Source organism: Panulirus ornatus, chromosome 62 (assembly GCF_036320965.1).
Source record: "Panulirus ornatus isolate Po-2019 chromosome 62, ASM3632096v1, whole genome shotgun sequence".
In the NCBI taxonomy this organism is placed as follows: domain Eukaryota; kingdom Metazoa; phylum Arthropoda; class Malacostraca; order Decapoda; family Palinuridae; genus Panulirus; species Panulirus ornatus.
In genome coordinates, this window is record NC_092285.1 from 5864834 (window position 1) to 5926272 (window position 61439).

At 41.8% G+C, this 61439-nt stretch overlaps 1 long non-coding RNA gene across 1 annotated transcript; it reads right to left on the reverse strand.

Annotated features, from left to right (window-relative positions):
• Nucleotides 1-2871: 2871 nt before the first annotated feature.
• LOC139745776 (uncharacterized) lies at nt 2872-53697 on the reverse strand. Its single transcript, XR_011711946.1, has 2 exons — nt 53631-53697; nt 2872-6126 (listed from the first exon to the last, which is right to left on the reverse strand). It is a non-coding gene; the product is annotated as an uncharacterized lncRNA (long non-coding RNA).
• Between the last annotated feature and the right edge of the window lie 7742 nt (nt 53698-61439).

The window sequence follows — 61439 nt, forward strand, 5'->3', positions numbered from 1 at the left end:
ATACCGGGGTTGACGTGCTGTCAGTGGATTGAATCGGGGCATGTGAAGCATCTGGGGTAAACCATGGAAAGCTGTGTAGGTATGTATATTTTGCGTGTGTGGACGTATGTATATACATGTGTATGGGGGTGGGTTGGGCCATTTCTTTCGTCTGTTTCCTTGCGCTACCTCGCAAATGCGGGAGACAGCGACAAAGCAAAAAAAAAAAAAAAAAAAGAAAAAAAAAATACATATAAACATATGTACATATCAATACTTGCTTGCCTTCTTCCATTCCTGGCGCCACCCCGCTCCATAGGAAACAGCATTGTTACTTCCTGCTTCAGCAATGTAGTGCCAGGAAAACAGACAAAAAAGGCCACATTCATTTGCACCCAGTCTCTAGCTGTCATGTGTAATGCATTGAAACCACTTGTAAGCAATCAATTCCTTCCTTTTCAAATTTATACCATTTAGTTATGAATAAAAATTCAATGCAGAGTATAAAAACTTATGTGAATAGAATACCAATTTTTCATTCAAACTTGTCTACTTTTTTCATATTAGTGAGGTTGCATTCATTTGTTACCTGATCACTACACCCCTTTCAGCATTTTATTTCTAACACTTCCATCCTCTTCCATGATGTTTTTTCATGGCCCACAGTTTCCATTCATGCAACACAATCAGGAATACTTACAATCAAACATACATTTCTTTCCTCCAACAAACCTCATTCCAAACATTCTATAATACCTCCAAGACTAAACTCCATCAACCACCCTACGGCTCACTTCAGCTTCAATGCTTTAATCTACTGTTATGTCCACAACCCAGATACCTAAATCACTCCATGTCCTTCAGGTTCTCTCCATTCAAACTCACTTTCCATCAACCTGTCACTTTTCCATGCTAAACTTTATAACCTTACTTTTATAATAATCAATTTTCAACTTTTCCCTTTCACACACTCTCCCAAACACAGATATTAGGTTTGGCAGTTTCTGACTCCAGTTTGCCACCAGAGGCGTGTCATCAGGAAACAACTGACTCAACTCTCAAAGGCCTGATTCCCAATAGACTACAAACATGCCTCTCCAAGACCCCATTTATCTCCCTCATCAACCCATCTATAAAAAGATTAAACAGCTCTGGTGACATCAAACTCTTACTGCAGATATACTTTTCAATGGAATTCAATTCTTCTCTTCCTACTCACATATGTGCCTTACTCTCTTGACAGATTGACCTCCTGATGCTTCCTCTACTACATTACCAAATCACTTCCACTACTTCCCTGCAGGTAATATCTATACAACTCTCATCTCTCTTCCACTGAAAACTCAACTTTCTCATCCCATCACTCACTATCCTTTCACACATACCCACATCCCACCATCTATATGCCATATGCTTCTCTTACTCACATAAGCAGTATTTCCCTAAATACATCTCAATGCTGACCCACTTCCCCTGTTTCTTTAACTCTCAGCATATGCCATTCTTCATCTGATTAATCTCCTCTGACATCTCACACAAGCCTCTTTACCAAGCTCACTCATCTTCACACCACAATCTTCTCAAACATATAATTTCCTTTTTTTTTTTCTGAGAGCCTCTATAAACCTTTACCCTCACCTCTACCATGATGTGATCAGACATTCCACCAGCTGCCCCTCTCAACAAATTTATGTCTAGATGTCTCTTCAGCATGCCTATCAACCATAACAATCCAATAATACCCACTTACCATTTACCCCACTTATCTGTGCATACTTATGTATGTTTCTCTTTTTCATTCCAGGTATTAATAATCATCCATCCTTTTCCAACATATGACTCGACAACAGGGATTCCACGCTCCCCCATTATAGCCTCAACTGCAACATCACCTGTTCTTGCACTCAAATTATCCCTCACAGCAAAATTACTGATACACTCACTCAGCTTCTTCTAAAACACTAGCCTCTCTTTGTCACTTCCCTGTTACCTCATGTACAGGCACCAAAAATTGCTTACTTTTCAAATCCATTCCCATTTTTGTCCATATGTCCAGGGTTCAGTCTTTACACTCCATATACAGTATTCCTAAAGCTCCCCTCTCAGTAGAAGTTCCACCTCCTCCTTTGCTCTTGTTCTTACTCTAACCCCAGACATTACCATAAGTACATTCCAAACCATTTTTCCCCTTCCCCTTAAGCTTTGTTTCACTTTGACCGAAAACATCGAGGTTTCTCCTTCCAAACCTATTACTTATCTCTCCCTTCTCATCTTGGTTACATCTACTCACATTCAAACACCCTAGCTTGAGTCTTTAGGGATGATAAGCACTCCTTGCTTGGCTCCTTCTTCTGTTCCATCTTTTAGAAATTGAAATACAAGAAAGAAAAATTTTCCGGCCTACCATTCCCAATTTGTTTAGTTCCCTTATTTTCTTATTCACCCAAAAGTTTGTCAATACTCTTTCACCACATCTCTCACTTGCCCTCTTTTTGTGTCCCTGCACCTTCCTCTTGACTCCCTGCCCCTTTCTCCAGTACATCTTTCAATCACTCATGTTCTTTCCTTGCAAGTATCACTCCTCATTTCTGTTTCATCAGCAACATCAATTCCTTACTTACTAACCTTTCCCAAGTGCCTACATCACAGTTATTGCAAGGAAAACTATATGAGTAATACCAGTTGAGTGTTAATGGGAAATGCATTGAATGGGGCCAAAATACAGTATAATTTCTTGCTATTCTTATACCATCAAATGTCATAACTTTATCAGTGTGAATTACAAGCAATCTAGTTATGAAGAGGGAACTTGCTTGTTCATTATCATTTTCAGGCCATACAAAAGTAGTTAATTCTTTAAACTTTGGAATATCTTAAAGAAAATATATAAACTTACTTGAAAGTCAAAATATAAACTTTAATCAAAAACTACTATTCTAAAGCAAACAATTTAATCAAATAAGAAAAACAACGTGTGGTAGATTTTAGGAAAGCAACTCTACATTATTAGCATTAATCAGGTTTAATACTATCTTTGCTATCAATGATATCAATTTGTTACTCTAACTACTATGTTCAAATTATTCACAATAAATAAACCTAGAACTTTAAAAAATGGCTACCATTAATAATTGAAGTAAAAAACAATATTCACTGAATCAATAAACATTAAATTATCTTCACAATCATTCTGGATACAGGAAATGCCTTCCTCAAAAATAGATCAGCATATGTAAAACACATGCAACCTGATTCTATATAAAAACTGTATTGCCATATCAAACAGGGATATGATGGAGCTGACACAGTATCAAATCTACTGTTTGATATGAATATCACTATTTCACTGTTTGATGAACATTACAATGGGTGACTTTTGTCACAGTTATCATATCCATTCTTACTCATGGAGAGTAAACTCATATACTGAAAACATTGATTAACTTAACTTAGTAGCACTCAGAACTCTTCCTTAATAAGGTCAATCTCTTCCATCTCAGTCTTTATGGATGACTCACAGACACTTCTGGACAGGTCTGCACAATCTTCTGTCTTGCAGATAATAAACTCTGTACCATTAACAACTTCCTTTTTCACTTCACTTGGACTGTTAGGTTTCTCTACTGTTGAGTGAGACATCAAACGGTAATCGGATGTTTGCTGGTAAGGCAACATCGCATCATGTTCACACTCCTTATGGCAAGAAGTATTGCCTGTTGGACAGGCTTCACAGTAGAAGCCTTGACCAGAGTGGACACTCATGAAAGGTTTCTCTGCTTCGTGAAGTTTCATGTGCTGCACCAAACTACTACTACAAAGGAAGGTCTTTTGGCACTGTGAACATTCATATGGCTTCTCTCCTGTATGAACCTTCATGTGCTGCATTAATCTAGGCCTCCAGGAGAAGGTTTTTTCGCACTGTGGGCATTCATATGAATTCTCTCTTGTATGAGTAGTCATATGCCGCAATAGATTACTCTTCAAGGAAAACGTCCTTTGACAATGTGAACACTTATGAGGCTTTTCTCCTGTATGGACAGTCATGTGACGTACTAAATTACTCTTCTGGGAGAAGGATTTTTGGCATTGTGAACATTCATATGGCTTTTCTCCTGTATGAAGAGTCATGTGTTGGACTAAATTTCTTTTCAGGGAAAAGGCCTTTTCACAATGTGAACATGTATAGGGCTTGCTTCCTGTATGAAGACCCATATGTTCCACTAAAGTGCTCTTCTGAGAGAAGGTCTTTTGACATCGTGAACATTCATAAGGCTTCTCTCCTGTATGCATAGTCATATGCCGCAGTAGATGATTCTTTTTTGAGAAATGCTTATGACATTGTGAGCATTCATATGGCTTCTCTCCAGTATGAACAGTCATGTGTCCCACTAAATGACTCTTCTGGGAGAATGTCTTTTGACACTGTGAGCATTTATATGGTTTGTCTCCAGTATGAATAGCCATGTGCTGAACTAAAGTACTCTTCCGGGAGAAGGTCTTTTGGCACTGTGAACATTCATGTGACTTCTCTCTTACATGAATAGTTATGTGCGGCTCTAAATGACTCATAACGAAAAGGTCTTCTGGCATGTTAATATCCATGTGTCTGCTCTCTATACAAGATGACATGTGCTGCACTAAACAAATTTTCTTTCAGCACAGTGACTGTCATGTGATTTTTCTTCTGTGAAATAGTTATGTGCTACATTAAACCAACCCTCCTTAGCAAACCTTCTTGAGAAAGTCCTTCAGGGCTGTGAGCACTCAAATACTGAGTTTCTTACCTTCCAAAATTAAAATGTTGGATAAATTTTACTGGCAGGGTTAATGCCTGAGGTTTTTCACCCTTATGTATGAACATATATCTTCTGATGTAGATTATCAGAAAACATTTTGTTTCAAAAAATGTGCCACTTGCTTGCCCTCCAAAATATTATTGTGTAAAATAACTATACTCAAGCCCAAGGTGCAGTGTATAACAGCCTCAGATGTTCACAGAGTGTACTTTATGGGTGAAGAAAATGACCCTGGCTGGTATGGTTTGTGGGATGTGAACAAAATAAGTAAGTGGTGCACAATCCTTAACCTAACCAACTCCAGGAAACTGCAGTGAGATAAAATGGCTCACGATTCATGCATGATGGAAAGTGCAGCGCTTCTAGTCTTACATCTATCTTTCCTAGTAAAGTCAGGTCCTCTCCCCTCCCATCTAACCCACACAGTAAAAAGCTACAGTATCCAACCCACCAATAAACACTAGATATACAGTCCCTGTTACTCTGGGCAACAGTTTATATCCTTCTCAAGGTCCTCTAGTTAAAAAAGAAAACTGAGTAGTTTCAACAAGTACTTCCCACTTGATTACTGTCTTACACAGAAAATCGGCTAATAATGTTGCTATCGACCACTACTGACAATAAACATCTCAAATTTCTTAAGTTAATTCTATCATCACCAAATGAAAAGTTTATAAATACATTATCCTTGAATCCCTTCTAATATATTAAGTACTCATATGTCAGATTTTCCATGTATGATATAGCAGTACAAAATTCATGCTGGCACTTTTGACAGAAAGTCAACTTAGTACTAGCAGCAATTCAAGAAATACATTCATTTGTTAATTGTGTTGATTTGACTTAACAATATAGCGAGATGACTTCTGAAAATATATACCAACTGCAAAATATATCTTAATACCATAGGATTATGAACAGTATGATTTTATTGATCACTAATCATATCAAGAAAGGATAACTGTGTTAAACATTAACTAGGGGCCTCATTAACGGCAAAATCTCTTCCTCAGAATTCTTTGTTTTTGTCCTTATCTTTAATAATCCCTTTTTATACTTGTATCAGTTCAGTGTTTTTATCAATGCTGTCCATGTATCCTCTCTTGTTTCTGCTGGTATGTACTATGACTTTCGTTGTTCTTCTTTAGCTGTTTCTTCAGTTCCTGTAGCTCAAATCATTATAAACATTTTTACTGAAGCTGCATCTGCTTTTCTGGAGTTATCCGTAAATATAATATGTTGCTATTGTGTGGCTCTTCACACTGATTCAATTGATGCATTCCATTCTTGGTGCTGTGTCATTCAGAAAGCTTGGAAGCACATACCAGAGTCTTATGCTGAACACACAGAACTGCCAATGACAGAAGAGTAAACATTAGCATTAAACATGTTGAAGGTGATATAGAAGAAACCCTTTATATCAAGGGCTCCTAAAAGGCTAACATAAGAATTCTACATGAAATGTTTACCATGTACAGTAAATCCCCATTAAACAGCACCCTCAGAACCTTAATGGCACCAACTGAACAAATTCTCTGGATATGAAAGAGAATAAAGACTGTCTATTGGTAAATACAGAACATTAATGAAAGTGTTCTATTTACAATAAGAAATTCAGTTATTGCCTAACATGAAAATCCACAAGACTATTTAGAAAGTTGAGCATTTTAATGTATATCTAATACAGTAAACACCTGTTTATTAATCTCTTAGTTCTATGAAGTAAGGAAAAGCATGTGTGTAAGTAGATATTAAACATAATACTGTATTAGACAATGTTATGAAAATCTTGTGGAATGGTTGTACAACAATTTCAGTTTCAGTATGATAAGTTAAAAGAGAAAATCTAACAACATTGCTATCTATATATCGAACGCCCTTTCCCTCCGGGAACTCCCATCAAGGGGTGGCCACAGCAAAAGTCTCCACTTACCCCTCTCCTTACATGCCTCCCTCGCACACACCATTCCATGCACTCTTCCACCATTTCTCTCCCTCCAATATTCCTCCACCCCATTTGCCCATGTTACAGGTGGTCTTCCTCTCACATCAATTGTTTTAATTGTACTATCATACACTCTCCTTGTAAACTTCCAGTCTTGCATTCTTTCCACAAGTCCAAACCACCTCAAAGTATTACGTTTCACCCATCCTACCACTCCATAATTCATTCTCTTTGTATTTCCTGCCATACCACATCTCTCATACACTGTCTGTGTAGTTAACTATCTGTGCTGTATGAGGAGGGAGTTTCTAAGCAATTCATGGAGAATATTATATTTGTAATGTGAGAAAAGTGGGATGGGGGAAGAGCATAGAATACATAGTAGGAGCACTTGTTGTTGAGTCTGAAAACCTAAATCTAGTCATTCCATTAATCAACAAACCACCAGATGCAAACCACAAGAATCTATGGAACAAATGAGGAAACTAAGTCATGGCTTAACTTCCCCTGACACCAAATCCCAAAAATAATTGCCTTTGGAAACATCAACCTACCACATATCAAATGGAGACAGGCAGGAAATAACAACATAGTTGTAACTGCTGGCACTGAAAAATGCTTGAACAACCAACCACAAAAAAGTTATTTTGACTGAAAAGTTTTCTCCTAGTCTACAAATAACAAAACAACCAGAAAATATAACTCTCTAAACTTAATCTTTACATATAACTGGACCTAATATATGATATTACCATCTCAAAAACCCTATACTCTGATCACAACCTAACTGAAGTAAAAACAGGCTTGGATGCTAATCCACCTAGAAGGAACACATGTAAGAATGGAGGTGTTGTCAGTTTTCGGTTTTAACAGCAAATGGATGAATTGGGAGGATATGATCAATGAGATGCTGCAACACAACAAATCCAAGGTAGAGTGCGTAAATGACATGACAACTCTGGTACTCCAAACTTGCAAAAGACATATATAAGTATGAAGAAACCATTTAAGGGAGAATGAGAAAGACGAGCTCTGTACAGGTGAAAAATATTGGGGACCTTCTTGTGAAGCCACAACTCACCCAGCAAGAAATGAAATACATCAAATGAATCATCAGACACAGATCATAAACTAAAAATGTCACATGAAACAATGGAAAATAAAAAGGAGGAAAAGGCCATTAATGGCAATTCATGGACCTCTGTGATGAAGTGGTTAGCACCACTGGCCATGGTGCATTCACGCAATGCATGGAGTTGAAAGCAAAGGTATGAATCTTGGTTGAGGCAATCAGTCCACAGTCAGCCCAGCTGTTCACCCTTCCCTATGAGTTGGTTGATAAAATGGGTACCTGGCATACAGGCTTGGGTATATATATATTCTATTTATTTATTTTGCTTTGATGCTGTCTCCTGCGTTTGCGAGGTAGCACAAGGAAACAGACGAAAGAAATGGCCCAACCCACCCCCATACACATGTATATACATACACATCCACACACACAAATATACATACCTATACATTTCAATGTACACATATATATACACACACAGACACACACATATATACCCATGCACACAATTCACACTGTCTGCCTTTATTCGTTCCCATCGCCACCTCGCCACACATGGAATACCATCCCCCTCCCCCCTCATGTGTGTGAGGTAGCGCTAGGAAAAGACAACAAAGGCCCCATTCGTTCACACTCAGTCTCTAGCTGTCATGCAATAATGCCCAAAACCACAGCTCCCTTTCCACATCCAGGCCCCACACAACTTTCCATGGTTTACCCCAAACGCTTCACATGCCCTGATTTAATCCACTGACAGCATGTCAACCCCGGTATACCACATCAATCCAATTCACTCTATTCCTTGCCCGCCTTTCACCCTCCTGCATGTTCAGGCCCCGATCACACAAAATCTTTTTCACTCCATCTTTCCACCTCCAATTTGGTCTCCCACTTCTCCTCGTTCCCTCCACCTCCGACACATATATCCTCTTGGTCAAGCTTTCCTCACTCATTCTCTCCATGTGCCCAAACCATTTCAAAACACCCTCTTCTGCTCTCTCAACCAAGCTCTTTTTATTTCCACACATCTCTCTTACCTTTACATTACTTACTCGATCAAACCACCTCACACCACACACTGTCCTCAAACATCTCATTTCCAGCACATCCACCCTCCTGCGCACAACTCTATCCATAGCCCACGCCTTGCAACCATACAACATTGTTGGAACCACTATTCCTTCAAACATACCCATTTTTGCTTTTTACTTCCTCCAGTTTTTCTCCATTCAAACTTACCTCCCAATTGACTTGACCCTCAACCCTACTGTACCTAATAACCTTGCTCTTATTCACATTTACACTTAACTTTCTTCTTTCACACACTTTACCAAACTTAGTCACCAGCTTCTGCAGTTTCTCACATGAATCAGCCACCAGCGCTGTATCATCAGTGAACAACAACTGACTCACTTCCCAAGCTCTCTCATCCACAACAGACTTCATACTTGCCCCTCTTTCCAAAACTCTTGCATTCACCTCCCTAACAACCCCATCCATAAACAAAATAAACAACCATGGAGACATCACACACCCCTGCCGCAAACCTACATTCACTGAGAACCAACCACTTTCCTCTCTTCCTACACGTACACATGCCTTACATCCTCGATAAAAACTTTTCACTGCTTCTAACAACTTGCCTCCCACACCATATATTCTTAATACCTTCCACAGAGCATCTCTATCAACCCTATCATATGCCTTCTCCAGATCCATAAATGCTACATACAAATCCATTTGCTTTTCTAAGTATTTCTCACATACATTCTTCAAAGCAAACACCTGATCCACACATCCTCTAGCACTTCTGAAACCACACTGTTCTTCCCCAATCTGATGCTCTGTACATCAGATTGTACAAAATAAATAATAAATATATATATATATATATATATATATATATATATATATATATATATATATATATATATTTTTTTTTTATACTTTGTCGCTGTCTCCCGCGTTTGCGAGGTAGCGCAAGGAAACAGACGAAAGAAATGGCCCAACCCCCCCATACACATGTATATACATACATCCACACACACAAATATACATACCTACACAGCTTTCCATGGTTTACCCCAGACGCTTCACATGCCCTGATTCAATCCACCGACAGCACGTCAACCCCGGTATACCACATCGCTCCAACTCACTCTATTCCTTGCCCTCCTTTCACCCTCCAGCATGTTCAGGCCCCGATCACACAAAATCTTTTTCACTCCATCTTTCCACCTCCAATTTGGTCTCCCTCTTCTCCTCGTTCCCTCCACCTCCGACACATATAGCCTCTTGGTCAATCTTTCCTCACTCATTCTCTCCATGTGCCCAAACCATTTCAAAACACCCTCTTCTGCTCTCTCAACCACGCTCTTTTTATTTCCACACATCTCTCTTACCCTTACGTTACTTACTCGATCAAACCACCTCACACCACACATTTTCCTCAAACATCTCATTTCCAGCACATCCATCCTCCTGCGCACATCTCTATCCATAGCCCATGCCTCGCAACCATACAACATTGTTGGAACCACTATTCCTTCAAACATACCCATTTTTGCTTTCCGAGATAATGTTCTCGACTTCCACACATTTTTCAAGGCTCCCAAAATTTTCGCCCCCTCCCCCACCCTATGATCCACTTCCGCTTCCATGGTTCCATCCGCTGACAGATCCACTCCCAGATATCTAAAACACTTCACTTCCTCCAGTTTTTCTCCATTCAAACTCACCTCCCAATTGACTTGACCCTCACCCCTACTGTACCTAATAACCTTGCTCTTATTCACATTTACTCTTAACTTTCTTCTTCCACACACTTTACCAAACTCCGTCACCAGCTTCTGCAGTTTCTCACATGAATCAGCCACCAGCGCTGTATCATCAGCGAACAACAACTGACTCACTTCCCAAGCTCTCTCATCCCCAACAGACTTCATACTTGCCCCTCTTTCCAGGACTCTTGCATTTACCTCCCTAACAACCCCATCCATAAACAAATTAAACAACCATGGAGACATCACACACCCCTGCCGCAAACCTACATTCACTGAGAACCAATCACTTTCCTCTCTTCCTACACGTACACATGCCTTACATCCTCGATAAAAACTTTTCACTGCTTCTAACAACTTGCCTCCCACACCATATATTCTTAATACCTTCCACAGAGCATCTCTATCAACTCTATCATATGCCTTCTCCAGATCCATAAATGCTACATACAAATCCATTTGCTTTTCTAAGTATTTCTCACATACATTCTTCAAAGCAAACACCTGATCCACACATCCTCTACCACTTCTGAAACCGCACTGCTCTTCCCCAATCTGATGCTCTGTACATGCCTTCACCCTCTCAATCAATACCCTCCCATATAATTTACCAGGAATACTCAACAAACTTATACCTCTGTAATTTGAGCACTCACTCTTATCCCCTTTGCCTTTGTACAATGGCACTATGCACGCATTCCGCCAATCCTCAGGCACCTCACCATGAGTCATACATACATTAGATAACCTTACCAACCAGTCAACAATACAGTCACCCCCTTTTTTAATAAATTCCACTGCAATACCATCCAAACCTGCTGCCTTGCCGGCTTTCATCTTCCGCAAAGCTTTTACTACCTCTTCTCTGTTTACCAAATCATTTTCCCTAACCCTCTCACTTTGCACACCACCTCGACCAAAACACCCTATATCTGCCACTCTGTCATCAGACACATTCAACAAACCTTCAAAATACTCATTCCATCTCCTTCTCACATCACCGCTACTTGTTATCACCTCCCCATTTACGCCCTTCACTGAAGTTCCCATTTGCTCCCTTGTCTTACGCACCCTATTTACCTCCTTCCAGAACATCTTTTTATTCTCCCTAAAATTTACTGATAGTCTCTCACCCCAACTCTCATTTGCCCTTTTTTTCACCTCTTGCACCTTTCTCTTGACCTCCTGTCTCTTTCTTTTATACTTCTCCCACTCAATTGCATTTTTTCCCTGCAAAAATCGTCCAAATGCCTCTCTCTTCTCTTTCACTAATACTCTTACTTCTTCATCCCACCACTCACTACCCTTTCTAAACAGCCCACCTCCCACTCTTCTCATGCCACAAGCATCTTTTGCGCAATCCATCACTGATTCCCTAAATACATCCCATTCCTCCCCCACTCCCCTTACTTCCATTGTTCTCACCTTTTTCCATTCTGTACACAGTCTCTCCTGGTACTTCCCCACACAGGTCTCCTTCCCAAGCTCACTTACTCTCACCACCTTCTTCACCCCAACATTCACTCCTCTTTTCTGAAAACCCATACTAATCTTCACCTTAGCCTCCACAAGATAATGATCAGACATCCCTCCAGTTGCACCCCTCAGCACATTAACATCCAAAAGTCTCTCTTTCGCACGCCTGTCAATTAACACGTAATCCAATAACGCTCTCTGGCCATCTCTCCTACTTACATAAGTATACTTATGTATATCTCGCTTTTTAAACCAGGTATTCCCAATCATCAGTCCTTTTTCAGCACATAAATCTACAAGCTCTTCACCATTTCCATTTACAACACTGAACACCCCATGCATACCAATTATTCCCTCAACTGCCACATTACTCACCTTTGCATTCAAATCACCCATCACTATAACCCGGTCTCGTGCATCAAAACCGCTAACACACTCATTCAGCTGCTCCCAAAACACTTGCCTCTCATGATCTTTCTTCTCATGCCCAAATCATTTTCCCTAACCCTCTCATATATATATATATATATATATATATTGGTGCATATATATATATATATATATATATATATATATATATATATATATATATATATATATATATATATATATATATATATGAGAGGGTTAGGGAAAATGATTTGGTAAACAGAGAAGAGGTAGTAAAAGCTTTGCGGAAGATGAAAGCCGGCAAGGCAGCAGGTTTGGATGGTATTGCAGTGGAATCTATTAAAAAAGGGGGTGACTGTATTGTTGACTGGTTGGTAAGGTTATTTAATGTATGTATGACTCATGCTGAGGTGCCTGAGGATTGGCGGAATGCGTGCATAGTGCCATTGTATAAAGGCAAAGGGGATAAGAGTGAGTGCTCAAATCACAGAGGTATAAGTTTGTTGAGTATTCCTGGTAAATTATATGGGAGGGTATTGATTGAGAGGGTGAAGGCATGTACAGAGCATCAGATTGGGGAAGAGCAGTGTGGTTTCAGAAGTGGTAGAGGATGTGTGGATCAGGTGTTTGCTTTGAAGAATGTATGTGAGAAATACTTAGAAAAGCAAATGGATTTGTATGTAGCATTTATGGATCTGGAGAAGGCATATGATAGAGTTGATAGAGATGCTCTGTGGAAGGTATTAAGAATATATGGTGTGGGAGGTAAGTTGTTAGAAGCAGTGAAAAGTTTTTATCGAGGATGTAAGGCATGTGTACGTGTAGGAAGAGAGGAAAGTGATTGGTTGTCAGTGAATGTAGGTTTGCGGCAGGGGTGTGTGATGTCTCCATGGTTGTTTAATTTGTTTATGGATGGGGTTGTTAGGGAGGTGAATGCAAGAGTTTTGGAAAGAGGGGCAAGTATGAAGTCTGTTGTGGATGAGAGAGCTTGGGAAGTGAGTCAGTTGTTGTTCGCTGATGATACAGCACTGGTGGCTGATTCATGTGAGAAACTGCAGAAGCTGGTGACTGAGTTTGGTAAAGTGTGTGAAAGAAGAAAGTTAAGTGTAAATGTGAATAAGATCAAGGTTATTAGGTACAGTAGGGATGAGGGTCAACTCAATTGGGAGGTAAGTTTGAATGGAGAAAAACTGAAGGAAAAAAAGTGTTTTAGATATCTGGGAGTGGATCTGGCAGCGGATGGAACCATGGAAGTGGAAGTGAATCATAGGGTGGGGGAGGGGGCGAAAATCCTGGGAGCCTTGAAGAATGTGTGGAAGCCGAGAACATTATCTCCGAAAGGAAAAATGGGTATGTTTGAATGAATAGTGGTTCCAACAATGTTGTATGGTTGCTAGGCGTGGGCTATGAATAGAGTTGTGCGCAGGAGGGTGGATGTGCTGGAAATGAGATGTTTGAGGACAATGTGTGGTGTGAGGTGGTTTGATCGAGTAAGTAATGTAAGGGTAAGAGAGATGTGTGGAAATAAAAAGGGCGTGGTTGAGAGAGCAGAAGAGGGTGTTTTGAAATGGTTTGGGCACATGGAGAGAATGAGTGAGGAAAGATTGACCAAGAGGATATATGTGTCGGAGGTGGAGGGAACGAGGAGAAGTGGGAGACCAAATTGGAGGTGGAAAGATGGAGTGAAAACGATTTTGTGTGATCGGGGCCTGAACATGCAGGAGGGTGAAAGGCGGGCAAGGAATAGAGTGAATTGGATCGATGTGGTATACCGTGGTTGACGTGCTGTCAGTGGATTGAATCAGGGCATGTGAAGCGTCTGGGGTAAACCATGGAAAGTTGTGTGGGGCCTGGATGTGGAAAGGGAGCTGTGGTTTTGGGCATTATTGCATGACAGCTAGAGATTGAGTGTGAACGAATGGGGCCTTTGCTGTCTTTTCCTAGTGCTACCTCGCACACATGAGGGGGGAGGGGGATGGTATTCCATGTGTGGCGAGGTGGCGATGGGAATGAATAAAGGCAGACAGTGTGAATTGTGTGCATGGGTATAAATGTATGTGTCTTTGTGTGTATATATATGTGTACATTTAGATGTATAGGTATGTATATTTGCGTGTGTGGACGTGTATGTATATACATTGTGTATGGGGGTGGGTTGGGCCATTTCTTTCGTCTGTTTCCTTGCGCTACCTTGCAAACGCAGGAGACAGCGACAAAGCAAAATATAAAAAATAAAATAAAAATAAATATATATACCCAAGCCTGTATGTATTATCTATTTATTCATTTTGCTTTGTTGCTGTCTCCCGCGTTTGCAAGGTAGCGCAAGGAAACAGACGAAAGAAATGGCCCAACCCACCCCCATACACATGCATATACATACATGTCCACACACACGCAAATATACATACCTATACATCTCAATGTACACATACATATACACACACAGACATATACATATATACACATGTACATAATTCATACTGTCGCCTTTATTTATTCCCATCGCCACCTTGCCACACATGGAATAACATCCCCCTCCCCCCTCATGTGTGCGAGGTAGCGCTAGGAAAAGACAACAAAGGCCCCATTCGTTCACACTCAGTCTCTAGCTGTCATGTAATAATGCCCGAAACCACAGCTCCCTTTCCACATCCAGGCCCCACAGAACTTTCCATGGTTTACCCCAGACGCTTCACATGCCCTGATTCAATCCATTGACAGCACATCGACCCCGGTATACCACATCAATCCAACTCACTTTATTCCTTACACGCCTTTCACCCTCTTGCACATACATATATGTGTGTGTGGTATACCAGGGTCAACGTGCTGTCAGTGGGTTGAATCAGGGCATGTGAAGCATCTGGGGTAAACCATGGAAAGTGTTGTGTGGCCTGGATGTGGAAAGGGAGCTGTGGTTTCAGTGCATTACAAGACATCTAGATACTGAGTGCGAAAAAATGTGGCCTTTTTTTGTCTTTTCCTAGCACAAACTTGCTGGGGGGAGAGGGGGATGCTATTTCATGTGTGGCGAGGTGTCGACAAGAACGGATGAAGGGAGCAAGTATGAATCTATACATGTGTCTATATGTATATGTCTGTGTATGTATATGTATGTATATGTTGATATGTATAGGTATGTATATGTGCGTGTATGGGTGTTTATATATATATATGAGTGTATGTAGGTGGGTTGGGCCATTCTTTCGTCTGTTTCCTTACACTACCCTGCTAACGCGGGAAACGGTGATTAAGCATAATGAATAAATGAATAAGATATATATATATATATATATATATATATATATATATATATTCTTTCTTTCATACTGTTCGCCATTTCCCGCGTCAGCAAGGTAGCGTTAAGAACAGAGGACTGGGCCTCTGAGGAAACATCCTCATCCAGCTCCCTTCTCTGTTCCTTCCTTTGGGGAAAAAAAAAAAAAAAAAGAGAGGGGAGGATTTCCAGCCCCGCTCCCTTCCCTTTTAGTCGCCTTCTACGACACGCAGGGAATACGTGGGAAGTATTCTTCCTCTCCTATCCCCAGGGATAATATATATATATATATATATATATATATATATATATATATATATATATATATATATATATACATATATATATATATATATATATATATATATATATTTTTTTTTTTTTTGCTTTGTCGCTGTCTCCCGCGTTTGCGAGGTAGCGCAAGGAAACAGACGAAAGAAATGGCCCAACCCACCCCCATACACATGTATATACATACATCCACACACGCAAATATACATACCTACACAGCTTTCCATGGTTTACCCCAGACGCTTCACATGCCCTGATTCAATCCACTGACAGCATGTCAACCCCGGTATACCACATCGCTCCAATTCACTCTATTCCTTGCCCTCCTTTCACCCTCCTGCATGTTCAGGCCCCGATCACACAAAATCTTTTTCACTCCATCTTTCCACCTCCAATTTGGTCTCCCTCTTCTCCTCGTTCCCTCCACCTCCGACACATATATCCTCTTGGTCAATCTTTCCTCACTCATTCTCTCCATGTGCCCAAACCATTTCAAAACACCCTCTTCTGCTCTCTCAACCACGCTCTTTTTATTTCCACACATCTCTCTTACCCTTACATTACTTACTCGATCAAACCACCTCACACCACACATTGTCCTCAAACATCTCATTTCCAGCACATCCATCCTCCTGCGCACCACTCTATCAATAGCCCACGCCTCGCAACCATACAACATTGTTGGAACAACTATTCCTTTAAACATACACATTTTTGCTTTCCGAGATAATGTTCTCGACTTCCACACATTCTTCAAGGCTCCCAGAATTTTCGCCCCCTCCCCCACCCTATGATCCACTTCCGCTTCCATGGTTCCATCCGCTGCCAGATCCACTCCCAGATATCTAAAACACTTCACTTCCTCCAGTTTTTCTCCATTCAAACTCACCTCCCAATTGACTTGACCCTCAACCCTACTGTACCTAATAACCTTGCTCTTATTCACATTTACTCTTAACTTTCTTCTTCCACACACTTTACCAAACTCAGTCACCAGCTTCTGCAGTTTCTCACATGAATCAGCCAGCAGCGCTGTATCATCAGCGAACAACAACTGACTCACTTCCCAAGCTCTCTCATCCACAACAGACTTCATACTTGCCCCTCTTTCCAAAACTCTTGCATTTACCTCCGTAACAACCCCAACCATAAACAAATTAAACAACCATGGAGACATCACACACCCCTCCCGCAAACCTACATTCACTGAGAACCAATCACTTTCCTCTCTTCCTACACGTACACATGCCTTACATCCTCGATAAAAACTTTTCACTGCTTCTAACAACTTTCCTCCCACACCATATATTCTTAATACCCTCCACAGAGCATCTCTATCAACTCTATCATATGCCTTCTCCAGATCCATAATTGCTACATACAAATCCATTTGCTTTTCTAAGTATTTCTCACATACATTCTTCAAAGCAAACACCTGATCCACACATCCTCTACCACTTCTGAAACCACATTGCTCTTCCCCAATCTGATGCTCTGTACATGCCTTCACCCTCTCAATCAATACCCTCCCATATAATTTACCAGGAATACTCAACAAACTTATACCTCTGTAATTTGAGCACTCACTCTTATCCCCTTTGCCTTTGTACAATGGCACTATGCACGCATTCCGCCAATCCTCAGGCACCTCACCATGAGTCAAACATACATTAAATAACCTTATCAACCAGTCAATAATACAGTCACCCCCTTTTTTAATAAATTCCACTGCAATACCATCCAAACCTGCTGCCTTGCCGGCTTTCATCTTCCGCAAAGCTTTTACTACCTCTTCTCTGTTTACCAAATCATTTTCCCTAACCCTCTCACTTTGCACACCACCTCGACCAAAACACCCTATATCTGCCACTCTATCATCAAACACATTCAACAAACCTTCAAAATACTCACTCCATCTCCTTCTCACATCACCACTACTTGTTATCACCTCCCCAATATATATATTTCATTTATGCATTTCATTATACCCAATTGCCTCTTCTTGTGTCAGCGAGGTAGCAGCAGGAAACAGAGAAAGAACAGCCCATCTACTCACATACACATATATATAAGTAAATGCCCATACATGCACATATACATATTAACACTGATGAATCCCTTGAGGAATGCCATCTCAATTATTAACTCTAACTCTATTACCAAAAGAAATATCACTGAATTTGCTATTATTAAAGACAAACAAATATAATCTTAATATTAGTGATAGTCTATAAAAAAAAGATTACTTTATTGTTGATAAAATTTGTAAAATAAGTTTATGAATATATGGTGTGGGAGGAAAGTTGTTAGAAGCAGTGAAAAGTTTTTATCGAGGATGTAAGGCATGTGTACGTGTAGGAAGAGAGGAAAGTGATTCTCAGTGAATGTATGTTTGCGGCAGGGGTGTGTGATGTCTCCATGGTTGTTTAATTTGTTTATGGATGGGGTTGTTAGGGAGGTAAATGCAAGAGTTTTGGAAAGAGGGGCAAGTATGAAGTCTGTTGGGGATGAGAGAGCTTGGGAAGTGAGTCAGTTGTTGTTCGCTGATGATACAGCGCTGCTGGCTGATTCATGTGAGAAACTGCAGAAGCTGGTGACTGAGTTTGGAAAAGTGTGTGGAAGAAGAAAGTTAAGAGTAAATGTGAATAAGAGCAAGGTTATTAGGTACAGTAGGGTTGAGGGTCAAGTCAATTGGGAGGTGAGTTTGAATGGAGAAAAACTGGAGGAAGTGAAGTGTATTAGATATCTGGGAGTGGATCTGGCAGCGGATGGAACCGTGGAAGCGGAAGTGGATCATAGGGTGGGGGAGGGGGCAAAAATCCTGGGGGCCTTGAAGAATGTGTGGAAGTCGAGAACATTATCTCGGAAAGCAAAAATGGGTATGTTTGAAGGAATAGTGGTTCCAACAATGTTGTATGGTTGCGAGGCATGGGCTATGGATAGAGTTGTGCGCAGGAGGATGGATGTGCTGGAAATGAGATGTTTGAGGACAATGTGTGGTGTGAGGTGGTTTGATCGAGTGAGTAACGTAAGGGTAAGAGAGATGTGTGGAAATAAAAAGAGCGTGGTTGAGAGAGCAGAAGAGGGTGTTTTGAAGTGGTTTGGGCACATGGAGAGGATGAGTGAGGAAAGATTGACCAAGAGGATATATGTGTCGGAGGTGGAGGGAACAAGGAGAAGAGGGAGACCAAATTGGAGGTGGAAAGATGGAGTGAAAAAGATTTTGTGTGATCGGGGCCTGAACATGCAGGAGGGTGAAAGGAGGGCAAGGAATAGAGTGAATTGGAGCGATGTGGTATACCGGGGTTGACGTGCTGTCAGTGGATTGAAGCAAGGCATGTGAAGCATCTGGGGTAAACCATGGAAAGCTGTGTAGGTATGTATATTTGCGTGTGTGGACGTATGTATATACATGTGTATGGGGGGGGGGGGGTTGGGCCATTTCTTTCGTCTGTTTCCTTGCGCTACCTCGCAAACGCGGGAGACAGCGACAAAGTATAATAAAAAATAAAAAGTTTATGATATGCTCATTGTCTGTCTTGGAAAATCGCATGTTTACCAAATGTGCACTGAAACCACAGCTCCCTATCCACATCCAGGCCCCACAGACCTTTCCATGGTTTACCCCAGAAGTTTCACATGCCCTGTTTCAGTCCAATAACAGCATGACAACCCCGGTGCATCACACTGTTCCAATTCACTCCATTCCTTGCACGCCTCTCACCCTCCTGTATATTTAGGCCATGATCACTCAAAATCATTTTCACTTCATCCTCCCACCTCCAATTTGGTCTCCTGCTTTTTGTTCCCTCCACCTCTGACAAATATATCCTCTTTGTCAATCTTTCTTCGCTTATTCTCTCCGTATGCCCAAATCATTTCAACACACCCTCTTCTGCTCTCAACTACACTCTTTACAACTCCACACATCTCTCTTACCCTTTCATTACTCACATATTGTCCTCAAACATTTCATTTCCAACAAATCCACCCATGCAGCCATATAACACTGTTGGAAGTACTATTCCTTCAAACATACCCATTTTTCCTCTCCAAGATAACGTTCTTTCCTTCCACACATTCTTCATTGCTCCCAGAACCTTCACCCCCTCCCCCACCCTGTGACTCAATTCCACTTCCATGGTTCCATTCGCTGCTAAGTCCACTCCCAAATATCTAAAACACTTCACTTCCTCCAATTTTTCTCGATTCAAACCTACATAACTTGCCCCTCAACCCTACTGAACCTAATAACCTTGCTCTTACTCACATTTACTCTCAAATTTTTCCTTTCATAAACTTTTCCAAATTCATTTGCTGACTTCTGCAGTTTGTCACCTGAATCAGCCATTAGAGCTGTATCATCAGTGAAAAACAACTGACTCACTTCCCAGGTTCCCTCATCCCCAGCAAACTGCATACTTGACCCTCTCTCCAAAACACTTGCATTTACCTCTCCAACCACCACATCCATAAACAAATTAAACAATATGTGTATATATGTGTATACTCTTCGTCTGTTTCCTGGCACTACCTTGCAGAGGCAGGAAACATTGATTAAGTGTAATAAAATAAATATAATACATATATATCTATCTATATTTATCTATATATTATACTTTGTCGCTGTCTCCTTTGTTAGCGAGGTAGTGCAAGGAAACAGATGAAAGAATGGCCCAACCCACACACACACACACACACACACACACACACATGTATATACATACACATCCACACATGCACATATACACACCTATACATTTCAACGTATACATACGTATACATACACAGACGTATATATATGTACACATGTCCATAATACATACTAACTGCCTTTATTCATTCCCATCGCCACCTTACCACACATGAAATGACAACCCCCTCTCCCCACACGCGCGCGAGGAAGTGCTAGGCGAAGACAACAAAGGCCACATTCGTTCACACTCAATCTCTAGCTGTCATATATAATGCACCGAAACCATAGCTCCCTTTCCACATCCAGGCCCTACAGAACTTTCCATGGTTTTCCCCAGACGCTTCACATGCTCTGGTTCAATCCATTAATAGCACGTCCACCCCGGTACACCACATCATTCCAATTCACTCTATTCCTTTCACCCTCCTGCATGTTCAGGCCCTGATCACTCAAAATCTTTTTCACTCCATCCTTCCACCTCCAATTTGGTCTCCCACTTCTCCTCGTTCCCTCCATCTTTGACAAAAGTCGTCTTTGTCAATCTTTCCTCACTCATTCTCCATGTGACCAAATCATTTCAATACACCCTCTTCTGCTCTCTCAACCACACTCCTTTTATTAACACACATCTGTCTTACCCTTTCATTACTTAATCAAACCACCTCACACCATATATTGTCCTCAAACATCTCATTTCCAACACATCCACCCTCCTCCACACAACCCTATCTATAGCCCGAGCCTTGCAACAATATAACATTGTTGGAACCACCATTCCTTCCAACATACCCATTTTTACTTTCTGAGATAATTTTCTTGCCTTCCACACACATTTTTCAACGTTACCAGAACTTTCGCCCCTACCCCACCCTGTGACTCACTTCCACTTCCATGGTTCCATCCACTGCCAAATCTACTCCAAGATGTCTAAAACACCTCACTTCCTCCAGTTTTTCTCCATTTAAACTTACCTCCCAACTGACTTGTCCCTCAACCCTACTGTACCTAATAACCTTGCTCTCATAAACATTTACTCTCAGCTTTCTTCTTTCACACACTTCACCAAACTCAGTTACCAGCTTCTGAGTTTCTCACCTGAATCAGCCACCAGTGCCGTATCATCAGCGAACAACAACTGACTCACTTCCCAAGCCCTCTCATCAACAACAGACAGCATACTTGCCCCTCTTTCGAAGACCCTTGCATTCACCTCCCTAACAACCCCATCCACAGACAGATTAAAAAAATATCGAGACATCATGCAACCTTGCCACAAACCGACATTCACTGAGAACCAATCACTTTCCTCTCTTCCTACTTGTGCACATGCCTTACATCCTTGATAAAAACTTTTCACAGCCTCTAGCAACTTGCCTCCCACACTATATACCCTTAATACCTTCCACAGAGCATCTCTATCAACTCTATCATATGCCTTCTCCAGATCCATAAATGCTATATACAAATCCATTTGTTTTCCTAAGTATTTCTCACATATATTCTTCAAAGCAAACACCTGATCCACACATCCTCTACCACTTCTGAAGCCACACTGCTCTTCCCCAATCTGATGCTCTGCACATGCCTTCACCCCCTCCATCAATTCCCTCCCAAATAATTTCCCAGGAATACTCAACAAACTTATACCTCTGTAATTTGAACACTCACCTTTATCCCCTTTGCCTTTGTACAATGGCACTATGCATGCATTCTGCCAATTCTCAGGCACTTCACCATGAGCCATACATACAATGAATATCCTCACCAACCAGTCAACAACATAGTCACCTCCGTTTTTTAATAAATTCCACTGCAATACCATCCAAACCAGCCGCACTGCCGGCTTTCATCTTCTGCAAAGCTTACACTACCTCTTCTCTGTTTACCAAATCATTCTCCTTGGCCCTCTCACTTCGCACACCACCTCGACCAAAACACCCTTTATCTGCCACTCTACCATCTAACACATTCAACAAACCTTCAAAATACTCACTCCATCTCCTTCTCACATCACCCTTACTTGTTATTACCTACCCATTAGCCCCCTTCACCGATGTTCCCATTTGTTCTCTTGTCTTGTGCACTTTATTTACCTCCTTCTAAAACATCTTTTTCTTCTCCCAAAAATTTAATGATACTCTCTCACCCGAACTCTTTTTCACCTCTTGCACCTTTCTCTTGACCTCTTCCCTCTTTCTTTTATACATCTCCCACTCATTTGCACTATTTCCCTGCAAAACTCATCCAAATGCCTCTCTCTTCTCTTTTAATAAAAATCGTACTTCTTCATACCACTACTCACTACCCTTTTTTAATCTGCCCACCTCCCAGGTTTCTCATGCCACAAGCATCTTTTGCACAAGCCATCACCGCTTCCCTAAATACATCCCATTCCTCCCCCACTCCCCTTACCTCCTTTGCTCTCACCTTTTTCCGTTCTGAACTCAGTCTATCCTGGTACTTCCTCACACAAGTCTCCTTCCCAAGCTCACTTACTCTCTCCACTCTCTTCACCCCAACATTCTATCTTCTTTTCTGACCTCTACAAATCTTCACCTTCACCTCCACAAGATAATGATTAGACATCCCGCCAGTTGCACCTATCAGCAAATTAACATCCAAAGGTCTCTCTTTCATGCGCCTATCAATTAACACATAATCCAATAATGCTCTCTGGCCATCTCTCCTACTTACATACATATACGTATGTATATCTCTCTTTTCAAACCAGGTATTCCCAATCTACAGTCCTTTTTCAGCACACAAATCTACAAGACCTTCACCATTTCCATTTACAACATTGGACACCCCATGTACACCAATTATTCCCTCAACTGCCATATTACTCACTTTTGCATTCAAATCACCAATCACTATAACCCGGTGTCATGCATCAAAACTGCTAACACACTCACTCAGCTGCTTCCAAATCACTTGCCTCTCATGATCTTTCTTCTCATGCCAAGGTCTATAGGCAGAAATAATCATGCATCTCTCCATCCACTTTCAGTTTTACCCATATCAATCTAGAGTTTACTTTCTTACACTATATCACATACTCCCACAACTCCTGTTTCAGGAGTAGTCCTACTCCTTACTTTGCTCTTATCCTGTCATCTACCCATGACTTTACTCCCAAATCATTCCTAAACCACTCTTCCCCATTACCCTTGAGCTTCGTTTCGCTTAGAGCCAAAACATCCAGGTTTCCTTCCTCAAACATACTACCTATCTCTTTTTTTTCTCATCTTGGTTGTTTTTATATATATTTATTCATACATTATACTTTGTCGCTGTCTCCTGCGTTAGCGAGGTAGCGCAAGGAAACAGACAAAAGAATGGCCCAACCCACCCACATACACACCCACATACGCACATATACATACCTATACATTTCAACATACACATGAATATACATACAAATATATACTGGCTGCCCTCATCCATTCCCGTCGCCACCCTGCCATACATGAAATGGCACCTCCCTCCTGCTGCGCGCACACAAGGTAGCGCCAGGAAAAGACTACAAAGGCTACATTCATTCACACTCAGTCTCTAGCTGTCATGTGTAACATACTGAAACCACAGCTCCCTTTCCACCCCTAAGCTCCACAAAACTCTCCATGGTTTACCACAGATGCTTCACATGCCCTGGTTCAATCCACTGATAGCACGTCGACCCTGATATACCAAATTGTTCCTTGCACGCCTTTCACCCTCCTGCATGTTCGCGCCCCGATTGCTCAAAATCTTTTTCACTCCAACCTTACACCTCCAATTTGGTCTCCCATTTCTCCTCGTTCCCTCCACCTATGACACATATATCCAATTGGTCAATCTTTCCTCACTCATTCTCTCCATGTGACAAAACCATTTCAATACACCCTCTTCTGCTCTCTCAACCATACTCTTTTTATTACAACGCATCTCTCTTACCCTTTCATTACTTACTCGATCAAACCACCTCACACCACATATTGTCCTCAAACATTTCATTTCCAACACATCCACCCTCCTCCGCACAACCCTATCTATAGCCCACGCCTCACATCCATAAAACATTGTTGGAACCAAAATTGCTTCAAACATACCCTATTCCTCTCAGAGATAACGTTCTCGCCTTCCACACATTCTTCAATGCTCCATGAACCTTCGCCCCCTCCCCCATCCTGTGACTCTATTCCACTTCCATGGTTCCATCCACTGCTAAACCCACTCCCAAATATCTAAAACACTTCACTTCCTCCAGTTTTTCTCCAATCAAACTTACCTCCCAATTGACTTGTCTGTTAATCCTACTGAACCTAATAACCTTGCTCTTATTCACATTTACTCTCAGCTTTCTTCTTTCACACTCTAACAAACTCAGTCACCAGCTTCTGCAGTTTCTCACCCAAATCAGCCATCAGCGCTGTATGAACAGTGAACAGCAACTGACTCACTTCCAAAGCCCTCTCATCGACAACAGACTGCACACTTGCCCCTCTCTCAAAAACTCTTGCATTCACCTCCCAAACCACCCCATCCATAAACAAATTAAACAACTACGGAAACATCACGCATCCCAGCACATATTCATACATGCTGCCTTCATCCATTCCTGCTGCCACACATGAAATGACATCCCCCTCGCCCTGTGCGCGCACGAGGTAGTGCTAGGAAAGGACAAGAAAGGCCACATTCATCCACACTCAGACTAGCTGTCATGCGTAATGCACCGAGACCACAGCTCCCTTTCCACATCCAGGCCCTACAAAACTTTCCATGGTAAGGATCTTTCTGTTAGACTAAAGCAACATAAATATAGTACAAGAACGGGACAAGAATCAAATGCCTTGTTTAATCACGTTAAAAACTATGATCATTGTATTGACTGGAGTAACGTCACCTTAGTTATTAACTCTAACTCTACTACCAAGAGAAATATCATTGAATCTTCTATCATTAAATACACAAAGAATTATAATCCTAATATTAGTGATGGTCTATACAAATTAGATAACTTTATTGTTGATAAGATTTGTAAAATGATAAGTTTATGAACGCTCATTGTATGTTTTGGACAATCACATGTTTACCAAATGGCGTCCTAGCTTTGTCTCTTCGATGTATATCAACTGACTCTTATATTTCTCTCTTGTGTCTCCCCTGATGATGTGATTATTACACGAAAGTGCACTTGGGAACTTTTCGTGTTTCATTTTCCCCGTGGACTCATAGGAATATCTTGATCACGCGCAAAATAGTGATCCTTTCCAATATATATATATATTTTTTTTTTTCCAAAAGAAGGAACTGAGGGGGCCAGGTGAAGATATTCCAAAAAAGGCCCAGTCCTCTGTTCTTAACGCTACCTCGCTAATGCGGGAAATGGTGAAGTTTAAAAGAAAGAAAAGAGAGACTTTTGGATGTTAATGTGCTGAGAGGTGCAACTGGAGGGATGTCTGATCATTATCTTGTGGAGGCTAAGGTGAAGATTTGTATGGGTTTTCAGAAAAGAAGAGTGAATGTTGGGGTGAAGAGGGTGGTGAGAGTAAGTGAGCTTGGGAAGGAGACTTGTGTGAGGAAGTACCAGGAGAGACTGAGTACAGAATGGAAAAAGGTGAGAACAATGGAAGTAAGGGGAGTGGGGGAGGAATGGGATGTATTTAGGGAATCAGTGATGGATTGCGCAAAAGATGCTTGTGGCATGAGAAGAGTGGGAGGTGGGTTGATTAGAAAGGGTAGTGAGTGGTGGGATGAAGAAGTAAGAGTATTAGTGAAAGAGAAGAGAGAGGCATTTGGACGATTTTTGCAGGGAAAAAATGCAATTGAGTGGGAGACGTATAAAAGAAAGAGACAGGAGGTCAAGAGAGAGGTGCAAGAGGTGAAAAAAAGGGCAAATAAGAGTTGGGGTGAGAGAGTATCATTAAATTTTAGGGAGAATAAAAAGATGTTCTGGAAGGAGGTAAATAAAGTGCGTAAGACAAGGGAGCAAATGGGAACTTCAGTGAAGGGCGCAAATGGGGAGGTGATAACAAGTAGTGGTGATGTGAGAAGGAGATGGAGTGAGTATTTTGAAGGTTTGTTGAATGTGTTTGATGATAGAGTGGCAGATATAGGGTGTTTTGGTCGAGGTGGTGTGCAAAGTGAGAGGGTTAGGGAAAATGATTTGGTAAACAGAGAAGAGGTAGTAAAAGCTTTGCGGAAGATGAAAGCCGGCAAGGCAGCAGGTTTGGATGGTATTGCAGTGGAATTTATTAAAAAAGGGGGTGACTGTATTGTTGACTGGTTGGTAAGGTTATTTAATGAATGTATGACTCATGGTGAGGTGCCTGAGGATTTGCGGAATGCGTGCATAGTGCCATTGTACAAAGGCAAAGGGGATAAGAGTGAGTGCTCAAATTACAGAGGTATAAGTTTGTTGAGTATTCCTGGTAAATTATATGGGAGGGTATTGATTGAGAGGGTGAAGGCATGTACAGAGCATCAGATTGGGGAAGAGCAGTGTGGTTTCAGAAGTGGTAGAGGATGTGTGGATCAGGTGTTTGCTTTGAAGAATGTATGTGAGAAATACTTAGAAAAGCAAATGGATTTTGTATGTAGCATTTATGGATCTGGAGAAGGCATATGATAGAGTTGATAGAGATGCTCTGTGGAAGGTATTAAGAATATATGGTGTGGGAGGCAAGTTGTTAGAAGCAGTGAAAAGTTTTTATCGAGGATGTAAGGCATGTGTACGTGTAGGAAGAGAGGAAAGTGATTGGTTCTCAGTGAATGTAGGTTTGCGGCAGGGGTGTGTGATGTCTCCATGCTTGTTTAATTTGTTTATGGATGGGGTTGTTAGGGAGGTGAATGCAAGAGTTTTGGAAAGAGGGGCAAGTATGAAGTCTGTTGGGGATGAGAGAGCTTGGGAAGTGAGTCAGTTGTTGTTCGCTGATGATACAGCGCTGGTGGCTGATTCATGTGAGAAACTGCAGAAGCTGGTGACTGAGTTTGGTAAAGTGTGTGAAAGAGAAAGTTGAGAGTAAATGTGAATAAGAGCAAGGTTATTAGGTACAGTAGGGTTGAGGGTCAAGTCAATTGGGAGGTGAGTTTGAATGGAGAAAAACTGGAGGAAGTGAAGTGTTTTAGATATCTGGGAGTGGATCTGGCAGCGGATGGAACCATGGAAGCGGAAGTGGAACATAGGGTGGGGGAGGGGGCGAAAATTCTGGGAGCCTTGAAGAATGTGTGGAAGTCGAGAACATTATCTCGGAAAGCAAAAATGGGTATGTTTGAAGGAATAGTGGTTCCAACAATGTTGTATGGTTGCGAGGCGTGGACTATGGATAGAGTTGTGCGCAGGAGGATGGATGTGCTGGAAATGAGATGTTTGAGGACAATGTGTGGTGTGAGGTGGTTTGATCGAGTAAGTAACGTAAGGGTAAGAGAGATGTGTGGAAATAAAAAGAGCGTGGTTGAGAGAGCAGAAGAGGGTGTTTTGAAATGGTTTGGGCACATGGAGAGAATGAGTGAGGAAAGATTGACCAAGAGGATATATGTGTCGGAGGTGGAGGGAACGAGGAGAAGAGGAAGACCAAATTGGAGGTGGAAAGATGGAGTGAAAAAGATTTCGTGTGATCGGGGCCTGAACATGCAGGAGGGTGAAAGGAGGGCAAGGAATAGAGTGAATTGGAGCGATGTGGTATACCGGGGTTGACGTGCTGTCAGTGGATTGAATCAAGGCATGTGAAGCGTCTGGGGTAAACCATGGAAAGCTGTGTAGGTATGTATATTTGCGTGTGCGGACGTATGTATATACATGTGTATGGGGGTGGGTTTGGCCATTTCTTTCGTCTGTTTCCTTGCGCTACCTTGCAAACGCGGGAGACAGCGACAAAGAAAAAAAAAAAAAAATATATATATATATATATCTTTCTTTCTTTCTTTCATACTATTCGCAATTTCCCGCATTAGCGAGGTAGCGTTAAGAACAGAGGACTGGGCCTTAGAGGGAATATCCTCACCTGGCCCCCTTCTCTGTTCCTTATTTTGGAAAATTAAAAAAAAACGAGAGGGGAGGATTTCCAGCCACCCGGTCCCTCCCCTTTTAGTCGCCTTCTACGACATGCAGGGAATACGTGGGAAGTATTCTTTCTCCCCTATCCCTATCCCCTATATATATATATATATATAGGGTGTTTTGGTAGAGGTGGTGTGCAAAGTGAGAGGGTTAGGGAAAATGATTTGGTAAACAGAGAAGAGGTGGTAAAAGTTTTGCGGAAGATGAAAGCCGGCAAGGCAGCGGGTTTGGATGGTATTGCAGTGGAATTTATTAAAAAAGGGGGTGACTGTATTGTTGACTGGTTGGTAAGGTTATTTAATGTATGTATGACTCATGGTGAGGTGCCTGAGGATTGGCAGAATGCGTGCATAGTGCCATTGTACAAAGGCAAAGGGGATAAGAGTGAGTGCTCAAATTACAGAGGTATAAGTTTGTTGAGTATTCCTGGTAAATTATATGGGAGGGTATTGATTGAGAGGGTGAAGGCATGTACATAGCATCAGATTGGGGAAGAGCAGTGTGGTTTCAGAAGTGGTAGAGGATGTGTGGATCAGGTGTTTGCTTTGAAGAATGTATGTGAGAAATACTTAGAAAAGCAAATGGATTTGTATGTAGCATTTATGGATCTGGAGAAGGCATATGATAGAGTTGATAGAGATGCTCTGTGGAAGGTATTAAGAATATATGGTGTGGGAGGCAAGTTGTTAGAAGCAGTGAAAAGTTTTTATCGAGGATGTAAGGCATGTGTACCTGTAGGAAGAGAGGAAAGTGATTGGTTCTCAGTGAATGTAGGTTTGCGGCAGGGGTGTGTGATGTCTCCATGGTTGTTTAATTTGTTTATGGATGGGGTTGTTAGGGAGGTGAATGCAAGAGTTTTGGAAAGAGGGGCAAGTATGAAGTCTGTTGGGGATGAGAGAGCTTGGGAAGTGAGTCAGTTGTTGTTCGCTGATGATACAGCACTGGTGGCTGATTCATGTGAGAAACTGCAGAAGCTGGTGACTGAGTTTGGTAAAGTGTGTGAAAGAAGAAAGTTAAGAGTAAATGTGAATAAGAGCAAGGTTATTAGGTACAGTAGGGTTGAGGGTCAAGTCAATTGGGAGGTGAGTTTGAATGGAGAAAAACTGTAGGAAGTAAAGTGTTTTAGATATCTGGGAGTGGATCTGGCAGCGGATGGAACCATGGAAGTGGAAGTGGATCATAGGGTGGGGGAGGGGGCGAAAATTCTGGGAGCCTTGAAGAATGTGTGGAAGTCGAGAACATTATCTCGGAAAGCAAAAATGGGTATGTTTGAAGGAACAGTGGTTCCAACAATGTTGTATGGTTGCGAGGCGAGGGCTATGGATAGAGTTGTGCGCAGGAGGATGGATGTGCTGGAAATGAGATGTTTGAGGACAATGTGTGGTGTGAGGTGGTTTGATCGAGTAAGTAACGTAAGGGTAAGAGAGATGTGTGGAAATAAAAAGAGCGTGGTTGAGAGAGCAGAAGAGGGTGTTTTGAAATGGTTTGGGCACATGGAGAGAATGAGTGAGGAAAGATTGACCAAGAGGATATATGTGTCGGAGGTGGAGGGAACGAGGAGAAGAGGGAGACCAAATTGGAGGTGGAAAGATGGAGTGAAAAAGATTTTGTGTGATCGGGGCCTGAACATGCAGGAGTGTGAAAGGAGGGCAAGGAATAGAGTGAATTGGAGCCTACCCCGGTATATCGATCCAATTCACTCTATTCCTTGCCCTCCTTTCACCCTCCTGCATGTTCAGGCCCCGATCACTCAAAATCTTTTTCACTCCATCTTTCCACCTACAATTTGGTCTCCCACTTCTCCTCATTCCCTCCACCTCCAACACATATATCCTCTTGGTCAATCTTTCCTCACTCATTCTCTCCATGTGACCAAACCATTTCAAAACACCCTCTTCTGCTCTCTCAACCACGCTCTTTTTATTTCCACACATCCCTCTTACCCTTACATTACTTACTCGATCAAAACACCTCACACCACATATTGTCCTCAAACATCTCATTTCCAGCACATCCACCCTCCTGTGCACAACTCTATCCATAGCCCACACCTCGCAACCATACAACATTGTTGGAACCACTATTCCTTCAAACATACCCATTTTTGCTTTCCGAGATAATGTTCTCGACTTCCACACATTCTTCAAGGCTCCCAGGATTTTCGCCCCCTCCCCCACCCTATGATTCACTTCTGCTTCCATGGTTCCGTCCGCTGCCAGATCCACTCCCAGATATCTAGAACATTTTACTTCCTCCAGTTTTTCTCCATTCAAACTTACCTCCCAATTGACTTGACCCTCAACCCTACTGTACCTAATAACCTTGCTCTTATTCACGTTTACTCTGAACTTTCTTCTTTCACACACTTTACCAAACTCAGTCACCAGCTTCTGCAGTTTCTCACATGAATCAGCCACCAGCACTGTATATATATATATATATACATATATATATATATATATATATATATATATATATATATATATATATATATATATATATATATATATATACATATATATATATATTTATGGATCTGGAGAAGGCATATGACAGAGTTGATAGAGATGCTCTGTGCTATGTGGAAGGTATTAAGAATATATGGTGTGGGAGGCAAGTTGTTAGAAGCAGTGAAAAGTTTTTATCGAGGATGTAAGGCATGTGGACGTGTAGGAAGAGATGAAAGTGATTGGTTCTCAGTGAATGTAGGTTTGCGGCAGGGGTGTGTGATGTCTCCATAGTTGTTTAATTTGTTTATGGATGGGGTTGTTAGGGAGGTGAATGCAAGAGTTTTGGAAAGAGGGGCAAGTATGAAGTCTGTTGGGGATGAGAGAGCTTGGGAAGTGAGTCAGTTGTTGTTCGCTGATGATAAAGCGCTGGTGGCTGATTCATGTGAGAAACTGCAGAAGCTGGTGACTGAGTTTGGTAAAGTGTGTGAAAGAAGAAAGTTAAGAGTAAATGTGAATAAGAGCAAGGTTATTAGGTACAGTAGGGTTGAGGGTCAAGTCAATTGGGAGGTAAGTTTGAATGGAGAAAAACTGTAGGAAGTAAAGTGTTTTAGATATCTGGGAGTGGATCTGGCAGCGGATGGAACCATGGAAGCGGAAGTGGAACATAGGGTGGGGGAGGGGGCGAAAATTCTGGGAGCCTTGAAGAATGTGTGGAAGTCGAGAACATTATCTCGGAAAGCAAAAATGGGTATGTTTGAAGGAATAGTGGTTCCAATAATGTTGTATGGCTGTGAGGCGTGGGCTATGGATAGAGTTGTGCACAGGAGGGTGGATGTGCTGGAAATGAGATGTTTGAGGACAATGTGTGGTGTGAGGTGGTTTGATCGAGTAAGTAACGTAAGGGTAAGAGAGATGTGTGGAAATAAAAAGAGCTTGGTTGAGAGAGCAGAAGAGGGTGTTTTGAAATGGTTTGGGCACATGGAGAGAATGAGTGAGGAAAGATTGACTAAGAGGATATATGTGTCGGAGGTGGAGGGAACGAGAAGTGGGAGACCAAATTGGAGGTGGAAAGTTGGAGTGAAAAAGATTTTGTGTGATCGGGGCCTGAACATGCAGGAGGGTGAAAGGAGGGCAAGGAATAGAGTGAATTGGATCGATGTGGTATACCGGGGTTGACGTGCTGTCAGTGGATTGAATCAGGGCATGTGAAACGTCTGGGGTAAACCATGGAAAGCTGTGTAGGTATGTATATTTGCGTGTGTGGACGTATGTATATACATGGGTATGGGGGGGGTTGGGCCATTTCTTTCGTCTGTTTCCTTGCGCTACCTCGCAAACGCGGGAGACAGCGACAAAGTATAAAAAAAAAAAAAATATATATATATATATATATATTTTTCTTTTTTTTTGCCGCTGTCTCCCACATTTGTGAGGTAGCGCAAGGAAACAGATGAAAGAAATGGCCCAACCCACCCCCATACACATGTATATACATACGTCCACACACGCAAATATACATACCTACACAGCTTTCCATGGTTTACCCCAGACGTTTCACATGCCCTGATTCAATCCACTGACAGCACGTCAACCCCGGTATACCACATCGATCCAATTCACTCTATTCCTTGCCCTCCTTTCACCCTCCTGCATGTTCAGGCCCCGATCACACAAAATCTTTTTCACTCCATCTTTCCACCTCCAATTTGGTCTCCCTCTTCTCCTCGTTCCCTCCACCTCCGACACATATATCCTCTTGGTCAATCTTTCCTCACTCATTCTCTCCATGTGCCCAAACCACTTCAAAACACCCTCTTCTGCTCTCTCAACCACGCTCTTTTTATTTCCACACATCTCTCTTACCCTTACGTTACTCACTCGATCAAACCACCTCACACCACACATTGTCCTCAAACATCTCATTTCCAGCACATCCATATATATATATATATATATATATATATATATATATATATATATTCATTTATTCATTATTATACTTTGTCGCTGTCTTCCACGTTAGCGAGGTAGCGCAAGGAAACAGACGAAAGAAAGAATTGGCCAACACACCCACATACACATGTATTTACATACACGTTCACACATGTACATATACATACCTATACATCTCGACATATACATATATATACACACACAGACATATACGTACATATATACACTTGTACATAATTCATGCTGTATGCCCTTATTCATTCCCGTCGCCACCCCGCCACACATGAAATAACAACTCCCTCCTCCTGCATCTGCACTAGGTAGCGCTGGGAAAAGACAACAAAGGCCACAATCGTTCGAACTCAGTCTCTAGCTGTCATGTATAATGCATCGAAACCACAGCTCCGTTTCCACATCCAGGCCCCACAAAACTTTCCATGGTTTACCCCAGACGCTTCACATGCCCTGGTTCAGTCCATTGACAGCAAGTCGACCCCGGTATACCACATCCTTCCAATTTACTCTATTCCTTGCACGCCTTTCACCCTCCTGCATGTTTAGGCCCCGATTACTCAAAATCTTTTTCACTCCATCTTTCCACCTCCAATTTGGTCTCCCACTTCTCGTTCCCTCCACCTCTGACACATATATCCTCATTATCAATCTTTCCTCACTCATTCTCTCCATGTGACCAAACCATTTCAAAACACCCTCTTCTGCTCTCTCAACCACTCTTTTTATTACCACATGTCTCTCTTATCCTTTCATTACTTACTTGATCAAACTACCTTACACCACATATTGTCCTCAAACATCTCATTTCCAGCACATCCACCCTCCTCCGCATAAACTCTATCTATAGCCCATGCCTCGTAACCATATAACATTGTTGGAATCACTATTCCTTCAAACATACCCCTTTTTGCTTTGCAAGATATCGTTCTCGACTTCCACACATTCTTCAATGTTCTTTTATTATATTCATCACTGTCTTCCGCATTAGCTAGGCAGTGCAAGGAAACAGAAAAAAGAATGGCCCAAACAACCCACATACACAGGTGTATACATAAACATATACATATACATATGCAAAATAATTATATAAATAAATAATATATATATATATATATATATATATATATATATATATATATATATATATATATATATATATATATATATATATATATATATGTATATATTGTAGTGAAAGCTTTGCGGAAGATGAAAGCCGGCAAGGCAGCAGGTTTGGATGGTATTGCAGTGGAATTTATTAAAAAAGGGGGTGACTGTATTGTTGACTGGTTGGTAAGGTTATTTAATGTATGTATGACTCATGGTGAGGTGCCTGAGGATTGGCGGAATGCGTGCATAGTGCCATTGTACAAAGGCAAAGGGGATAAGAGTGAGTGCTCAAATTACAGAGGTATAAGTTTGTTGAGTATTCCTGGCAAATTATATGGGAGGGTATTGATTGAGAGGGTGAAGGCATGTACAGAGCATCAGATTGGGGAAGAGCAGTGTGGTTTCAGAAGTGGTAGAGGATGTGTGGATCAGGTGTTTGCTTTGAAAAATGTATGTGAGAAATACTTAGAAAAGCAAATGGATTTGTATGTAGCATTTATGGATCTGGAGAAGGCATATGATAGAGTTGATAGAGATGCTCTGTGGAAGGTATTAAAAATATATGGTGTGGGAGGAAAGTTGTTAGAAGCAGTGAAAAGTTTTTATCGAGGATGTAAGGCATGTGTACGTGTAGGAAGAGAGGAAAGTGATTGGTTCTCAGCAGGGGTGTGTGATGTCTCCATGGTTGTTTAATTTGTTTATGGATGGGGTTGTTAGGGAGGTAAATGCAAGAGTTTTGGAAAGAGGGGCAAGTATGAAGTCTGTTGGGGATGAGAGAGCTTGGGAAGTGAGTCAGTTGTTGTTTGCTGATGATACAGCGCTGGTGGCTGATTCATGTGAGAAACTGCAGAAGCTGGTGACTGAGTTTGGTAAAGTGTGTGGAAGAAGAAAGTTAAGAGTAAATGTGAATAAGAGCAAGGTTATTAGGTACAGTAGGGTTGAGGGTCAAGTCAATTGGGAGGTGAGTTTGAATGGAGAAAAACTGGAGGAAGTGAAGTGTTTTAGATATTTGGGAGTGGATCTGGCAGCGGATGGAACCATGAAAGCGGAAGTGGATCATAGGGTGGGGGAGGGGGCGAAAATTCTGGGGGCCTTGAAGAATGTGTGGAAGTCGAGAACATTATCTCGGAAAGCAAAAATGGGTATGTTTGAAGGACTAGTGGTTCCAACAATGTTGTATGGTTGCGAGGCGTGGGCTATGGATAGAGTTGTGCGCAGGAGGATGGATGTGCTGGAAATGAGATGTTTGAGGACAATTTGTGGTGTGAGGTGGTTTGATCGAGTGAGTAACGTAAGGATAAGAGAGATGTGTGGAAATAAAAAGAGCGTGGTTGAGAGAGCAGAAGAGGGTGTTTTGAAGTGGTTTTGGGCACATGGAGAGAATGAGTGAGGAAAGATTGACCAAGAGGATATATGTGTCGGAGGTGGAGGGAACGAGGAGAAGAGGGAGACCAAATTGGAGGTGGAAAGATGGAGTGAAAAAGATTTTGTGTGATCGGGGCCTGAACATGCAGGAGGGTGAAAGGAGGGCAAGGAATAGAGCGAATTGGAGCAATGTGGTATACCGGGGTTGACGTGCTGTCAGTGGATTGAATCGGGGCATGTGAAGCGTCTGGGGTAAACCATGGAAAGCTGTGTAGGTATGTATATTTGCGTGTGTGGACGTATGTATATACATGTGTATGGGTGGGGGGGGTTGGGCCATTTCTTTCGTCTGTTTCCTTGCGCTACCTCGCAAACGCGGGAGACAGCGACAAAGTATAAAAAAAAAAAAAAAAATATATATATATATATTATCCCTGGGGATAGGGGAGAAAGAATACTTCCCACGTGTTCCCTGCATGTCGTAAAAGGCGACTAAAAGGGAAGGGAGCGGGGGGCTGGAAATCCTTCCCTCTCATTTTTGATTTTCCAAAGGAAGGAACAGAGAAGGGGGCCAAGTGGGGATTTCCCTCAAAGGCTCAGTCCTCTGTTCCTAAAGCTACCCTGCTACTGCGAGAAATGGCGAATAGTATGAAAAAAAAAAATATCTTACTTTCATACTATTCGCCATTTCCCGCATTAGCGAGGTAGCGTTAAGAACAGAGGACTGGGCCTTTTAGGGAATATCCTCATCTGGCCCCCTTCTCTGTTCCTTCTTTTGAAAAAAAAAAAAAAAAAAAAAAAAAGAAATATTATTTATCTATTTTACTTTGTCGCTGTCTCCCGCATTAGCGAGGTAGCGCAAGGAAACAGATGAAAGAATGGCCCAACCCACCCAAATACACATGTATATACATACACGTGCACACATGCAAATATACATACCTACACATCTCAACGTATACATATATATATACACGCACAGACATATACATATATACACATGTACGTAATTCATACTGTCTGCCTTTATTCATTCCCATCGCCATCCCGCCACACATGAAATAACAACCCACTCCCCCCACATATGCGCGAGGTAGCGCTAGGAAAAGACAACAGAGGCCACATTCGTTCACACTAAGTCTCTAGCTGTCATGTAATAATGAACCGAAATCACAGCTCCCAATCCACATCCAGGCCCCACAGAACTTTCCATGGTTTACCCCAGACAGTTCATATGCCCTGGTTCAATCCATTGACAGCACATCGACCCCGGTATACCACATCATTCCAATTCACTCTATTCCTTGAACGCCTTTCACCCTCCTGCATGTTCAGGCCCCAATCACTCAAAATCTTTTTCACTCCATCTTTCCACCTCCAATTTGGTCTCCCACTTCTCGTTCCCTCCACCTCTGACACATTTATCCTCTTGGTCAAACTTTCCTTACTCATTCTCTCTATGTGACCAAACAATTTCTAAACACCCTCTTTTACTCTCTCAACCACACCTTTTTGATTACCACACATGTCTCTTACCCTATCATTACTTACTCGATCAAACCACCTCACACTACATATTGTCCTAAAACATCTCATTTCCAGCACATCCACCCTCCTCCGCACAACTCTATCTATTGCCCATGCCTTGCAACCATATAACATTGTTGGAACCACTATTCCTTCAAACATACCCATTTTTGCTTTCCGAGATAATGTTCTCGACTTCCTCACATTCTTCAACAGCTCCCAGAACTTTTGCCCCCTCCCCGACTCTATGATTCACTTCCACTTCCATGGTTCCATCCGCTACCAAATCCACTCCCAGATATCTAAGACACTTCACTTTTTCCAGTTTTTCTCCATTCAAACTTACCTCTCAATTGACTTGTCCCTCAACCCTACTGTACCTAATAACCTTGCTCTTATTCACATTTACTTTTAGCTTTCTTCTTTCACACACTTTACCAAACTCAGTCACCAGCTTCTGCAGTTTCTCACACGAATCAGCCACCAGCGCTGTATCATCAGCGAACACCAACTGACTCACTTCCCAAGCTCTCTCATCCACAGCAGACTGCATACTTGCCCCTCTTTCCAAAACTCTTGTATTCACCTCCCTAACAACCCCATCCATAAAGAAATTAAACAACCATGGAGACATCACATACCCCTGCCGCAAACCTACATTCACTGAGAACCAATCACTTTCCTCTCTTCCTACACGTACATATGCCTTACATCCTCGATAAAAACTTTTCACTGCTTCTAACAACTTTCCTCCCACACCATATATTCTTAATACCTTCCACAGAGCATCTCTATCAACTCTATCGTATGCCTTCTCCAGATCCATAAATGCTACATACAAATCCATTTGCTTTTCTAAGTATTTCTCACCTACATTCTTCAAAGCAAACACCTGATCCACACATCCTCTACCACTTCTGAAACCACACTGCTCTTCCCCAATCTGATGCTCTTTACATGCCTTCACCCTCTCAATCAATACCCTCCCATATAATTTACCAGGAATACTCAACAAACTTATACCTCTGTAATTTGAGCACTCACTTTTAACCCCTTTGCCTTTGTAGAATTGCACTATGCAAGCATTCCGCCAATCCTCAGGCACCTCACCATGAGTCATACATACATTAAATAACCTTACCAACCAGTCAACAATACAGTCACCCTCTTTTTTAATAAATTTCAATGGAATACCATCCAGTTTGCAGTCTGTTGTGGATGACAGGAATTGGGAAGTGAGTCAGTTGTTGTTTGCTGATGATACAGGTGAGAAACTGCAGTCAACAACTGAGTTTGGTAAAGTGTAAGAGGAGAAAGTTGAGAGTAAATGTGAATAAGATCAAGGTCATTAGATTCAGTAGGGTGGAATGACAAGTTAATTGGGAGGTAAGTTTATATGAGAAAAACTGGAGGAAGTGAAGTGTTTTAGATATCTGGGAATGGACTTAGCAGCAGATGGAACTATGGAAGCAGAGAGTCACAGGGTGGGGGAGGGGGCAAAGGTTCTGGGAATGTTGAAGAATATATGGAAGGTAAGAATGTTATCTTGGAGAGCAAAAATGGGTATGTTTGAAGGAATAGTGGTTCCAACATGTTATGTGGTTGCAAGGCATGGGCTTTAGATAGGGTTGTGCGGAGGAGGGTGGATGTGTTGGAAGTGAAATGTTTGAGGATAATATGTGGTGCGAGGTGGTTTTAATGAGTTAGTAATGAAAGGGTAAGAGAGATGTGTGGTAATAAAAAGAGGGTGTTTGAGTTAGCAGAAGGTGTATTGAAATGGTTTGAACACATGGAGATGATAAGTGAGGAAAGACGGACAAAGAGGATACATGCGTCAGAGGTGGAGGGAACAAGGAGAAGCAGGAGACCAAATTGGAGGTGGAAGGATGGAGTGAAAAAGGTTTTGAGCAATCAGGGCCTGAACATACAGGATGCAAAAACCTTATAAAAGATTAATGACCAAACAGACTTCTTCCTAACAATAATCCCCCAAATCTGTGCACATAGCAGACATCATCCATATTCTTTGGCAAGATGTACTGAGTGAAAATGGAAATGATCAATGAAAGTTATGGGAGGGCATGGAAGTAGATGTGGTATGGATGGAAATAAATTAAAATCATCAAGGATGTGCAATTCTGCTATCACTGAGAGCATGGGAGGGTGTTACAAAGAATGGATGGAACTGAAAAGTGGGTGAAAAGAAAGATTGGAACTGTGAAGTATGCATGGGTGAATATGTAGACTGTGTGAGGTATGGATGAAATGAAGCATTTCTGGAGAAGTTTGAATGACAGTATAATTGGCTTTGAGGAGTAGATAAAGCTAGTTGTAATGAGTGATATGAATGCAAAGGTGGGAAGCGATGAAACTGGTGAGATATTTGGTAAATAGGGAGTTCCTGGAGTAAATGATCCACAGATATACATGGGTGAGAAATGATGGAAGAGAAGAGCAAAAGGCTTTGACTGACTATGTGGCAGAGGGTGAATGGTTGAGAAAGGCTGTGCTAGATGACAGAGATGTGAGAAGATTCTTTGGAGACTGATAATTTCACTGTTCTTGTGGGGACAAGGATCAGGGAGAAGTGGAGGTATCGTGTAAGGAAGAACGAAGAGGTAAAAGTGTTAGCAAACAAGAAGACAAATCAGAAAGAATGCAAAGAAGAGTCTGAAAGGTTAGTGACTGAAAGTTTAGATGGTAGTGCAAAGTAGGGCTGCAGTCATGTGTGAATGAGGTGTTGTTTAAAGTGTCTGGAGAAAGACTGTTAAAGGTTGTAGAATTAGTGGTTAGAAACGAGGATGTGAATATAGGAATAAAAAGGAAAATGCATGGTGCACAGATGGAATCAGAAATGATGTGGAAAAGAAGGAAAAGACGTAGTAGATTGCTTGAAAGGAGTTTACCAGTGGAAGTTCAGTAAAGGAAGAGGGAAGAATATAAAATGTGTAAATGAGAGGTTGAGGATGATAGAGGAAAGCAAAGAAAGAGAAGATTTTGGAAGAAACAGAGTGAGAAGTTTATAGAAAATAAGAAATTGTACTGGATGAAGGTAAAAAAGAAAAGAGGTGGGTGTAAGAGTGGAAATTTTAATGTGAGAAATAAAAGGAGGAAGTGAAAGGAAGATGGAAAAAGTATTTTGAAGAAATGATGAATGTGGGAGAAGGTGGGGCAACAGTTGTCACATGATGGGTTTGGATGATGGAAGGAAAAAGATACAAGTGCCTATAGCAAGAAGGACAGTGAAAAAGGGGACAATGAGGCTGAAGATAGGAAAGGCACCTGGAGTGGATGGATTACAGCTGAAATGTTAGGTATGAAGGAAAAATTGTAATAGAGTGGATGCATTTGATATGTAATTTAGCTTGGAAACAGAAGGTTGTGCCTAAGGACTGAGTGAAAGCTATTATTGTTCCTTTATTCAGAGAAAAAGGTGCTAGGGTTGTATGTAGCAATTATTGGGGTATAATACTGTTAAATATGCCAGAAAAAAGTGCACGTGTTGATTAACAGAACGATGGAAGTGACGGAATGCAGGAAAGGTAGGGAATGTGTGGATCACATTCTTATGATGAAAATGTCTTTGCTCAGTTTTTTTTTTCTTTGGAAACACCTGCCTTTTTTCAGCACAAGACGATCCACAGGTATTCATGGATGAGAAATGATGGTAGGGAAGAACTAAAGGGTTTGACAGACTGTGGCAGTAGATGATAATTGAGAAAGCCTATGTCAGAGTCATGAGAGGATTCTTTGGAGACTAACCATGTAAAAGTGTTGGCAAGTGAGAAGATGCCATGTGTGATGAAGATTAGCTGTTGGCCAGCGTAATCTAGTTACAATATACCATATGCACCCATGAATGAATATCTTAAACAGATGACAAACCAAGCAGCTATTAACATCACCACCCATATTCTAATGCTGCCATTCTGAGTGGTCCCAAGCTGTGGACCACATCATTGATGGTACATTTCTGATACATCGTTTGGCTACTATGAGAGATTAGGTGAGGTTTTCACAGATTTGGTAGATTTTTTTTGCAAGTGTTTAATGCATTCCTACAAAGAAATGACAGACCATGCAGCTGTTCATGCAAATTAGAATCAAATGAGACAAATCATGATCTAACATTATCATTCTATATCCTAAGCACAAAACTCCCCTTACAAAAGAAAAATTTAATATCCAAAAGTAACAGCAATGGCAACCAAAATTCGATTTTTACCCCTGAATAATCTTATTCTACAAAGCTAGTGTAGTGTTTAGAGAATATATTATGTTATGGTGTATGATAAAGAACATTATATTTCATTCTACTGAATGATCAGAGAAAATAAGGGTCTAGATAAATTTGATAAAACATTTTAGAAAATAAAATCATATGAAGACCTTCTATTGTAGCAGATTTGTACTTCTATCCGTCTGTGTCTCTGATGCCCATTCTCTTTGGGAACTCCCTCAACAGGGTGGCCACGGCAAAAAGAGTCTCCATAAATGCTGAACTCCACTGCCACTTCTTAGCATTTAGTGCCTCTCCCTTAACTGGCCACTGGCAGATGGCAACTCTAGCATAGTGTTTTTAGAGGCTTGTACCTCATGTTCCTACAAACAACTACCACTTAAGGTGTCTCCTTAATACTAGATGCACAACACAGTAGAATGATGCCAAAATTGAACTGGTCCACTGCTAGCTATTTCATGGAATGGCTGCTTGTGGGAAGAATGACTGACTGCTAAGTCTGTCATCTGTTTGTTGAAATTTACTGGTAGTTAAAGTAATGCTTCATCATAACAAGACTTTTGTTCTTCAACTAAAATACCGAACATTACATCACCTAACACTCTGCCCTCTCATCGAAACTAGCTGTGGGTAGTGAGTGATTTTTTTGTGCATTGTTTAGAGAATAAAAGAGCACAATTCAAAGCAATACAGTTTATTCTGCAATACTAGAGAAGACAATGGAGGTCAGGGTTATGAAAACAAAAACAAAAATATGTGGTGATTAATTAACACATAAGTATAAATACTAGTAAAAATTCCACAAAACCAATGAAAACTTCCCCTAACTAGCAGTTGACACTTACCCTAAAATTCAATATTCTTGTCAAAATATATCATTCACACCCATTGAGATGACTACAATCATTAACATATGTACAACAATCCAAGCAGTCAGTAGTGCTACCACCAAACCTTTCTACAATTAACCATTCCATGCAATCCCTAGCAGCAGACCAATTCAATGCTGATATATTTCCATTACAAATGGCAGCTACTAGGGACCTTTAGGTGATATTTTCATAGTTTCTGTTTATTTCTTACATGTGATTTACCTATTTTTATGTCAATTAACCCTACATTTTCACAGATACATGAACCCTCTACTATTACCAAATCTCACTGCATTCAATAAGATCAGGTTATTATGCTGCTATCTAATGGCAGTTCGTTTTGCCGTAAAGGACATCCATTCAAATTATTCAAAAAAAGAAATGAATAAATAATATATAGAACATGTTGCTCTAAACATAATCTTTTTGGTGAAAATAAGTAAATAAAATGGATTTCTGAGATGTGAATATATCCCAACTAGGATACTCGATGAACCCTAAAATTTTTGTTTTTTCAGGTAAGATATATCATAACAACACTGCAAGTGCTTTCTAGAAGAGGAGCTTTGCAACTGATTGAGCATTGAATAAGGAAAAAATTATGCTAAAATGAATTTTTTCTGCCAATGTCCCAACTTACTTCATACCTTGAAGTGAAGTGTCTCATCCCATACAACCCTATGCTATACTTCACTATATTCCTGATTCTAAGCTGCATTTATATGTTTAGGGGGATCTTATTTTTGATGCATGTGTAAACTGGTAATTCTACATTTTCCTCTGACTATCAACAGATAAGGGATAATAAGGAGGTCAATGGTCTCTGAAAATGTGCGATGAAAGTAACTTTTCAAGATATAAAAAGAATGTAGTTAAATGACATCTAACTTCTATGGGATGAGTTATACCTAATATTCAATATTATGGCTGAAATACACTAATGAAACAGTTGTCATTTTCCTTCTGCCATACAGGTTACATTGAGATGGATGAAGTAAATACACTCAATGAAATAAGTAAATGGAGTTGGTGAACAAAATTCCCAGTAACTAAATGTTATGCCACCAGGTAAAAGTCTTGTTTAGTGCCAAATATATATATCAGTCTTGGATGACTATTTTGTTCTTCAAGGCTAGCTTAACTTTTTGAGAATACTATAATAGTTCCAAAACAGGATCCTGAGCATTGGACTTTACAGAGCAAAAGTAAATAAGCTGATAAAAGTATATTGTGGAAACTGTACAATTAAAGTATATGTCGACAACATACTTGTAAAAACCCAACAAGTGCTGAGGAAACCTCACCTAACCTTCCTAGCAGTGAAATATATCTTAACTTTCAATACTATAGTCAACTAATAATGTACAAACCACAGCCATGATTGACCAATGAAATGGCACCACATATCCACAAAGAGATCACAGATTAAGTGGTCATGTGACCCCTGACACTCTCATATATCTAAACTACTAAAGGAGTTGAGGTGATATTCTGCAGATATTCTACGAGTGTATTTCCTAATTTCAAACAAACCCCATTTTCTCCAAATACACACAACCTTTATGGCTTCAACTAACTCTGTTTCATAAATATATTGCCACTTCATTTTTGCACAGTGGCAGTATCATAACGAATGAGGCAAGGAGGTGCTGCTACTGTGATAGGCTCAAAAAACTGGGGAAAGTTGTCAAGTTTCAGTACCTTAAGGGAATACTCTAGTTTTCTATAGTATTCTTATGGTGACCTCATCAGTGCATCCCTTAGGGGTGGAACTAAAGGGGGAGGTGTTGCCCAATTACACTAGGGCAATCCCTTTAATTGCAGACAAACACCTGAGGTGTGCTGTGACTTTCTAGTTTTTTTTTTGGAAAATTTTTGGAGCCTCTGCCTCTGGACACACTGCACTGGAGTTGCCATTTGCCAGTGTCCTGTCAAGGGGAGGCACAAAAGGCTAAGAAGTGGCAATGGAGTCTACCAGTTATGCCGAGGAGTAAAAGAGATGAACAATTGCGAGTGATGGCGCTGAATGCAAATGGGATGACTAGTAAGAGTAAAAGGAGCTTGGGGAGAAGTTTAAAAGTTGGTGCTTGGATGTGCTGGGGATTTGGGGAACCCATATCCTTGGGCAGGGTGTGTGAAGTGAAAATGGAAATGATGAAAGCAAGTTATGGGAAGGCATGGAAGGAGGAGTGATATGGATAGGGATGAGTGAAAATTTTCAGGGAAGAAGGAAAGAAGGATGCACAATTCTGCTATCATTGAGAGTATCAGATGGTGTTACAGAGCATGGATGGAATGGATCAAGGTGAAAAGAAACGCTGCTATTGTGAGGTACACACGGGCATGTGTATGTGCACCTGTGAATATGAAGACTTTACAAGGTAAGGATGAAATGAAGCATTTCTGGAGAAATTTGAGAATCAGAGGAATGTGTTCATGACAGGTGATATGAATACAAAAGTGGAATGTGATGAAATTTGTTAGACAGTGTAGATTGCGAGTGCCTAGAGTAAATGAGAATGGAAATTATCTTGTGGATATTTGTTCTGAGAGGGATATATTCCTTGCAAACACCTTTTTTTTCAGCACAAAATGATCCATGGATATACATGGATAAAGAATGATGGAAGAGAAGAGCAAAAGGCTTTGAGTGACTATGTTCCAATGGATGAAGGATTGAGGAAGGCCATGCTAAAGTGAGAGTTGTGAAAGAACTCTTTGGAGACTGATCACTTTCCAATTCTTGTGTGGATGAAGATCAGGGATAAGTGGAGGTATGGTGTAAAGAAGAATGAAGTGGTAAAGGTATTGGCAGGTGAGAAGATGAATCAGAAAGAATGCAGGGAGGAGTATGAAAGGATGGTAACTGAAAGCTTAGATGGAAGTACAGTCTATGGAGAGATGCAGTCAAGCGGGAATGAGATGTTGAAAATATTTAGAGATATACAATCAAAGGTTAAAGAATTAAAAGCTGGATACAAGGGCTTGAGATTTAGGAATAAAGAAGCCAATGCATAGTGGACGGAAGAGATTAGCAATGCTGTGGAAGAGAAGAAAAAGGCATATAGTAAACTGCTCGATAAGAATGTACAAGATGAAGTTCAGCAAAGGAGGTGGGAAGATTATAAAATATGTAAGCAGAATGTTAAGAAGCTGATAGATGAAAGCAAAGAAAGAGCAGATGAAAGTTTCAGAAGAAAGTTAAGTGAAAAGTTTTGGGATAATAAGAAACTATACTGGAAAGTAATAAAGAGGTAGATGTAATAGTGAAAATGTTCATGTGAGAAGTAAGGAAGGGGAGTTGCTGAATCAAAAGGAAGAAATGAAAGGTAGATGGAGAGTATTTTGAAGAACTGATGACTGGGGGAGAATGGGAGGCAGCAGTTGTTACATGCACTGATATGGAGGATGGAAGGAAGATGATATAAGTGCAAATGCCTATAGCAAAAAGGGAGGTGTGAAAGGCACCTACAGTGAATTGGACTGCACCTGAAATACTGATGAATGGAGAAGAAAGTGTGATAAGAGTGGATGCATCTGACATGTAATTTAGCATCAAAACAGAAGTTTGTGCCTGAGGATTGGGTGAAAGCTATCATTGTTCCTATATTCAAAGGAAAAGGTAAATAAGTCTGTTAAGTACACCAGGATATGTGTTCGCAAGAATGTTGATTGACAGAATGATGGAAGTGACTGGATGCAGAATAAGCAAAGAGCAAGGGGGTTCTAGGAAAAACAGGGGATGTGTAGATCAGATTTTTGTGGTAAAGATGAATATGGAAAAGTATTTAGTGAAAGGAAAAAAGTTCTACGCAGCCTTTATGGATCTGGAGAAAGTGTATGACAGAGTCATGTAGAATGCTTTCTGGAATGTGTTCAGGATATGTGGAGAAGGGGCACAAGAGTTGGATGGTGTTAAAGCCTTCTATATATGAGCAAATGAATGCATAAGAGTGGTGGAGAGTTGAACGAAAGTGTTGGTACATATGTGGGTGTGAGAGAGGGCTGTGTGATGTCACTGTGGCTTTTTAATATAATATGGATGGAGTGATAAGAGAGATGAAAGCAAAACTAGGGAAAAGGTGTGCAGAGATGGAGTTTGGTAGCAAGATATGGTGGCCAGTGGCAAGACTGTTTTCTGATGATACTGTATTGTTTGCTGAGAGTGAAGGGGAGTTGCAGAATGTTGTAAGAGTGTTTCATGATGTGTGTGAATATAGACAACTGAAGGTAAATGCAAGTAAAAGTACAGTAACTGTGCTTGAAAGGAAACAGAGTGAAAGCATAGGTTTTGTAAAACCATACAGAGTTAAAGAAGAAAGTGTACTAATTGTGCTTTGGATATGGGGGGAAAAAGACTAGAAGAGTGAAAGAATTTAAGTATTTACGAACTGTCTTAGGTAAGTTTGGTGATATGGATGGAGAGATAAGGGAGCGAGCAGTACAGGGCAGAGGAGTCACTGGGTCCCTTTAAAGAATAATGAAGGGTAGAGGTGTAAGTATGGAAGTGGAGAGAGGATTAAGGGACAGTACAGTCCTCCCAACCTCGATCTATGCAGCCACAACATGGACATGGAGTGAGTCACAGAGGTCAAGAATCCAGGATGAGGAAATGAGCTATTTGAGGGAAGCAGGTGGTGTGACTAGATGGAATGAAAAATAAATAAAGGGGTGTATGGGAGATATGGTATCGTAGAGAATGCAAAGGGAATGAATTAAGGATTAGTAGAGTGGGTGAAACTTAATACTTTGAGGTGGTTTGGGCATGTAGAAAGAATGCAAGGCTAGGAGTTTACAAGGAGAGTGTGTCAGTACAATTAAAGGTGCTTGGTGTCAAAGGAAGACCACCTGTGACATGGGCAAACAGAGTGGAAGAAAACTGGAGGGAGAAAAATGGTTGAATAATGCATGGAATGGTGTATGCAAGGGAAGCATGTAAGGACTGGGATACTTGGAGACTCTTTTGCCATGGCCACCCCTTGATGGGAGTTCCCAGAGGGAACAGGTGTCAGAGATATAGATAGACAGAGTAAATATCTATTTTTTCATTTATTATACTTTGTCGCTGTCTCCCGCATTAGCAAGGTAGCTCAAGGAAACAGATGAAAAAATGGCCCATCCCACCCACATTCACATGTATGTACATACACGTCCACACACGCACATATACATACCTATACATCTCATTGTATACATATATATACAAACACAGACATATACATATATACACATGTACATAATTCATACTGTCTGCCCTTATTCATTCCCGTTGCCACCTCGCCACACATGAAATGACAACCCCCTCCCCCAAAATGTGCGCGAGGTAGTGCTAGGAAAAGACAACAAAGTCCACATTCATTCACACTCAGTCTCTAGCTGTCATGTATAATGCACCAAAGCCACAGCTCCCTTTCCACATCCAGGCCCCACAAAACTTTCCATGGTTTACCCCTCATGCTTCACACGCCCTGGTTCAATCCATTGACAGCATGTCAACCCCAATATACCACATCATTCCAATTCATTCTATTCCTTGCATGCCTTTCACCCTCCTGCATGTTCAGGCCCTGATCACTCAAAGTCTTTTTCACTCCATCTTTCTACCTCTAATTTGGTCTCCCACATCTCCTCGTTCCCTCCACAACTGACACATATATCCTCTTTGTCAATCTTTCCTCCCTCATTCTCTCCATGCAACCAAACCACTCCAAACACCATCTTCTGTTCTCTCGACCACACTCTTTTTATTACCACACATCTCTCTTACCCTTTCATTACTTACTCGATCAAACTACCTCACACCACATATTGTCCTCACACATCTCATTTCCAGCACATTCACCCTCCTCCACACAACTCTTATCTTTAGCCCACGCTTCACAACCATATAACATTGTTGGAACCACTATTCCTTCAAACATACCCATTTTTGCTTTCCAAGATAAAGTTCTCAACTTCCACACATTTTTCAACGCTCCTAGAACTTTCGCCCCCTCCCCCACCCTATGATTCACTTCCACTTCCATGGTTCCATCCACTGCCAAGTCCACTCCCAGATATCTAAAACACCTCACTTCCTCCAGTTTTTCTCCATTCAAACTTTCCTCCCAATTGACTTGTCCCTCATCCCTACTGTACCTAATAACCTTGCTCTTATTCACATTCACTCTCAGCTTTCTTCTTTCAGACACTTAAATCAACTTAGTCACCAGCTTCTGCAGTTTCTCACACGAATCTGCCACCAGAGCTGTATCATCAGCGAACCCCTGCTGCAAACCAACATTCACTGAGAGCCAATCACTTTCCTCTCTTCCTACACATACACATGCCTTACGTCCTCGATGAAAACTTTTCACTGCTTCTAGGAAATTGCCTCCCACACCATATATTCTTAATACCTTCCGCAGAGCATCTCTATCAACCCTATCATATGCCTTCTCCAGATCCATAAATGCTACATGCAAATCCATTTGCTTTTCTAAGTATTTCTCACATACATTCTTCAAAGCAAACACCTGATCCACACATCCTCTACCACTTCTGAAACCACACTGCTCTTCCCCAACCTGATACTCTGTACATGCCTCACCCTCTCAATCAATACCCTCCCATATAATTTCCCAGGAATAATCAACAAACTTATACCTCTGTAATTCGAGCACTCACGTCTTATCCCCCTGCCTTTGTACAATGGCAATATGCAAGCATTCCGCCAATCCTCAGGCACTTCACCATTAGTCATACATACATTAAATAACCTTACCAACCAGTCAACAATACAGTCACCCCCTTCTTTAATAAATTCCACTGCAATACCATCCAAACCCGCTGCCGTGCTGGCTTTCATTTTGCGCTAAGCTTTTACTACCTCTTCTCTGTTTACCAAATCATTTTCTCTAACCCTCTCACTTTGCACACCACCTCAACCAAAGCACCCTATATCTGCCACTCTATCATCTAACACATTCAACAAACCTTCAAAATACTCACTCCATCTCCTTCTCACATCACCACTACTTGTTATCACCTCCCCATTATCCCCCTTCACTGATGCTCCCATTTGTTCCCTTGTCTTATGCACTTTATTACCTTCTTCCAAAACATCTTTTTATTCTCCCTAAAATTTAATGCTACTCTCTCACCCCAACTCTCATTTGCCCTCTTTTTCAACTCTTGCACCTTTCTCTTGACCTCCTGCCTCTTCTTTCATACATCTCTCAGTCATTTGCATTATTTCCCTGCAAAAATTGTCCAAATGCCTCTCTCTTCTCTTTCACTAATAATCTTACTTCTTTATCCCACCACTCACTACCCTTTCTAATCTGCCCACCTCCCACGCTTCTCATGCCACAAGCATCTTTTGAGCAAGCCATCACTGCTTTCACAAATACATCCCATTCCTCCCCCACTCCCCTTACGTCCTTTGTTCTCACCTTCTTCCATTCTGTACTCAGTCTCTCCTGGTACTTTCTCACACAAGTCTCCTTTCCAAGCTCACTTCCTCTCACCATTCTCTTCACCCCAACATTCTCTCTTCTTTTCTGAAAACCTCTAGAAATCTTCACCTTTGCCTCCACGAGATAATGATCAGACATCCCTCCAGTTGCGCCTCTCAGCACATTAACATCCAAAAGTCTCTCGTGCGCTTATCAATTAACACATAATGCAATAACGCTCTCTGGCCATCTCTCCTACTTACATACGTATACTCATGTATATCTCTCTTTTTAAACCAGGTATTCCCAATCACCAAATATGTATTAAGTCATGTTCCACATGCTATTGTATTCTCTATACCAGCACTGTGGAACAAAATCAATCAATATTCAAAGTCAATAGCACAATGCAGGGACTGGAAGGTATATCTCCAGATACCATAGCACACACAAATCTTAGTTTGCTTGATTCACCCACTTGAGCCCCATTTTCCCTCATCAACAAAACCCCCCCTGACTATCACCATGCTTTAATGTATGATGAATATTAAAGTTCCAAATCCCATTCCCTACTCAATCATTTCTACTGATAAGGGGCTGAAGTGCTACTGGCACCACAGAGAACACTCAGGACAAATCTCCATAAATGTCAATGTGTTAAGGAAGCAATCCAAGATAATACACACCCTAACCTTTAAACTCTTCCTTAAGCCTGTCAGGACAAGCATAATCAGTGTGGAGAATGGTGCAGGCTAACTCAAACATAAACCTCCCTATATGGTCTCCCAAGAGCAAGTGAGTTGAGGTGAGGTGACGTAAGGGTGAACATTGGCCTGCACGATGACTAGTCCTGACTGACTAATGTCCTCTGTGGCAGCAGTTGTACTTTGGCTCCTGTTGTTTCCAGTGATGACTGTCCTCTGTGGCATCAGCAGTACTTCAGCTCCTGTTCTTTATACTGGCAACAGTCCTCTGTGAAGTCAGTAGCATTTTGGCTCCTTTTGTTTCTACCGGCAACTGTCCTCTGTGGCATCAGTAGAACTCTGGCTCCTGTTGTTTCCACTGGTAACTGTCTTCCATGGCACTAGAGGTACTTCAGCTCCAGTTGTTTCCTACTGATGACTGTCATCTGTAGTGTCCATGGCACTATGGCTTCTATTGTTTCCTAATGACGACCATCCTCTATGGCGCCAGTACTACTTCGGCTTCTGTTGTTTCCTACAGGTGACTATCCTATGCGGCAACAACAGCACTTCGGCTTGTGTTGTTTTCTACTGATGACTGTCCTCTGTGGCGTCAGCAACACTTTGGCTGCTGTTGTTTCCTGTTGATAAATATCCTCTATGGTGCCAGTAATACTTCGGCTCCTGTTGTTTCCTAATGGCAACTATCTTCTATGGCATGTTGTACTTCAGTTCCTGTTGTTTGCTACTGACAGCTATCCTTTATGGTGCCAGTAGTACTTCGCCTCTTGTTGTTTCCTAACGACAAATGTCTTCTATGGTGCCAGAAGTACTTCAGCTCCTGTTGTTTCCTACAGGCAATTATCCTTAACTGTACCAATAGCACTTCAGCTCCTGTTGTTTCTTACAGATTATCCTCAACCATGCCAATAGGACTTCAGCTCTTGTTTTACCTACTGATGACTGTCCTTTGTGGCATTAGTAGCCCTTTGGCTCTTGTTTCTTACTGGTGAATATCCTCTTTGGCACCACTAATATTTCAGCTCATGTTGTTTGCTACTGACAACTATCCTCCATATGGTGCCAGTAGTATTTTACCTCCTGTTGTTTCCTAATGACAACTGTCCTCTATGGTGCCTGCAGCATTTCAGCTCCTGTTGTTTCTTACTAGCAACTATCATCTATGGTGCCAATAGCACTTCGGCTCCTGTTATTTTTTACAGGCGATTATCCTCTACGAGTTTTATTGCTAACAGCCCTATTAATGAACACTAACATCCTATCAGCCTTATTACACACTTTAATACAGTGTTGCCACGGCCTAAGATCCTTGCTCGCCAGTACCCCTAAATATCTTTCATATTCTCTTCTAACAATAGTAATATTGTCCAGTTCGTAATCAGTGTTCCTGTCTTTACCAACACTGAGTGCTGTGCATTTATCTATGTTGAATTCCATTTTCCATGTACCTATCCATTCTGATAATTTCTCTAAGTCCTTCTGCAAATTCACCGAATTTTCATCCCATTCAATAACGATCCCTATTTTTATATCATTGGCAAATTTACTTAGATCACTGGTTATTCCCATATCTAAATCGTTAATATATGCAAAGAACAAGAGCAGTCCCAAGACTGACCCCTGAGGAACACCACTATCTACCTTGCCCCAGTCTCATGTAACTCCATTGATGCATACCCTATGTAGTCTGTCAGTGAGCCATGCCCTAATTCAATTAAATACACAACCCTCGATACTATGTGCCGCTATTATTCTAAGCAGATGCTCATGAGGTACTCTGTCAAAAGCCTTACTTTATTAAAGAAAGAGAGAAAGTTACTGAGACATGACTCCTTTTGCAAATGCATGTCAAGAATCCCTAATGAGATCATGATTCTCTCTGCTATAAATGATTCGAGAAATTTCCCCACAATGGATGCCAAGCTGGTAGGACGATAATTAGAGGCAATGGATTTAACCCCTTTCTTAAAGATAGGAATGACATTTGCTGTCCTCCATTGCTTAGGAACTACATCTGATTCCAGAGACTTTAAATAAATCTAAAAGCAGAGTGCTTACTTCCTTACATTCTTTCAAGACCCTCACATAATTACCATCTAGCCCAGGACTCTTGTTTACTTTTAATCATTCTATTTGTTTAAAATATCAAACTTATTTATTTCTATATCGCAAAGCACTTTGGTTCTTGTTGTTCCTACTAATGGCTTTCCTCTATAGCGCCAGCAGTATTTTGGTTCCTGTTGTTCCTACTGATGACTGTCTTCTGTGGCACCAGTAGTACTTCACTTTCCTCTGTGGCATTAATAGCTTTTCAATCTATTTCGTGTCAATCAGCGACTGTCTTTTATGGCATCAGTAGTGCTTTGGCTCCTGTTGTTTCAAACTGACGACTATCCTCTGTGGCGTTAGTAGTACTTCAACTCTTATTGTTTCCTACTGGCAACTGTCATCTATGGAACTAGTAAGTACTTTGAATCCTGTTATTTCCTACTGGTGACTGTCCTCTTTGGTGACAGTAGTACTTCAGCTCCTATCAATTCCTACTGGTGTCTGTCCTCTGTACTTCGGTAGCACTTCTGTCACAGATTTTCCTACTGGCAATTATTCTATGGCACCTGTGGTACTTCACCTCCTATTATTTCCTGCTAACGACTATCCTCTATGGCACCAGTAGTACTGATAACTATCCTCTATGGCGTCAGTGGTACTTTGGCTCATGTTGCTTCCTACTAGCAACTGTCCTCTGTGGTGTAAATAACACTCCGGGTCCTAATGTTTTTTACTGACAACTGTCCGCAGTGGTGCCATTAGTACTTCGGCTCCTGTTGCTTCCATTGACGACTATACTGCATGGCGTCAGAAGAACTTCTACTGGCAACTTGTCCTCTAAAGCGTCAGTAGTACTCCGACTCTTGTTTCTACTGGCAACTGTCCTCTGTGGTGTTACTAGTGCTACTCTGGTGGCTGTCCTCTGGGACTTCATTACAGCCGAAGTGCTACTCTGGCGACTGTCCTCTGTGACGTCAGAAAGGCCGAAGTGCTACTCTGACGATTGTCCTCTGTGCCGCCCATGGGACCTTATGCCCCAGTTCCTTCGACAAGGTCTCTATTATACATTTATCATATACACATTATTCCTATCATACCTACTACACTGGAGCTTCAGAAAGTCCAAGAATTACCCCTGAAAATGAAATTAAGGAACGTACCGATAATTGTGGTGTCCTAGTGATATCAGTCGACATCCTTTGTTTACGGTAGTGACGTTGAGATGACGTATGTAAACAAAGGGACAGAGGGATACAGGAGCAAAGAATTATCCTTGGAATAAATCTTTACAAAAACTATAAAAAGAAAAAAAATGTCTTTGAATATTGAAGATATAACGTCATTGTGTAGTATGATTTTGGGAATAATTATATGACTAGGTAATGAAGTTAAGTCTTCACACTAAACTAGAAAATGATCCTGAAGAGATAACTTAATTGTATGGTACACTTATATGCATAATTAAGTAATGAGGAAAAGTAGCCAGTAGCTTCTGTTAATACAGTTTACAGTGTTGACGTATGTAATCAACGGTACAAAGGGATACGGGTGTAAATAATTGTCGATGGCATAGTCTTTACATTATGTAATGAGTATGAAAGCAGAAGGTTGAGAATAAATGTGAATAAGAACAAGGTTGTTAGGCTCAGTAGGTTTGAGGGACAAGTTTGTTGTGATGTAAATTTAAATGGAGAAAAATTGGAGGAAGTAAAGTGTTTTAGATATCTGGGAGTGGACTTAGCAGCGCAAAGTGAGTCACAGGGAGGGGGAGGGGGCGAAGGTTCTGGGAGCGATGAAGAATGTGGGGAAGGTGAGAACATTATCACGGAGAGCAAAAATGGGTTTGCTTGAAGGACTAGTGGTTCTAAAAATGTTATAAGGTTACGAGGCATGGGCTACAGACAGAGTTGTACGGAGAAGGGTGGATGTGCTGGAAGTGAAATGTTTGAGGACAGTATGTGGTGTGAGGTGGTTTGATCAAGTAAGTAATGAAAGGGTAATAAAAAGAGTGTGGTTGAGAGAGCAGAAGAGGGTGTTTAGAAATGGTTTAGACATATGAAGAGAATGAGATTGACAAAGAGGATATATATATCTCAGAGGTGGAGAGAACAAGCAGCGGGGCGACCAAATTGGAGGTGGAAAGATGGAGTGAAAAAGATTTTGAGCGATCGGGGCCTGAACATGCAGGAGGGCGAGAGGCATGCAAGGAATAGAGTGAATTGGAACGATGTGGTATACCAGGGTCGACGTGCTGTCAGTGGACTGAACCAGGGCATCTGAAGCGTCTAGGATAAACCATGGAAACGTCTGTGACAGCTAGAGACTGAGTGTGAACGAATGTCTTTGTTGTCATTTTTTTTTCCCTGGGGTCGAGTGGGGGTGTGGGCCCATCAGAAGCCGTACAGTGGGTGTTTCTGCCCACAGTGATGCCCAGCGGATCAGACATGGCAGACTGGGCTTATCCTGACCCCTGATGTATTTCTGGCGTCTGTCTCCTGAGCGCTGTCGTCCTGCAGAACCCAGCGTCTTCCTAGGTCGTACACGAGATCGGAGAGAAGACGAGTTTGACGCGAGACCGAGACGCGATATATCAAGATTCCAGGTCTCAGATGTGTGCATGAAGGTATCCTACAATACTGTGGTGCCTTCCAGGACACACACACACACACTGGTCACATGGCCTTCCATGACAGAGACAATGGGTGTAATTCAGCCACTGGTCACGTGACCTTCCAAAACAAACACACACACACACACACACACACACACACACACACTGTCTTACCTCCACTGAAGATGTCCAGAAATATATTAAGAAACGTTACGTGTCCACACCATGGAAGAACCTTCCAGATGTCCACAAGACAAGCTTCATCAGCAGGAGGATGGAAGAGCCACGGGCACTTACGTTGTATGTCGAGTCTACAGCACGTATGAGGATGACATCCATGATTTACTGCACATATACAGACGACATTGTACCATCTGCGTCGAAAACTCACTGGGAAATCTTCGTCACTCTATGGAATATGTAATTCTTGCCCGTTTTTCCATTGTTACCTGGAGCCTTTCTCTGGAAACTTCCACACAGTGAATGGTTTGCCCTGCCTCACCCACCCACACTTGACCTGACCCTAACTGACGTGAAGAGGATCTGAGCCACCTGACTGACCTCACCCCCACACCACCCCCACAGCTTGGTCCATCTGACCTCACCCCCACAGCTTGGTCCGTCTGACCTCACCCCCACACCACCCCCACAGCTTGGTCCGTCTGACCTCACCCCCCACACCACCCCCACAGCTTGGTCCATCTGACCTCACCCCCACACCACCCCCACAGCTTGGTCCGTCTGACCTCACCCCCACACCACCCCCACAGCTTGGTCCGTCTGACCTCACCTCCACACCACCCCCACAGCTTGGTCCATCTGACCTCACCCCCACACCACCCCCACAGCTTGGTCCATCTGACCTCACCCCCACACCACCCCCACAGCTTGGTCCATCTGACCTCACCCCCACACCACCCCCACAGCTTGGTCCGTCTGACCTCACCCCCACACCACCCCCACAGCTTGGTCCATCTGACCTCACCCCCCACACCACCCCCACAGCTTGGTCCGTCTGACCTCACCCCCACAGCTTGGTCCGTCTGACCTCACCCCCACACCACCCCCACAGCTTGGTCCGTCTGACCTCACCCCCACACCACCCCCACAGCTTGGAACGCCTGACCTCACCCCCACAGCTTGGTCCGTCTGACCTCACCCCCCACACCACCCCCACAGCTTGGTCCATCTGACCTCACCCCCACAGCTTGGTCCGTCTGACCTCACCCCCACACCACCCCCACAGCTTGGTCCGTCTGACCTCACCCCCCACACCACCCCCACAGCTTGGTCCATCTGACCTCACCCCCACAGCTTGGTCCGTCTGACCTCACCCCCACACCACCCCCACAGCTTGGTCCATCTGACCTCACCCCCCACACCACCCCCACAGCTTGGTCCGTCTGACTTCACCCCCACACCACCCCCACAGCTTGGTCCATCTGACCTCACCCCCCACACCACCCCCACAGCTTGGTCCGTCTGACCTCACCCCCCACACCACCCCCACAGCTTGGAACGCCTGACCTCACCCCCACACCACCCCCACAGCTTGGTCCATCTGACCTCACCCCCACAGCTTGGTCCATCTGACCTCACCCCCACACCACCCCCACAGCTTGGTCCGTCTGACCTCACCCCCCACACCACCCCCACAGCTTGGAACGCCTGACCTCACCCCCACAGCTTGGTCCGTCTGACCTCACCCCCCACACCACCCCCACAGTTTGGTCCATCTGACCTCAGCCCCACAGCTTGGTCCGTCTGACCTCACCCCCACACCACCCCCACAGCTTGGTCCATCTGACCTCACCCCCACAGCTTGGTCCATCTGACCTCACCCCCACAGCTTGGTCCGTCTGACCTCACCCCCACACCACCCCCACAGCTTGGTCCGATCAACACAAGCAAGGGATCGACGTAGCCCCACAAAGTTGGCCGTACGAATGTCGGGAACAGACATTTTCATTCCTCCTTCCCTTTTATTCACCTCTTTCATTATATTGAAATCTTATTCTTCTTGGTCATTATCATCTAACTGTCCTCCCACCTCAACTTCATCTGTAAAGTCGTTTACATTTGTCAGCAACATATGTAGAATGTTATTATCCCTGGTCCCCCTCGGAACTATGCTGTGTTAGGAAATAATCTTGGACTCTCTCTATAAATTCCTCTGACCCAACCATCAGTTTGATAATATATTACAACAATCCGAAAACATGTTCGCTCGTAATGAACAACAATATGGCAGGTCGCTGTGGAAGTTTGAGTCGTACTGATGTGGTATATGAGTACCGACGTGATGTTGGGGACTGTCAACCTCGCCACATAAACCATATTGGACCTACAACCTGCAACCTGAGCCACCGCCTCCCGCTCCACTTACAAGAAGGTGGAATCAAACATCATGAACAAAAACATGGAACGAGACTAATGAGGGAGATTATAGTGAATAACACTAAAATCATTACCAATTGCAGTGATCGGAGGTGACAACAGATATTAGAAGCCATTCACATTAGAGAGAAAGCACCTGTCATCCACATCCAGACGAGCATGACCACCACCATACGGCTCTTAGATGGCCCGTCAATAGGACGTAGACGAAAGGGACACATCACTGACCCACCACAAGCTACTGAATCCGCCATGCTTGTTTTGCAGGAACAAATGACGTACGTTACGAAGGTGAGAGAAAGGATCAGACTTACCCATCTTAACCTCAGCTCCAACACCTGGACACTAATGGTCTCGTTCGACTTAGTGTATTTTGTGATGGCTTTTCTATATTCATACTTCGTGTAATATTCCTCTTCTATATTTTTCCTTAACCGTAAGTTTTTCTATATTTCTGTTTGCACATGTTGTATTTTGATTGTTACTTACACACGCCTCTTGATTTTGTTCATTGTTTCGCTTATAGTGTTTCTCTTATGTACTATGTGCTGTGTTTTTCCCGCGTTTTTGTATTTTGTTTGTGTTTTCCATATCATATCTAAGGTTTATGATGGTTATTTCTATTTTGTAGATTCCTGATGTTGCCTCTGTGAAGGCGAAGGTTTGAATGTAGTAAATATGCTCTTTTCAATTTGATTTTTTTTTCTTTTTTTTTTTGCTTTGTCGCTGTCTCCCGCGTTTGCGAGGTAGCGCAAGGAAACAGACGAAAGAAATGGCCCAACCCGCCCCCATACACATGTATATACATACGTCCACACACGCAAATATACATACCTACACAACTTTCCATGGTTTACCCCAGACGCTTCACATGCCCTGATTCAATCCACTGACAGCACGTCAACCCCGGTATACCACATCGATCCAATTCACTCTATTCCTTGCCCTCCTTTCACCCTCCTGCATGTTCAGGCCCCGATCACACAAAATCTTTTTCACTCCATCTTTCCACCTCCAATTTGGTCTCCCACTTCTCGTTCCCTCCACCTCCGACACATATATCCTCTTGGTCAATCTTTCCTCACTCATTCTCTCCATGTGCCCAAACCATTTCAAAACACCCTCTTCTGCTCTCTCAACCATGCTCTTTTTATTTCCGCACATCTCTCTTACCCTTACGTTACTTACTCGATCAAACCACCTCACACCACACATTGTCCTCAAACATCTCATTTCCAGCACATCCATCCTCCTGCGCACAACTCTATCCATAGCCCACGCCTCGCAACCATACAACATTGTTGGAACCACTATTCCTTCAAACATACCCATTTTTGCTTTCCGAGATAATGTTCTCGACTTCCACACATTCTTCAAGGCTCCCAGGATTTTCGCCCCCTTCCCCACCCTATGATTCACTTCCGCTTCCATGGTTCCATCCGCTGCCAGATCCACTCCCAGATATCTAAAACACTTTACTTCCTCCAGTTTTTCTCCATTCAAACTTACCTCCCAATTGACTTGACCCTCAACCCTACTGTACCTAATTACCTTGCTCTTATTCACATTTACTCTTAACTTTCTTCTTTCACACACTTTACCATACTCAGTCACCAGCTTCTGCAATTTCTCACATGAATCAGCCACAAGCGCTGTATCATCAGCGAACAACAACTGACTCACTTCCCAAGCTCTCTCATCCCCAACAGACTTCATACTTGCCCCTCTTTCCAAAACTCTTGCATTCACCTCCCTAACAACCCCATCCATAAACAAATTAAACAACCATGGAGACATCACACACCCCTGCCGCAAACCTACATTCACTGAGAACCAATCACTTTCCTCTCTTCCTACACGTGCACATGCCTTACATCCTCGATAAAAACTTTTCACTGCTTCTAACAACTTGCCTCCCACACCATATATTCTTAATACCTTCCACAGAGCATCTCTATCAACTCTATCATATGCCTTCTCCAGATCCATAAATGCTACATACAAATCCATTTGCTTTTCTAAGTATTTCTCACATACATTCTTCAAAGCACTCTACCACTTCTGAAACCACACTGCTCTTCCCCAATCTGATGCTCTGTACATGCCTTCACCCTCTCAATCAATACCCTCCCATATAATTTACCAGGAAAAAAAAGATATATATATATATGTATGTATATATATATATATGTTTTCCCTGGGGACAGGGGAGAAAGAATGCTTCCCACGTATACCCTGCGTGTCGCAGAAGGCGACTAAAAGGGGAGGGAGCGGGGGGCTGGAAATCCTCCCCTCTCGTTTTTTTTTCAATTTTCCAAAAGAGGGAACAGAGAAGAGGGCCAGGTGAGGATATTCCCTCAAAGGCCCAGTCCTTTGTTCTTAACGCTACCTCGCTGACGCTGGAAATGGCGAATAGTATGAAAGAAAAAAAATTATATATATATATATATATATATATATATATATATATATATATATATATATATATATATATATATATATATATATATATATATATTATCCCTGGGGATAGGGGAGAAAGAATACTTCCCACGTATTCCCTGCGTGTCGTAGAAGGCGACTAAAAGGGGAGGGAGCGGGTGGCTGGAAATCCTCCCCTCTCGTTTTTTTTTTTTTTTTTCCCAAAAGAAGGAACAGAGAAGGGGGCCAGGTGAGGATTTTCCCTCTAAGGCCCAGTCCTCTGTTCTTAACGCTACCTCGCAAATGCGGGAAATGGCGAATCGTATGAAAAAAAAAAGAAAATATATATATATATATATATATATATATATATATATATATATATATATATATATATATACATATATATATATATATATATATATATATATATATATATATATATATATCCGGCGTGAGCCAGGTTGCGTCAATAACAGATGACAGAGTCTTAGAGGGACGAATCCTCACGTTACTTTACTCTCTTCTTTCTTTTGGAAAGTAAGACAGGAAGGAGGAATTTCCACCGCTTGTATCATTTTTCAAGAAGTTACTGGAGTGAGACCAAATGCCAAAGGGGAATGGAAAAGACAAACGATGTCTTTTTTTTTTTTTTTTACGCAGGAGTAATGATCTAAGTGAGAAAAGGTATGGTTCTAGGGAAAGGAAGTCATTTGTAAACTAACCTCTTAGAAATCTACAAGAGAGTGAGCTCAGTCCCGGACGAAATGGAAATGCCAATTGGACTGACTGTATCTGGACTGCTTGATGATCTTTGCCACTGCCGGATGGGAGGATGATTGAGATGCTGGATGACTTGGCAGGGACGAGAATGAAGTTCTTTCGATGGATAGAAGATTATGTCAGCAGGAGGGAATATAAGACACATGTTAAGTCTTTACCGAATGGATTGAGGTGACCAGCGGAGGGCCACAGGGTACGGCTTTGAGACCATTGCTCTTCTTGTATTTATGTATAGGACTTGCCTAAACGTATAGTTTCCGTAAATGTTTGTAGATGATGCAAAGTTTATGAGGGAAAAGTGAAGGGATTGCATCAGTTTACAAAGGGACCTAAACAAACTCTAAAATTGGTCTGAAGTATGGTTGATACAGCAAGTTTACGGTAATGAAGATGAGACAAAACGAAAGACGTCCTCAATATGATTATTTTCAAGTAGAGACCAGTATTAGGACAATAGTCAAGGAGACAAAATGAGAGATGGCCTGGTCACAGCACTTATGTTCTTAGAAATAGATCAACGACATTGACAGTGAACAGATCAGCAAGAAAATTGCTAAAAGAAATACTTTCGTGGATTAAAAGTGGCGAGTGAAAGAATGGAACAGAATGACTGAGGACATAGTTAATAAAGACGATAGTAGAGAATGTTCATTACATCAAGAATGTTCAAGACTGAAGTTTTCGGCAAAAGGCAATACAACAGGCAGGCGTTCAAAGCCAAAGTCAAGTGAATGTTTTTGGACAAACCAATGTTGAT